Source organism: Mesocricetus auratus, unplaced genomic scaffold, assembly GCF_017639785.1.
Source record: "Mesocricetus auratus isolate SY011 unplaced genomic scaffold, BCM_Maur_2.0 Super-Scaffold_4256, whole genome shotgun sequence".
In the NCBI taxonomy this organism is placed as follows: Eukaryota; Metazoa; Chordata; class Mammalia; order Rodentia; family Cricetidae; genus Mesocricetus; species Mesocricetus auratus.
The window spans coordinates 113,796,905-113,868,993 of record NW_024429182.1 but is presented as its reverse complement, the minus strand read 5'-3'; positions in this window follow the sequence as shown (position 1 = coordinate 113,868,993).

Sequence of the window (72,089 nt, the reverse complement as noted above, 5' to 3'; positions counted from 1 at the left end):
AATAAAAACTACATTTTTAAATAGGTTCCAAATGCAGGCCGTGTGGATTCAGGGTTACTACTTGGCTAATTTAATGGTATGTAAAACTATGTATGAAATAGGTCCTCAACTCAATACTGGGAGTTCCAAAAAGAGAGAGACCTGTTTGTTTTTGGCTTCAGCGTGCCCACAACCTGTTGAAACATTGGACACCCAAATAGTTGTCAAAGAGGGAGAGCTGCTAGCATGCTGTGTGGCATGAGAAGAGACCAGAGAGGAGAATTTCCTGCTTGGGGTTGGGTCACAGTGCAGGGAGAAGAGCTTGTTCTGCAGACAGTAGGTGCCTCATATGTACTTGTCACTTGTATGAGAGGTTTGCCGCTGTGTGTATGAATGAACCTTGGACCCCTCCGACAAGAGTGGGCCTCATATTATTCCAGCTAAGAAGCAACAACCATTTGTGTTACAGGCTGCTTCGGGGCTGGAGGAGACCATTTTATCTGGCTCATACCATTGCTAAAATATAGAATTGTAGGCCTGTGAGCATAGCTCAGTAAGTAAAGTGCTGGCTGTGCAAACATGGGGGCTTGAATTCAGTTCCAAGAACCCATGAAAAAACCTCGTTGCCTCCTCCCACCACCACCCCAAATCTGGGTATGTTTGCTCTGGCTTACAATCCCAGAGTTGGAGAGGTAGAGACAGGAGGATGTTTGGGGTTTGCTGGGTAACCAGCCTAGCCTACTTGGTGAGTTCCAGACCAGGGATAGCCTACTTGGTGCGTTCCAGACCAGGGAGAGACCCAGTCTTACCATACAGATTGGACAATGTTGTGAGGAGCAACAGTCAAGGTTGACATCTGGGTTCCATACACATATGCACACACATGTGCATGCATGAACATGTATGCATATGTATGCACATAAAATGTAGAACCAGCAGTCAACATCTGATAATGTGGCAATGTCACATAAACACTCTTCATTTCACATGTTTCTGGAGGAAATGAAATCAACATTGGAGTTTTGACTGGAGCCAGACAACAGTTGCTCTCCTTTTCTGGTTAAGGAGGCTGCCATTTGTCTCTGCCCTTACCTGAACACTTTAACTGCGGTATTTATTGTGCATTTGGTTTCCAAAAGCATTTCCAGATTGATGTCCAAACAAACTTCCTCTTCCTTTTTGTGTGATAAATAACTGATGAGAAGGTTGAGGTCTGACATCGGCAAAGACCTACACACTGGGGCTAATGGGGGGGGTAGTCCTCCTGATTTGGAGTCGTCTATAAAGAGATGGCTTGCAGACAACATATCTGTTTGTGCTACTTCACTCTATACTTAATACCTTCCAGGGAACAAGACCCCCTCACTACAGAATGGGAAATGGAAACACTGGGAACTAAAAACAGAATTGGCTAAGAATTAAGGAAAAGGAGAAGCTGGAAAAGGAGGAAAGTAAACAAGAAGAAATGTGTTTTACATTTAAGGTGCTCTGATGAACATCTTTAGAAATACTTATTCTTAAAGAAAGATAAGGAATCGTTACAGAATGGGAAAGATAGCCACGGATTTGCCAAATTAGCATACCATAGACTGCCTCAGTAATTTCTTGTTAGCTGAATTAAAACAAATCAGCCTGCAAGTTGAAGAAGAGAACAAGCAGACTAATTAGGATGCTGCTGTGAAACACTCAGAATCCATGCTTTATCTTGAATTTATCAGCAAAATAAAACTTCAAGTTTCTTCTGTCTAAGTGGTCTGATGGCTCGGTGGTTAAATGGACCTCCCTCTTTGATTTGTCCTTTGCTATGATATGAAAACCATTTAGACCAAGCTGAGAACCAGTTCACTGAGGCCACCTGAACCAGTCCACTGCCCTCGGATCTGGTCTCAGACTAGGCTTTTCAAAAAGCACTCATTCTCAAATTGTAAAGTCTCAGGTCTGGATTTCTAGTCTGTACCTGAAATGGCTTTTATCAATTTGATCTATAGAACAGAAGAATCATTGTACGTTACGCACAGAAGGGATCCATTATGTTAACCTCCTCGGGTGAGGAAAAAGAGCCAGGAGAAAAGGTAATTTATTTGAAATACTGTAATGAGAACTGGAAAGCGGTTCTCCCAGAGTCCAAAAACTTGCAGATCTCTGAATCTTGATCAATGTAGTGCTTTTTGTGTGTTTACACTTTGCCTTTTAGAGATAGGCTGTTATGTATTCCAAGAGTGTCTCATACTTACTATGGAACCAAGGATGGTCCTGAACTCCTGACCTTCTCTCACCCTCACCTCCTAAGAGCTGGGATTACGGGCATGTGCCACCACACCAGGAAAATTTTGTTTGTATGTTTTTTTTTTTAAGTAGTAGAGGCATTTCATTAAAAAAAATGGTCATTATGCATTGTATTTCTAAGCTGCCTTCCTCGGTTGGCCAGGATCTTTGACAAGTTTAAAGGACTAGATGGGATGTTCCTGTAGCAGTGGCATCAGCCACTGGTCCACAAGGGCTGCTGCTCTTTCAGAAGTTTTCACCATTTTTCGTGGAAGTAATTCACGCAGCAATCCTTTTAGCTAGGTGCTTGCACACATCCAGGATGTTTACTTAGAAGATTTGCTCTGAAGTTGGATCGTCAATTAGTGTCTGCCTTTGTATGCATAATGATAAATTGATCTCTCTGAAGTTGCCTCAGCCTCCTGATAAGAAGACATGTCACCCTTCCAAGGAAGTGAGACAGTGTCTCAGATGTAACACTTTGAGGAGGTCTACATTCTAATATGCCTTGGTGACCTGTAAAGGAGGGGTATTTTTAACCAACTGTGTAAGGATGTCTCCTTTCCTTCTCAACATGTGTATGCATTTGCATGTATATATGCCTGTAATGTCTCTGTGTGCCCATATATGTGTGTGTATATGTATGTGTTGCATAAGAACATTGGATGAACCATTTACCTGTCATAAAAACAGCTGGCAAATCTTGACTTGGGTTTCTTGTTTCATTTTAGTGTTTTAAGCTTCATCTAGGGTCATATACTTTAAATCCCTTTCTTTTACGTGCTGTTTATTTAGGATGTAGATTTTTTAAGTATAATTCTAGTGTGTACTCTCTGCAATGTGTCGTTACTCCCATATCCAAACAGCCTGTCCTTGCAGTTTATGTTGTCTCTCAGGGATTTTTTTCTTATTTCCAAGTGATTGCTTTCCAAATACTAATTGCTATTTTGTTTCATTTTAGGTAGAGAAGAATCTTATATTTTTTTTTTACTTGGGGGAATTTATTGCAGTTTTTACTTTACTCTTGAAGATAATTTTTTAATAAACTCTCCATGTGTGTTTGAAAAGGATGAATAGACTATACTTTATAAAGCTTGTTAGTTTCTATAAGTATATTTGACAATGTTATTATCCAGTTTTGTTACTTTCTCTTGGTTTGTTCTGCGTCTGATAAAAAGAAGTCTGCTTCTCTACCATTCTGATTCAACCTTTGTAGCTCATCTCCATGGCATCACTCCAGGACACAATCACCTGCTTATTTTATTGAAGGCGTGTTTCTTCTTCTTCATTTGCCTAGGAATTGGAATGTGTCTGATATGATCACTTTTTCTTTTGCTTGATATTGTGTCATGATTTCTTTTCCTTAAGAAGATGCGCATTTAAAGTTCATTTCTATAGTCACTTGAAACCCAGTTAAAGAGGTGGTGTAGTGTGTGTTAAAACCCTTGCACAGCATCAGACACACAGTATGTCTCCCAGAGATGAATGCTGCTGGTAGCTTCTCTCACTCTTATGTCTCTGCTGTGTAAGTGAATAAATATATGCATGTATGTGCGCGCGCGTGCACACACACACACACACACACACACACACACACACACACACGTTAAATAACCTAATGGCAGCACACCCTACATTCTGTTCCATACTTTGTATTTTCCAGGGATCTCTACATGTCTAGAATATTCCATTTGTTTTCATAAAGTTTATGAAACTGGAACACTTTCTTGAGACACATTATGATGTCCTTATGAGCTACTGTTTGGATGGTGTTCCAATTTTCAATGCATTAGACTGAAAGCTGAGTGTTTTCTGTCTCAAATGACCAGATCTGCATGCCCCATATTCCTTCTACTGGAAAATGGATTCCTCACTCCCTTCGAAAACTCAAACCAGATCCCTGGCTGCACACTCGACTCCACCTTTGTCCTCACTCTCAGTGTCTTACGAGCTGACAGGTCTACTGGCTGTGTTGTCCTCACTCTGCTCAAGTCTGCTGCCTCAAGGTACCTCAGGTCCCTATGCTTTGGATGGATTGCTCACCTCTCTCCTGCCCATCTCCACTCTCCACAGACAGCGGTGTTAAACTGACTGTGGTACCATGCACATGTCTGTCCCAGTCTCCTGTTTACACCCCTCCTGGCCTCACTGCTTTCTTTAGCATGCGGTCCATCATGGGTAGCGTGATTTACAAGGCTGTGAATGACCCGGCCCCATAGTCTTGTCCAGATCCGTCTTCCTTTCATATAGCCATATTGGCCATCAGATGCCATTCTTAAATCCAATTCCAAAATTCACATACATACTGTTTCTTTTTCATTTAATGATTTATTTTTGACAATTTCCTCCTTGCTTAGCACATTTTGGAGCATATTTTACATTTCGGTTTGGAGCTACTCTGGCCCACACCACCCTACTGCTTCCTATAGCAAACCATTCTGTCACTTTCTGAGATGCTGACCTTCCGATGTCCTACTTCTCAGAATTCCTGTGATGAGATCTGGCCCACCCAGATAACCTGGCATAACTTATCCCGTCAAGATTCATAAATTCACCACATCTGCCAAGTTCCCCATGCATGGAAAATGGCATCTGGAAGTGGCTATCTCTGGGACCTTTGCTGTGCCTCTTCAATATTCTTGGTTTAGGGAGATAGCCAGGGAGAGAAATCTATTTTGGAAACATTTTCATCCCCATAGTGCTCAGATTCATTTGTCTGGAAAATTGCCTTTTGGGCAGCTGAAAAATGAGGCCTCGGTGAGCTCTGGCCCCCAAATTAAATATATCCATGGTGAGCCCTGTCACCGTGGAGCCTCTGCCTGACTGAGGAGAAGTCATGGCTCTGTGCCATGAGTGTAGGCTCCCCGGTGAGTGGCCACACAGCTTCCCCGGCCTCCATAGCTTTATTTCGTACAGCAAGGAGGGTCTTAAATCCTGACAGTCAGCCACCTTGGATTCAGTACCTCTCCTTTCTTCAGCTGATTCATGGAAAACTAAGTCACAAACTTTTAAACTTTCCGCAGAACAGTTGACCTCTGATATTAATGAGGTGCATGTATGTGTGGAGGTCAGAGAACTACTTTGTGGAGTTGGTTCTCTCCTACACATATGTGGGTTCTGGGAATCCAATTTCTGCTTTCACCCACTGAACTATCGCTCTGGCCCTAAGCACAGAGATGTCAGAGAAGCTCCGCACCATACACAAATGGCAGCTTCATCAGCACTTCAGATTGCTTAGCTCTGGAGCTGAGGAGACAGCCTAAGTAACAAGCAGGAACTTGATCATTAGCAACCGTGTAAAAAGCCAAACGTGCTAGGTCATGCTTGTAATCCCAGAGTTAGTGAGTGAGGCAGAGACAGGAGGATTCTTAGAGCCTACTGGCCAGTCAGGCTAGCCAAACCAGGGAGCTTCATATTCAGGGAGAGACCCTGCCTCAAAAGATATGGTGGGAGACTCCCAAGCACCAGAGAGCTTCATTCAGCTGCATCAACCTTCAAAGACAACACACTCCACATCACTGCACAGTTCTGTACGTTTGTGACAAGACCCTACAAAGGCATCATGCCAGTGAGAGACCCGAGTCTTCATGACCTATACAAAGCACCGGATTCCTCTCCTTTCTCCCATGCTGTCAGGGACTTGCTCTGCTTCTGCGCTGAAGCTTGTGACCTGTCTATGGCTATCCCACAGGACTGCAGAGTGCTGAGAGTCTGTAAAGACATTTTAAAGCTGCAGAATAGTGACGGATAGCAGGCAAATTGTAACAATTGTTTGAGCTGGGATTGCAATTAACCATTCCCGGTCTGCTTGACAGAATTAACGAGTGTTTTAGAGACTTGGTATTGACTGGGTTTCTCACTTGATACAAATGGTCTACATGATTTATCTGTGACCACTGTATCTTCCTCTTGCCTCTGACATTAGCAATTTGCTAATGATTTGCTGGGCAGTTTGGGACTATAATGGTTATACTAGGCCTTGTAACCTCATTCTACATAAACATCCTCAATTGTTGTGTTTAATATTCAGCAAGCAGAAATAGTGTAAGCTCGCTTCAAAAGAACTGAAAATGAATAGACAAAAAAAAAAAACAGCTATGAAACTTTAAAAAAACCTGCCTGCCATAAAAGGCAATTTGCAAAGAAAGCACGATGCCTGCCTAGTCTTCTGCTTTCATGTCTTTGTTGGGGTGGAGAGTCAGGGATGACTATGTCCATTTTCACACCAGGGATAAATGTGAATGCAGAAAATGGTGGCGAATCTTCATTTTAGCAGGGGTTCTCCCTCATGTCTAGTTGATTATCTGGGCTTCTTTGTACTTTCCATTGTGTTCTCTACTACAGTGGTCTCTGTTTTTACTAAGAATGCAACAAGAATCCCTTGTAGATGATTCCTGGATCTGATTGTGGTTCAAGGAATCTGGAGGTGTTACCCTGGAATTGGCATGTGTAACAAGTTCCCAGGAAGTCTGGTGTTACCAGTCTGTGGATCCTATACTAACTGAAGCTTTTCTACAATACAGAGACAAAAAGTCAATGGCTAAGCAAGGAGTAGGTATTCTTAGCTTCTCTTGCTGTTTTCTGTCAGTATTCATCGTTTAATATCTGTCATGTTTTGTTGAAGTTAATTTGAAAAATACACAGGAAATTCTGCAAATCCAAATCAAGGGAACCCAATATATTATAGCCAGTATTTCTCAAACACGAAGTGCCATAACTCTTACTGTTGTATTGATGTTTGAGAATGACAAGGAGTAGCAGCATCGCTGCCAATGGACCCATTGCATTGGGGTGACAAAAATGTTCTGCTACCAAGGCAGCAGGAGTCTACTTACTCTCTGGGTCCGATCACGTGAATAGTCAAAAGTTACTCTTGTTGTTGGAGGAACTCTTGCTGGCACTGACCTAGGGAGCTTTCTTGCTGACTTCATCAAAAGAAAATATAGGCTTTGACCCTTGAAGTAGCCCAGTGTTTCGAGGAGTCTAGAAGTCAGGTGATATGTGTTGTGCTCCAATGTTCACTAGTGACCATCTCTGACCTCTGGCTCTCCCTGTGTGGAAACAGAGCTCTCTCCAGTCCTAATTGCCATACTCATGGTCTATAACCGAGACCACATTGCAGCTGAAGATTCTGGCTGGGTGCCTTCTGTTTAAAAAAAAAAAATCAAAGAAACCCAGTAGCAAGAGGGACAGATAGGCCAGATAGACAAGATAGCTGGTGTGCTCATGTCAGCCCCACCATGGAAAAAGGAGGACCTGGGTCATGGAAAAGAGACCCTGGATTATGGAGAGGAGGACCTGGGCCATGGAGATGAGGGGTCTGGATGATGGGCTATTGGCTCCCCAAGTCTCTGCTCCCCTCAATCTCCTGGCCCCAGTCAGCCCAGCTGTAGGCCTGCTGCTTGCTTTTTGTGTGGATGGAGTAACTAATCATCTTCTAGGCTTCTACTAATTTCTTTTTCTATCAGATACCTGGTTCTCTTCATTTCCTCTTTGAGACAAACAACAACAACAACAACCCTCAATAATATAAAGTACTTAATATATGTGAAACATTTTTATACATTAGATATTTACTCTATAAAATGTGCCGACTTATGGCTGTAATTTCTATTTGATAGATGAAGTCAACAATTTCCAAGAGATTAAATGTTGTCTCTTTCCTACACAAATGCCAAGGATTATCACACTCAGCAGATTCCCAGCTTATTATTTTCTAAGTCTTGAACATCTGAAAAATTAAGACATTTTTCATGTATCCCCTGGGCACAATCCATTGACTTTCAGACCCTCTGCATTCATTTCAGCTGCTGGCTTCTCCTGAAGTTGTCCTAGGCCACCAATACCATCTTTCTCAGAGGCTGACCTCAGGATCCTTTTCATTCTTGGTTGCATTTGTCCTCTTCCTATCCCACTGGCCTTTTCTTCCTTCATCTAGTTTTGAGTTTTCCCTTTGACATCAGGCCTTAGTTTTTCTCCATACTTTAAGTTCCCCTATACTCATCCCTTATCTAGGGTCAGGGGCCTCCTTATTTGTTATGAACTATAGATGTATAAAGAACGGTGTATTATCTAAGGCTCCACTGTATCGTGAACTTTCTTGTCCTGGCTAGGCCCTGCCACTGCTGCAGCCCCAAATGAACACTCAGAGACTTTTATTAATTATAATACTGTTGGCCACTGATTATGGTTTCTTATTTGACTAGCTCTGTCTTAATTATTAATCAATTTCTATTAATCTAAGTATTTCCACGTGGTCTTGGCTTACCAGGAAATGTGGAACCTGTAGCTCCTTTGCTTGTTATGTGATGACTGCTAAGTGTCTCCCCAGAGAAGAGATTTCCTCTTTGTCCCTGATTATATCCGATTCTGCCCAGCTATGTCACTTCCTGTCTGGCCAATCAGCTAATCAGTGTTTTATACATTAACTAATTATATATATATATATATATATATATATATGTGTGTGTGTGTGTGTGTGTATACACACACACACACACACACACACACACACACATATATATTTGATGAATGGGCAGAGATAGACTTGAATTCATAAAAACAAGATGGACAGAGTGCTAGATCTTCCACTGGACTAGCTCTGTGATCCCAGCAAGCCTCTCTTTCTATGTCTATGGGGCAGGAAACCTGGTGTGCAGCCCTTGAGATTATTGAGAAACTTCAGTGAAGTAATCTGGGCTGGAAAATGGTTCAGTGGTTAAGAGCACTGGCTGTTTTTGCATAGGATTTGCACCCGCAGGACAGCTCTCAACCACCCATAACTCCAGTCCCAGGAGGTCTGACACTCTGTTGTGCCCCTTGTGGACACCTGGCCCTCATACAGTACACATACACACATGCACACACTTACACATACATATATAAAGTAAAATAAACAAATCTTTAAAAAATAATATATGAATACAATTAAAAGGACAGGCGTGCTGCCTCTGTGTCCCAGTTATTTTTTGTTGTTGGGATTTTTTTCTCAGTGGAATTTCTATAGTAATAAGTGTCTAATCCACCTCATAACTCTTCAATGAACACCTAGTTCAGGTGGTGCCTCTGCCAAAGACAACCCTACTCAGAAGCCTTGGGATCTCATGCCACGTGCCCTAATACCTACCGATTCTCAGTGTATCTGGAGTTAACACGACCCACAGGACAGGATACTTAAAACTGATGTTCCCTTCCATGTCTCAGATAGATTCTGAAGTTACTTCTGTGCAGCTACTTCAAGTGGCCCCGAATGCCTATGTGTTTTGGTCAACAGTAATCAGTAATATTGGCCAAATAAGAACATGGGGATGTGTGTGTGTGTGTGTGTGTGTGTGTGCGCGCGCGCATGCCTTCCTCAATCATTCTCTACTATTTCTTTTGAGACAGGGTCTCTTGCTAATTGGCTAGGCTGGCTGGCCAGCCATCTACCTGTCTGTGTCCTGCACGCAGCACTGAACTTACAGGTGCATGCAGTCACATTTGACTTTTTACATTGGTGCGGGGATCTGAGCTCAGGTTCTCATACTTGTGCAGCAAGTACTTCACCAATGGAGCCACCGCCACAGACCATAATACTCACTTTCGTTGTTATTTTCACTCCACATCATATTTCTATATCATTACTAAAATGGCCTACTTGGCTTGCACCCTCACCTCCAGCTCTATTTCTGGAGAGACTTAGTTATACTAATTCCTTCTACTTTGAAGAACGAGACTGATCCCTGGGCTTTTCATCCTTTACTGGGCACTAAGTGCTAATAAAATTCTACCTGGTTTTCCCATTGACACTTAGCAGTTTTCAGACTTGCATCTGTAGACTCATCCTCATGGTGGCAGGGCTTGGTTGCAGCTCCATTGCATGATGACTTCCAATGGTATTATCTAACCAAGCCAAAAGGACAGGTACTGCTTGCAGCATATGGGTGGTGCCACCCCACAAGGAAGGAGTCTTTGCTCTGAGACCTTCTGGGGACCTGAGCATTCTTTCTCTGCCTATGGGATATCTTAGAGAGCACTTGCCTGCTCTGTCCTGGACTCTGGGCATCTGGGAGGCCATTCTCAAACAAGGCCTACAGACTTACCTTCTCTAATAAATCTAGATAGAGAAGGAGACTTTTTTGAGACATCTCATTATGTAGCCCCTGGCTGGGCTGGAACTTGTTCAGGCAAACTGACATTGAACTTACAGAGATCAGCTTGTCTTTCCCTAGGCTCTGGGATAAGGGGTATTTGCCAATATGCCTGCCTCAGGAGACTTTGAACAGACACTAATAAACAGCATCTTTTACAGTTTTCTCAAAGTGGAGGTTATGTTTTGGATTCCTCTTGAGCAGTTGGGATCATTCATTTAAGAATGGAGACACAGGGACTACAGGGATGGCTCAGGGGTAACATGCTTTCTCTACAAGCATGGGGGTGTTAGTTCAGATCCCCAGAACCCACACAGAGAAACCGAATATGGTGGCACACAGAGCACTTGCAGACAGAGAAGACAAGTGGCTCCTGGGTCTTCACTGGCCAGCCAGTCAGGCTGAAATGGTGAGCTCTGGGTTCAGTTGGAGGTGCTGTATCAAACAATAAGGTGGAGAGTGATAGAGAAAGTCATTCAACATCATCAACCTTTGGCCTCCACATATGAATACAGACAGACAGACAGACACACACACACACACACATACACACACACACATACACGGAAACAGAAGAAAGTGCTTTTAAAAAGTTTAACTTTCCACTTTGACTTTCTCCTTTTTCCATAACTTACTGTTTTTACAATGAGGATGCTATGTATCACACACATGCATGATGCATACATTCACATATACACATGGATGCAAATGTACAGATATGCATACACAAAGACATTTATGAAAGTATTTGATGCAACTTTTTTAATCTGAGAATCAAGATTATGGGGATATGGGTCCCATCAAAACTTGGGGCTAAATCTACCCTTCTCAAGTGACCCTTATATTACACTTTTCGTTTTGTCATAATTTTAGATTTGTTTAAAGTTGCAAGAATGGAAACAAAAATAGCCTGTGTTTTCTCTAGGAACTTGCTTTAATATTTTGCCTCATTTATTTTCTTCTCACTTTGTGAATATATTTTTATATAAGTGCAAATGTTTATAGGCTTTTTATATTGAAAAAATTTCCTTAGCCGTTTAGCATTAAATGACGGATGTTTGCTCCTTGGGGCTTCAGGACATATTTCCAAAACCAAGGATGGTTTCTTATGTATCAACTATTAAAGTACGGAAAGCAACAGCCAGGTTTAAATTTTACTAGTTGGCCCAGTGACGTGGTAAGGGAGAATCCATATCATACAAGTTGGTAATGTATCTTTCTGGTTGCCTTACACTTTGAACAATGCCTCAGCCTCCTGTGCCACAACCCGAGTAGGTCCTGGAAACTTAACTGGGACCATGAGTGAATGAAGAAAGGACAGGCACAGAGACATACAGACACACAGACAGAAAAACCAGTATTGGGTGGGCCTGTGCTTAGATGGAGATGCACCAGTAGCAGTGGGAAACTCAGTGTGTTTATTTCATGCGACAGAGGAATCAGTTTATCGCATGTGTTTGGAATAGAAGGCAAGTTTAGCCGGGCGGTGGTGGTGCACGCCTTTAATCCCAGCACTCAGGAGGCAGAGGCAGGAGGATCTCTGTGAGTTCGAGGCCAGGCTGGACCGACAGCCTCCAAAACAAAACAGACAAACCCTGTCTCGTAAAACAAACAAACAAAAAAAACCCCAAAACAACAACAACAAAAAGGCAAGTTTAGGTAGTCTCAGAAGGAGGTCTTTAATTGGGAGCACTCTCAGTCTGTAGACATCACAGAGGTGGAAGCAGAGGTAGGTAGATACTTTACGTACACACTGTCAGCATCTGTACAGAGACCAGGGGAAGGATTTGTTTGCCATTGTGACAGGTCTGATTCATTGGGGCCCTTGTCATGGTTATGCTCATGCCAGTAATACACATTTACTCAAGACTTCATACACTCCCCACTCCTGGTTATTTCATAGCTTTGTGTGCGTGCGTGCGTGCGTGCGTGTGTGTGTGTGTGTGTGTGTGTGTGTGTGTGTGTGTGTGTGTGTGTGGGTGGGTGTGTGGTGTGCATATGCAGGCCAGAAGAAGAGGCTGCTTGTCTTCTTCTATTGTCTTCTGCCTATTCTTTTGAGGCAGGGTCTCTCATTGCATCTAGCCAGGAAGGCCACTAAGCACTGAGAATCCACCTGCCTCTGGCCTCCAGGGTTAGGATTGTAGGGCACAAACAGTCTTTTTGTACATGAGTGCTGGAGAGTCAAACTCAGATTCTCACGCCTCTACAGCCTGGGCTCTTACCCTGAGAGCCATTCCCCAGGTGAGCTTGACCTTTGGCAAGGCATAGGTCATTTATGGTTCCATGTGCTCCCATTCTGAAGAGGCCCAGCAGGAGGCTAATCCTGAATAAATTCAGACTACACATTCAGGACTGTCCTGCTACATTCTTAATGTCTGCTTAGAAATGTCACCTTGAACCATCCTGCTGCTAGTGATTTTTAAAAATTATTTTAAAGCCTGTCATCTGTCTCAAATGTATGTGTATTTGTGTACCTGTATTGCATGTACACATGCATGCATGTGTGGCAGTCAGAAGACATCTTTCATGAGCCAGTTGTCTCCTTCCACCATGTGGTCCTGTGGGTAAACCCAGGTTGCCAGGCTTGCCAGCAAGTGCCTTACCTGCGGGTCCAGCTCTCAGCCAGTTAGCAATGCATAAAGGTGAGCACAGCCAGGCATCCCACTATTCTTGTCTTTCTGTGATGAATAAGTACCATGCTGGTACATCCTTTGAAATAGTATAAACACCACCTCATGCCTCAAATCCTCACCCCCTACTTTGAGAATCCACTGATGATACTTGCCTGAATAAATTATTACCATGAAACATGACATACAGTGCCTTTTCACCTTAGAATGAATTTCTCAACCCTTCAGTGCTTTGAATGGACTTAAGGACATTTTTACTAAATACTTAATGAAGATCATCACAGGCATATGAGTGAGTTAAGGGTTATTATAACAAAACATCCCAGGCAGGGTGGCTTAAGTAGTAGATGCTGATTTCCTCGGAGCTCTGGACAAGGAGCTAACACAGTCAGGAATGTTCCTTCAGGGCCTCCTCCTCCTACCTCGCTTTGGGAGGTGCTGGGCAGGGCAGGGGGATTGACAGAAGGAAAAGTTAACCGGAAAATATCGTTTTTTATAAGCCACAGTTCCGTTGGACCCACCCCCATGACCTCATCCACCCCAATGCCTTCCAACCCCCTAAGGTCTGAGCTATAATGTGTAGATCTAGGAGGACATGAACACCAGCCAGTTCACTGTATTGGGGTTGTAGTAGTAATGCATGATCTTTACAAATTAATTCTGGGAACCAAGATCTCTGTAATAGAAAGTTTGCCTCCAGGGACATGGTGTATGATTTACTTTTTTATAGCCTTACTTTATTTTATGTACCTAAAATGTATGTTTTCCTATACTCACAAACAGCATTTTATTGTTTACAGTTCTCCTTGTTTCGAGGCATTCCAGATATTTTTCTTGCTGTCCCTAAGGGAATCTATTTTTCATTATGCTCTGTAACTGAAAACCTCTGAAACACAGGACAGCTTTCTTCTGTGTATTAGCTGTTTTATATTGGCGAATTCATTCCAATAATTTTCCAACTGATTATCCCGAATTTCCCAGAGGAAATAGTTTCAGTGTTAAGATAATGGAAAAATATACAATTTTGCTCTCAGTATATTTGTTTTTCTTTGTGATTCTCTTTTGTTGTGTTTCTTGATCACCAGAGCCTTCAGAATAACACTGTATAGCTGTGAAATCACAGGGGTAAAGTAGGTGTGGTTCTGATGCAAGTGATAGATTTTTTTGTGCTCGGTTTCCCACAGGTACAGGACAATGGGAGAAGCTTCAAGGCACAGAGACTATTGAGATACAGGCTCTGGAACGGGAGCATCTGCATCTGATGAGCCTCTAAAAACTGGGGCCAGCTGCTTAACTTCTCCATTCTTGGTTCCATCACATACAAAGTGAAGATGGTAGTAATAATATACTCCTTCTGGATTTAGCAGGAAAAAAACAAATGACATCTACACATATGAAGTATTCAAATGGGAAAACAATACTTAATAAATTCTGTGTGTGTGCCTCTATTTATAAACATGTTAGCTGCTAGCTTGAAATATGTTTTATTATTTTAACAAAATACACTTTTCTGGGATGACTAGGGTATTTTTTCAGGATTGACTCTTTGATAGTAAAAGATATTGTGTCTTTTCTAGTGATACAAGGAGCTTTTGAGGTGGATTTCCTAATGTGGGAGGATGCTTTAGTGTGATTGAATGTATGCTGTCCTGTTTTGATGGGAAGAGTAATTTAAAAATGATTTTATCACAGACTTAAAAGAAGAATGAAAGTAGAAGAAGCTGCGTATGAAGCCTTATGCTCAACTTCAATAAATAATAAACAAGCCATTATCAGTTTGAAACAAATTTTACATGATCTGCATAATGTTTATTAATGTATTTTCCAAATTGTATATTGCCACATACATTTATAATGATAAATAAGTTAATGCTTATATTTTACAAGAAATAATTTTAATTTTTTTAGAACTTCATACACAAGGATTGCATCTACATCACCCCTGCTCTTCCCTCTTCCCCTCCAATTACTTCCTCCCCCTCTCAAATTCACAATATCTTCTTTACTTATTACTGTCATTTGTATGTACATCTGTATAAGTATATACACATGTATGTGCATACATATATATGTAATCTTTTGGGATTGATCTAGCTTTTGTTTGTTTTGTGATACACTGAACCCAGTTGCTTTTCTTTTGAAACCAAGACTGTAGTCACATCAAATAATAAAAATTACATTTCTGTCTTACCATTCTACTTAAATAGTACTGAAAATCTATTTTTATTTTGTACTTACTGGGTTCAGCCTGCCCACAGCTTGGACATTAAAGCCTTCAGTTTTAGGAAATGGAACACAGAAAGACAGGAAATAAAAAGATTACTGTGAAGTTGAAGCCTAGGCAGAGTTTTGTGTGAATAAATTTTAAGAATCTAGTTTACCAAATGAGCTGGATGAAGGATCAAATGTCAGGGTGAGCTTCTTCGGAGACTGAGGAGGCAGCCTGTTTGGTCTCCTACTGTGGGGCCCACACTGGGTGGGCAGGAAGGAAATAACAGGGACATTAGGTAGTATGGGTGTGAAGTGGGCCATCCCCCTCCTCCTCAGGGACAGTACCCAGCAGTTTCACCACGGTCCACATTCGAGTGGCCATGAGTGGATTCATCTCACAGTAGGGACCATCATCTCCCATGTAATGTTAGTGAGACTCCAAAAGACACTTTGTTTTTGTTTTTACGAAACAGGGTTTCTCTGTACAAAAGACACTTTGGAATTCCTAAGTGCTTACATTTTCTTGGATAAACTACAGTTTTCAACTTTGGTGTGAAAAAATATTCTGATGATTATCTTAAAAAATATGAGATGTACTGGCTTTATGCTTTGCAATTATTGAGTTTCGTGCTGTGAAATAAAGCTAATTAAAACAATTTTAATTCTATATCTGGGGCGGGGGAGGTAGGCACACATGACTGCAGGTTCTCCTGGAGTCCAGAGTGTTGGATTCCCTGGAGCTGGAGTGACAACCAACTGAACTCAAGTCCTTTGCTGGAGCAGAACACACTTAGCTGCTGTGCTATCTCTCCAGCCTGAAAATGAACTTTGGTAAACATGCTAGAAACACTTGACAAGATACAGGTTGTGTGTTTGAACTACAGAGTTCATAAATTTTTGTAGCTATTAAAGTGGTTTATTACAGAATAATCTGTGACATAGAATTTTGATTAACTTGATCTTTCAAGTGCAAAAGACAGAAATTAAACTCTTCTACTATGATCTGACTGTGAGAGCTTTTCCTTCTGGTAGACTGATTTCATACAGTTCATGATAATTATGTGGAGCATGGTGTTTCTTAGTTTATTTGCCTCTGTCACTGATTTAATTTTACCATCTTGAAACATGATTTGCTTAGGATTTTTCGGTGTAGTAATATTGCTGTTCTTTTAAAATTTTGTTTGCTACTTTCACTCATCGTTTTTTTTATTTTTGGAGCATATATATTTAATATTGCTAACTGAAATAAAATACATCCCTTTGTCCCCTCCCTTTCCTCCATCTAGACCCTTTCATCTACCTTCCCTTGAACCTTTCCCATGTCCCCACCTACTCTCAAGTTGATAGCTTCCTTTTCTTTAATTATTATTTTTACACACACACTTGTGTGTGTACAAATATCTATCTATCTATCTATCTATCTATCTACCTATCTATCTATTTATTGAGTCTGAATCTAATTTTGTTTACCCTAAGCTATAAACAGCAAGATTTAATTTTATTATTCCTTTCAATTTTACAGAAATGCTATCTCTCTAACTAGGAGCTTAAGACTTATTGTGGTGAGTTCGAGGCCAGGCTGGACCGATAGCCTCCAAAACAATACAGAGAAACCATGTCTCATAAAAACCAAAAAAAAAAAAAAGACTTATTGTGGCAATAGATGCACCTCATTTTAATAATTTGTCCCTTTATTTTTTGCTTCCTTAATATTTTTCATTTTGAAGAACCTCCACAGTGTTTATGCTATAAGGGTTCACTTCTGTTCATGTTCTTGGCAGCATTTGTTCTCTTAATGAGTGCTATTCTGATCAGCTTGAGATGGCATCTCAGAGCATTTTAATCTACTTTTCTGTGTTGGCTACTGATGTTGAACATTTTTGTCACATGCATGGATCATTCACACTTCATTTTTGAGAACTGTCTGTTCATTAGCCCATTTATTGATTGGGTTGGTTGATTTCTTCTTACTGTTTTATTACTTGTCCATTCTAAATGTTAATGCTCTGTCAGATACGTAGGTAGCAAAGGCTTTCTGTCATTTTGTAAGCTGTCTCTTCACTCCACTGTTTAATTTTCTCTACAGTATCCTTTGAATTTCACAATCCCATCATGATTATTGGCATTGTTTCCCGTATGACAGAAGCCCCCTTTCAGAAAGCTGGTACCTGTACCTGTGCCTTGGAAGTGTCTTTCCATGTTTTCATGTAACATTTCTAGAGTTTCAGGTTTTACTTTAAAGTCTTTGATCCAGGCAGCGTTGACTTTGGTACTGGGTGAGAGATGGGCTAAGGTGTCCTTTTTCCACATGTGGGTACCTGGTTTGCCCATGAAGAACAACTCTGATGTATGGACTATTTTGACATGGAGAGTGTGGTGACTTGAATAAAAATGGCTCCCATAAACCCATGGGGAGTGGCCTTGTTGAAGTGGGTGTGGCATTGTTGGAGGAAGTGTGTCATTGGTTGTGGGTTTTGAGGTTTCAGATACCTAAGCCAGTCCTAGTGCTTCACAGTTTTTTCCTGCTGCCTGTGGATCTAAATATAGAACTCTCAGCTCCTTCTCCAGCACCTTGTCTGCCTGTACCACCATGTTTCTCACTATGATGATAATGGACTAAACCTCTGAAGCTGTAAACCAGACCCAAGTAAATGCTTTCTTTTATAAAAGTGCCATGGTCATAATGTGTCTTCTCAGCAATAGAAACTCCAAGACAGAGAATAAATCCAACAGTTGTTGGTGTCTCACAAATTAGTTCTCACAAATACAATTTTATGGCATGGTTCCAAGTCCTGATACTTTTTTTTGGACAATTCAGAGACTTGCCAATCCTGAATTACCTACTCAGTTGTGTACATATTTAAGGCTTGTCCACAGGTGGCAAGAACACTGGCCACAATAATTGTGTACTTAGGACTTTCCAAGTTCTGCTCTCCCTACATATTATTCTACTCTCTCTAGAAGACTGCTAAAGGGTAGAGGGCACTATTGCAATTTTAGTTGAGGACAAGGAAGGCCAATTTCTAAGTCACTTTAGAGTCCCAAGCTAGTGTTGTGGCCCCAGGCCTGGGACGGTCAGGCTCTGGAACTTGCCTGGACTCTCTGATGCTCTTCTAAAGAAGATTCTTGGCTCTTTGTGACACATGCTCTCTATGCCCTGGGTTAGGCTTACATTGCTTGGTGATTGACACTGTTGTAGTGGTCTATCAGCTTTCTCTTAAGCTTCTTTTTCTCCAAATCTACTTGTAATCCCAACTTAATTTATTTTTATTAACTCATCAATTGCAATTTTCCACTCACAGAATGAGAATTTGCAACCTTGACCAACATAATCCTAAGGGGAAGTGGTTTCTTACCTGTTAGAATTTGATTCTCAGTCCTTAATCATCTGCAAAGCCATTTAACAACAGATAAAATTAAAGTGATACTTACTTTAACAGAAAGGTATCTAAGCAATTTTATGTGTTTTCAAATACACTGATGAGAATTTCACAACAATTGTGGCCTTATATTTATGTAGAACATTATAGTGTGTGAGACCCCCTTTACTCACACTCATGTTCCTTAATTAGGAAACTTTATTGTTTCCATAACGTCCTGGGTGTGGTGTGGGAACCAAAGATCATTAAGATATTGTTATGGTGCTGCATAGTTCTCTGTCTTGTAGCAGGATATCACACAGCAATATTTATCACTCTGCTGTGTAGGAAAAGTTATAGAAGAGATATAAATAAAGTAAGAAGTGTAACGTGCATTCTCCCCACCAGCCTGGTTCCAGAGCCATGCCAGTCCCAAATGAACATGCAGGATGCTATATTAATTATGAAGCTGTTGGCCATTTGCTATGATTTCTTAATGGCTACCTCTGACTTAATTATTAACCCATAATTACTAATATATATTTTATAAGGACTTATCTTTCCAAGAATACCATCCTGACTTGTGACCTCTCCTCCCAGGATCACATGGCAACCCTCTACACTTGACAACGTTTCCCAGAATCTTCCATCTTCAGCCCATAGGCCACAGTGTATCTGGCAGACTTCTCAGCAAAGCAGGAAAATTTAAGCTGTCCGTGTGCATTGGCAGTTTGTCAGTCACTTTTCTGTGTCCTGCAGAAAGTCTGGCAGACTCTTCCACGAAGCAAGAACCTTGTAGGACTGTTCAAGTTCAGCATTCACTTTCCTATGGGTCCCGAATGTCCAGTTTATACAGCAACAGTCAAACAGTCCAGGCAAGAGCAATTTCCTGCCCAAATGACTAATCTTGACATGTTGAAAGCAAACACCATAACGAGTTTCTTCAATGCCCATCTTCCTCTCAAACATAATTGGTTTGTCAGGAGTAGTTGTGTCTCACTATCATGAAAAACCCTAAACCATCTAAATGCCCTTTTTTGAAGGTCTTTAAAAGGTTTGAAGACTATTTATCCATCTCAAATATATCTCTATATATCTAGAAAACCCAACTAGCCTAACTATAAGTTTTGACTATTATAGGTAACTATCTATAATCTGTACTTAATTATGCATTATGTTTTTAAAAGAGTTGTATAAACACAGTATCTAAACAAGAGGAGAAATATATATGTCACAAAATTGAACCTAAATTTGTATAAATAAATGAAAATCCATACCAATACAAAATATTCATTTCTATATTATATTCACTTTTTCCCTTTAGAAGTAGATTGACTATGATTATTACCATTTATAAGCAACCCCATTTAAATGAAAACAAAAATTTATAAACAATATTTGGGAATTTGAGTGTTGTTCATTCCAAACTGCTTCCTGCTGGTTGGGGGCACTGTCCATACCATGGGGATTATGACAAAACACAGAAGCCTGGCTAAGTCCTTGTTTTTTGTAATCTGCAAGGCTGCATCATCTCAGCTGTTTTAGATGTTGGTTAACCTGGGCCACTGCTTCAGGAGGTCTTGCTTCAGGGGTCTTGCTTCATCAAACCACCGAAGTCTGGAAGGAATCCACAGCCTTTTATTTTCTGTGGCAACACTAGAAAAAACTCTTTTCTCAAGTAACCTGTCCTTATATTTAAATTTAGAAGTCAAAGCATTTTAAAATGTATAAGTTGGATTAATTCAGTAGCTTTTTTTTAGCAGTTGTTGCTATTTTCTTAGCAGTCAAACAATTCAAAGACAACACAATAGCATACAGTCTCCAGACTCCCTTTGTACTTTTCATCTTTACGTAGCTCTTTTCTCACTCCATTTCTTTTACTTTTATTTATTTATTTTTTTCTCTGAGACAGGGTTTCTCTGTGGAAATCTGCCTGCCTCTGCCTTTGGAGTGCTGTGAGATGAATCAACCAGGAACTTGAGCATGGAGAGTAACTGCCCAAAAAGAACAGAGAAAAACACTGAAGTATTTTAAGAATGAATTCAATCTAAATAATTGTTATAATCATGGTTGCAATGGATAATTTGAATATCTCTGGCAATTATTCAAAGATAAGATTCATCATATAGTAAAAAAACAATTTGGCATTGAGAAGCTGGGTGAATGGGGGAGGGACTGGGAGGACAGAGGGGAAACTGCTGTAGGGATGTAAAATAATAATAAAAAAGAAGCTGGATGAAAAGAAAAGATCAGTTACAATTAGAGTCTGTAGATGTTGAATAAAAAGACATGATAGATTTCATGTATACTAATTTATCCAGTGTCCATGGCCAGAGCCAATATATATTATACCAATGAGCCAAAGGGGGTGAATCAAATTGGACCAATTTTGTATGCTGAAAAAACTAACACAACTATTTGTAACTCCAGTGTATTTCAGACTCAACTTTAGGATGTATATTCATCAAATAATTCTACTATTAGATTAGAAAATCAAAGTTGATAGCCACCTCAATATTCTAAAATGCAGTTGCTAAAATAAACATCCCTTACCAAATACCTCCATCATGTAGGAACTGAGAGAAAGCTTGAGCATAGACTTAACACTGAAACAGTAGGAAACTTCCAACAAAGTTTTAAAACCAGGAAGTAGAAAAATTATTATTGTGGGAGTTAAACAGATCTGAGCCCAAATCTGTACTTAGGAGTTATGCAATCTTAGTATTTCCAGGTCCAATAATGAGTGTCTTACTTGCATGTGTGTATGTGCACCATGTGAGTGCATTGTGTCTTCAGAGTTCAGAAGACAGAGTTAGATCTTCTAGAAATGGAGGTAAGGACATCTGTGAGCCACCATGTGGGTGCTTAGAATTGACTCTGTAAGAGCAGCAAGTGTTCTTATCTGCTGAGCCACCTCTTTGGCCCGAAGGTATTGTCAGTATGTCAATATTCCCATTTTTCAGGGTGGTAGCTATGCTAGCCTTATACCGCAATAACACATCCTTGCTACCATCAACTTATGGGGAAGAAAGGATTATTTTGTCTTGAAATTTAAAGGTTTCTGTTTATGGTGGACTGGCCTGTGGCTTTTTAAGTGTATGATAAAACAGCTTGTGGTGGTGTAAGCATACTGTGGAGCAAAATGGCTTCCCTTGTGGCTGGGAAGTGGAAGGGAGAAAACAGAGGAAGCTGGGAGGGGACTGAGGTCCTACAATCCCTTCGAAGTCATGTCCATAGTGAACCAAATGTCTCCTATTAGACCTATCTCTTAAAATTCTCATTGCCTTGATGTCTACCAAGCTGGGGACAAACCTCTAACAAGCAGGCCTTTATGGAGGGGTGGGGACACTCAAGTTCCAAATTATAGTAGAAATTGAGAATATTAAAATCACCTCCCATTTGTCTTATCCTTAATTTGTTGAGACAGCTTCACTCTGTTGCCCAAGGTCTCAGACTGATGATTCTTCCTGCCTTGGCCTTGGTGCTGGAATTGCAGGTGTGTACTGCCACACCTAACTACAGAGTTATTTTAAAGAGTAAAGATACCTGCTCTGCAGAGTTTAACTCACCATACTCAAGGCAATGTTGCTTAAGAAATCTAGAAATGGACTGAATATGTGAGGGTGCCTCCGAGGAGTCTGGTGTGTATGTGTCTACATAGATTGGGTAGGAAGAATTGCATACAAAGCAACAAGAAACAAGAGGGATGACAAATTGGTGTTTCTTTCCAGAGATAAGACACCCTCCCTCCCTGTTTAGATGTCAGAACTTTAGGCTGTCTACTTTGAACATCAGTTCCCATTTCCTGGGCTATAGGCTGTTAGATTTAGACTGAGCCATGATTTGTGTGTCCCAGGGTCTCTATCTTGTAGACAGCTTGTTACTAGATGGCCTCTGTAGGCATGTTAGCCAAATCGACAAAGCTACTTTCATATATTAACAGTGGTGTGTGTGTGTGTGTGTGTGTGTGTGTGCGCGTGTGTGTGTGTGTGTGTGCGTGCGTGCGTGTGTGTGTGTGTGTGTGTGTGTGTGTGTGTGTGTGTGTGTGGTATTGGTTTCTCTGGAGAACCCCGACCTATCCAGAAACATACAAATATGTGAATAAGGAATTCTTGGTAAGAGGAAGTGTTTGCTGAATGTCAGATGTTCTCACTCAACACTCACAATAACTTTTTATTATCTGCATTGAATATGCAGGAAAGGGAGGGCTGGAAGAGAGGGATTCTTGCTGAAAACCACACAGCTAGTAAGTTCTAGTGTTGTCTTTGAGGTCGTGCCCTTGGCCTTTGGGCCAGGACTAAAACTATTGTCCTTTCTGGCTTTTGGTCAGAGAAGGATTTCTGGGATTTTGGACATAACTGGCAATGCATGCATGCTGCAGAAGACTATGGAATGCATGTGCATTTCATTTCATGTCATGTGAAGTGTCTCTATATGTGGTGGGGAAGGTCTTTTTACATTCAGATACAGAGTCACAGAGAGGTTGGACAGTGTATTCAACCACGGTCACTGCTCACATTTTCATGGGTAGAAACAGCAGGCCTCAGCCATGGAACAAACACAGGAGCTGAGCACTGTGATGAATTGCTCATGGTGACTTTTGCTGCACCAGTGGTATCAGCTGAGTGGCATGAGCAACAGTGACGGGCTGTCTTTTCAGTGCAGGCATTGTGCTTCCCCTTGCTTGAAACACACAACACACAAAAGACACATAGGCCATTATACTTTGATTTTAAATGCCTGACACAACCCAATTTGGTAAAGTCTAGGTCACCAGCTACTGTGGTAGTGTTTGTAAGATGGTTTGTAGTTGAGAGAAGTTAGGTCATTGGTGGTGTGGCCTGTGTGAGGTGTTGGGAACCAAGACCATTTCTGTGCTCTTCCCTTTGCTTTCCAGATGCTGAGGTGGGCATCTCCGCTCTACCATGTGTTCTTGCCACACCTGTCTCACCATGAGACAGGAAGCGATGAAGCCAACTGGCCACACAGACTAAGGCCTGGGCATCTTTCCTCCTTCTCCGTTGTTTCCCTCAGTTTTCTACTTTTCTTTTTAGCATTGCAATGGAAAGTTCACCAAGACAGATGTTTTGTTGGAAACCAGTATTTTTTTCAGAAAATGCATTTCCATTGCCTTTTTTTCCTGGTTAGGAGCGATCTAGACAAAGGTTGAGACACTGGAAATCAGGAGTGTTTGGGTTGTCCTCCAATGGGAGCCAAAAGATCTGAAACTTCTTCCTCTGGGATGACTTTGGTCATTTGACCTGTGGCATGTTTTAGTGGTTTCCACGGATATAAGACGATGTAGATTCTGAACATAGTGGTATCTGTTAGGCCATCCAAGTCTATTCAGAGGAGATCTGGCTATGAAAATGCAAGGCTGAGCAAATTGTCTCATGGGTACATAGAACAGGGAAACATTATTCTCTGTGGATTGGGTAAAGGAGGCAGGTGTTTGGATGGTACCTAGAGATTCCTCCTATTGTTGTCAGAACTTTGGTTTAGGGTTTTTATTTATTTATTTATTTTTGCAGCTTGACATTGAACTAAGAATTTTGCAGATACTAAGCACATGATCTACCACTTAGCCATTGCCTCTGCCCCAACCATGAACTTGAATTAAGATTTTGAGTATGAGAGCATAGCCTCTATTCTCAGAGAAACATTTCCTTTGCTCTGGTCACTAGGAGTTTTACCGCTTGCAACAGTGAGCAAGATCCTTGCTCTCCCCAGTAGAACCCAGGACCAATATGGTCGTGCAAACAGCATCATCTTATCTTTCAGGTTATTCAGCTGTGCTCTTTAGGGCCAGGCAAATGAAGGCCATGCTATGTTGCCATGCCAGAGTCTGGTACAAAACACAATTGACAAGAAGACAGCAAAAAGCTGAGTTGTGGGAGCCATCTGTTCCGAATGAGGCGCACAACCCCAGTCATCTGGAGACCAGAGGTCAAGGACAATCACAGAAGCAACTGTCTTCTGGCCTTGCTCTCACTCTCATGAGGCTTTATTGTGTGCCCTGTGAAAACAGACTGGAAGGGACAGGGAGAAATTAAGCCAGAGCAAATTTGTTGGTGTCTTGACACCAGCTATATCTTTTGACCTCTCTCAGCAGTTTCTTTGCAACTGTAAATCTTCCCCTGGGCATGCAGCAAGGCTGGGAGGAGACTATTTGTCCTAAAGCTTTCCCAAGCACACAGGCATGGTCTTGGCAGGTCCCTGCCATCTTTTTATCTGCAGTAGTTCAGCTCCAAGCAAAATTGCAAGACACGCATCTTTTATTTTCTGTCCTCTAGGGTGGTGCCCTGTTCCTAACTCTCATTCACTGTTTACTTCTTCATGTCCATTCCCCAAAGCTGATGATCCATGTTTTGCTCTCTTAAGGCTCTGATCCTACCAGTTCTACTCTGTTGATGTGGTGATGCGGGTCACACCACTGGGAAGTACATGGCTGTCGTCAAGAAAGCTGGGATCCAGGGAATGTTCAGTTGATAACTTCTCTGCTTAGTGCCTGGGTATAAATCTGGAAAATGGGTGCTGCGTGATTTCTTGAGCTCGCATTTTCACAGAGGCCCACGATTGTCAGGGGAGCCTGGAGTGGAGGTGAAGGCAAAGGCTCCACTCATATACCTTTCTCTCACTTACTCCTCAGAACAGCACGGGTTTTATCCATGCTAGTTGTTTAATGTGACTGCTTCTACATTCATTAGGGAGCTCTGGTAATCTTCCAAGTCTGCTTGAAACAGCTTTATGTTCAGTCCAGGGGAAACAGGTATCCTTTTAACCTTTGTTGTGGCTTAGATGTCCCCCTCCTTATTGGTTCATGTGTTTGAATACTTGGTCCCCAGCTGGTGGGCAGTTTTAGCCAGTTGTGGAACCTTTAGGAGGTGGTGCCTCACTGGATAAAAACCACTGGGTGGACCTTAAAGTTTTCAGCTTAGCCTCAATTACTATGTTCTCTCTGCTTCCTGTCCTGTGGCGATGCCAGGGGAGGAGTCTTAGCTGCACACATCAGCACCATGGAGCCACCTGCTGCCATGCCATGCCTTTTCTCCAGTGGACTGTATCCCATCAGACTGTGAGCCAAAATGAACCCTTAAATTGCTTCTGTTAGGTATTTTGTCACAGTAATGAGAAAGGTAACTAACTCTGCCTGCTGGGTTTTAGCATTCTCTGCCACACTAAGTTGGCTCTGACGTGAAACAGCTTGTTTGGTTTCCACATCAAATTCTCATGTATCCATGAGCTTAGTAGGGTCTCCCAGGGGGATGGCTCTGGGGAGGGGGAATATTTTGCTGGCTGGTAGTCTCCTGCTACTTTTCCGGGTACAGAGTTTCTCTTAACTCACCTTGCTCCTTACCAACTCCACACAGGATACCTGGGTAAGTCTAGGTCAATGTCCTCCAGATGGTTTAGCAACCCTCTGCCTCTGCAGGAGTTGAGGCAGGCCCAAAAGCTGCACACCTTCCACTCTAGGAATTCATAATGTGAATATTTTCAAGGAAGACAATTGTCTACCTACAAAGGATCTGGTGTGGCCGAAGTTGTCATTGTTCCTTTGTCTCTCTGCATATAGTAGCATTCCATTTGTCAGGAGGGCTTCATGAGTAAATTGTTGGAAAACCATTGCACATCAGTAAGTTTTCTCCCTATAAATTGTATTACCAAACCATCAGTAATTCTTCCTGGATAACCAGTGCATTCAGATAATTAAAGTATTTAACAATATTCATATCTTTTAAATCAGATTTTTTTAAAGACCCACAAAACTATGAACCTGTAGCTTTCATAACATTTGTTAAGACTGGAAAAAGAATAATGTAGGGTTCAAAATATCAGAACACATTCATTTTTAAATTTGTTTATTGCTATTGTGTGTGTGTGTGTATGTGCACTCAAGGCACAGCACAACTGACAGGAGTATGTTCTTTCCTTCCACCACGTGGGTCACAGGAATTGAATGTTGTTCTTCAAGCTTGGGAAATATCTTCACCAATGAGCTGGTCCATCATACTTTTTATTTAATTAATTTTATTTAAATTAAAAACAATCTTATATTTCATACCAATCCCAGTTCCCTCTCCCTCTCATCCTCCCATTTCCCCTATCAAGCCCCCCATCCCACCCTCCACCTACTACTCAAGGAGGGTGAGGCCTCCCATGGGGGATCATCAAAGTCTGTCACATCATTTGGGTCAGGACCTAACTGTGTATCTAGGTTAAGAGAATATCCCTCCATAGGGAATGGGCTTCCAAAGCCCATTTGTGCACTAGGGATAAATACTGGTTCCATTGCTAGAGGCCCCATAGACTGTTCAACCCCCTCCAACTGACACCCATATTCAGGGAGCCTGGTTCAGTCCTATGCTGGTTCCTTAGCTGTCAGACTAGGGGCCATGAGCTCCCACTTGCTCAGGTCAGGTCTTTCTGTGGGTTTCCCCAGTGTGGTCTTGACCACTTTGCTCATCACTCCTTCCTTTCTACAACTGCATCCCAGGAGTTCAGCTCAGTGCTTAGTTGTGAATTTCTGCTTCTGCTTATATCAGCTACTGGGTGAAGCCTCTATTATAGCATTTAAGGTAGTCATCAATCTCATTGTAGGGGAAGGACATTTAAGGTAACCTCCCCACTATTGCTAAGATTCTTAGTTGGGGTCATGCTTGTGGATCCCTGGAGATTTCCCTAGTGCTAGATTTCTTTTTTAAAATTTTATTTAACTTTTTACACATGTTACTCTCAGTTCCCTCTCCCTCCCTTCCTTTCCCTATCCCTAATCCTCCCAACCCCTACCCCAATCCATCCCCCCTCTGCTCCCCAAATGAGGGATTTTCACAGTTTGTCATATAATCCTGGGCAGGACCTATGTCCTCCCCCATGTGTCCAGACTGAAAGAGCATCCCTTCATGTGGAATGGGTTCCCAGAGTCTATTTGTAGGCCAGGAATAAATACTGTTCTACTCTCCAAGGTCCCACAGATTGCAGAGACCTCTTCTCTGACACTGGGTTCAGGGTAGGGGGTGTCTGAATCAGTCCCATGCTGGCCTCTCAGTCATCAGTCTGGGGTCCATATGTTCCCCCTTGTTTAGGTCAGTTGCCTTTGTGGGTTTTGCCAGCCTGATCTTGATTCTTTTGCTCATCATTCCTCTTTGCAACTGGGTTCCAGGAGTTCAGTTTTGTTTTTAGCTGTGGGTGTCTGCCTCTGCTTCCGTCAGCCACTGGATGAGGGTTTTAGGATGGCATATAAAGTAGTCATCAATCTCATTATCATGGGAGGGCATTTAAGGTAGCCTTAATACCAGTTGGTGTCATTCCTGTAGATCTGTGAAGATCTCACTAGTTCCAGATCTTTCCTCCAACTTATAATGGCTCCCTCTATTATGGATCTCTCATCCTTCTCTCCTCTATTCTTACCCTGGCTCAACCTTCCTGCTCTCCCATGTAGTCCTCTCCCCTCCTCTTTCCCCCCTCTCTTTCTCCCATCTCCTTCTGTTCTCCCTCCTTCTTTCTCCACCTGTTCTGCTCTCCCCCCACTAGATTTCTTGTTAAGCCCATAATGGCTCTCTATTAAAGTATCTCTTTTCTTCTCTCTTTCTCTGTTGCCATACTAATTAAAAAAAATGGAAAGTTTCAATTCTGTGTGTCTGTGTGTCTACATGTTTGTCCCTCTCTATATGTATTTATGTGTCTATGTCTCTGTCTGTCCTTTGCTCTGTCTCTGTCTTCCCCTAACCCTTGAGTTGCTCAGTTTTATAAGGAACAGTATCATCTTAGGTTTTGTTTTCTATCATTTTTAAAGCAAATCACTGACATACACCCCTGGGTACTCAACCTTGATTTGTTTCCTGGCTACCTGGGGCTCCCTTCATAATTAAGAGTTTATCAATTTTAAGCATATTTTATTGTTCTGTGTGTTGTGTGCTATCACTCTTATGAAATATTTCCAAATATATGATCCTAAACTTTTAATTTTCTTTCAACATTCTAACTGAAGAGTTCCCTTGTGGCTCCACTGAGCTTTTTTCATTGCTATACAAATGGATTCAAAGTTACTCATTTCACTCTTGAGGGATATTCTGTTTACCATTTTGAACTATACCATAGTAAATGTTCTTGCATATCTTCCTGTCCACGTGTGGCAGAGACGATTACAAAGGCCTTTCAGAAACCAGAGAAGATTATTTGATTAAAGAGAGAGGCATGCCATGCTTGTTTTTCTAATGCCAAATTCTCAAAATCAGTAAAATTAGATTCCCACTTTTCACCTTTAGAAATAAAACTATAGGGATAGAAACAAAAGTGACTGGCAAAAATGAAAAAAGTCAATTAAATGATTCCTAACAATATTCTGCTATACTCACAGATCATTGCCTAGCCCAGTTTTCATCAGGGAGAATTACCCAGCAACTGATGGAAACAGAGGAAGAGACCCACAGCCAAATATTAGGCCAAATCCAGGGAATCCTATAGAAGAGGGGAAGGAAGAATTATTGGAGTGAGAGGGGTCAAGGATATCACAAAAAAACCCACAAAATCAACTAATCTGGACTCATAGGGGCTCACAGACTGAACAACCAACCAGAGAGTTTGCATGGAACTGACCTAGGCCCTCTGTGACAGTTGTGTAGTTTGGTCTTCTTGTGGGACCCCTAACAGAAGGGATAGGAGTTGTCTCTGAGTCTGTTACCTGCTCTTGGGACCCTTTCCTCTTATTGAGTTGCCTTGTCCAGTCTTAATAGGAGAAGCTGTGCCTAGTCTTACTGCCATGGCTGGCTGATATCCATGGGAGGCCTGCTCTTTCTGAAGAGAAAGGAGAAGGAGTGGCTGTGGTGGTTAGGGAAGGGATGGGAGAATAGGAGGGACAGGAAAATGATAGGACTGGGAGAGGATTAATTAATTAAAAATTAATTATAAGATGAATTAAAGACCTAAGCATGGAAAAATGTTAAAAACAAAATTAATTAAAATCTGTTTCTATTATTGGAGTAGGATTTCCTAAGAAAGTTAGAAGAAATAATACTCAGTAAAGGAAAAGACAAAAACTCCTACTCTGCTAAGGTTCACCAATCATCTTTATTGAATGACACGATATGAGAGTGAAGGTACCATTCACAAGTTGGGGAAGGGTGGATGTGTGCATATCTGCAGCATACAAACTCTAAGAATGATAACATGGAAAACATCATTACATTCCAAAACTTTCTTCCCCACTTACTAGAGCACACTTTTCTCCTTTCCTGGGTGGAAAAAAATGTACATTTGCACACTGACTGATGTTTCCTCTTTGTTGTCAAGAGACATCAAGACCAAGGTTGATTATAAAAAACAGCATTTGGTTGGGGGATTGCTTACAGTTTCAAAGAGTTAGTCTGTGACCATCATAGTGAGGAGTGTGGTGGCTGCCAGGCAGGCAGTCATGGCACTGGAGCAGTAGCTGAAAGCTTAGATCCAGATACACAGGTAGAAGGCAGAGAGAGGAACAAATTAGGCTTGGTGTGAGCCTTTTTGAAACCTTCTCCAACAAGATCATACTTCCGAATCCTTCCCAAATAGTTCCACTGACAGGGAAACAAACATTCAAATATATGAGCCATGGGGGTCGTTGTAATTCAAACCAATAAATGAGTCACATGAAGGTGGTGGCTGAGATCAAAATAATGCATTTATAAGCCAGGGACTAGTAAGAGCTAGCAGAAGCTAGGAAGAGCCATGGAAATACCCTTCTCCAGCACCTTTGGAGGGAACACAACTCTGAAAGCATCCTGAGTTTAGACTTCTGTTTTCCATAACTGTGAGAAGACAAATTCCTGATGTTCTAACCACACAGTTTGTGGTCCTTTATTATAATCTGTCACTTCTTACAAGCTATGGGGCTGTATACTGCTTGGACCGTTATACTTCAATGTATCTAACACATATTTACCCCATTTACTGGTATGGTTGTGTTGTATGTGTGGATGGACAACAGCACATCAGGCTAGCTGTGTACACCAGCGATCATCAGATAGTCATAGACAGTATGTGTGCACCAGAAGGCTAACCCCTTTGAGGTGGCTTGACATTCATGTTGGCCAATAGAGCAGTGTTCATCGGAAGTAGATAGTCTTGTGCCATTTGATCTCATTCATCTCTTTGCAATGTCTAAATACTTGGTGACCTGTGAAAAGTCCATGACTTATTCTTTGGATATTATTCTGAGTAGGCTATGTTTCTATGTCAGGTCTATACTATGTCAGGTACCAACCTCAGACACATTGAAACAAATGTTTGTGCTCTGATGAGGTACAGTAAGATATCCCCAATGGGGCCTAATAAAATTCCATCATTGCTGGGCATTTTTGTTCCTCTTTTTGTGCATCTCCTAGAACTTTAAATAATAACGTTTTGTCATTTGATTAACACATATTTGATAATACACATTATTAAAGTCTATATTACCTTCCCAGATCACCTCTTCAGTTCTGGTACAGCTGAATGATAATGTAAACTGTGCCAACAGGTGGTACTACAAAAATAACAACTACTTTGTTAAACACTCCAATCATCACATTTAATGCTTCTCCAACAACCCAGGCTTCCCTTTGTTGTAGCCCTGGGATGACACTCTTTTTTTTTATTTTTTTATTTTTTTTTAATTTTATTTTCCAGTTTAAATTTAGATAAGAATCAAGGTTGCTTCACAAGTCAGTTCCAGGTCCCTCTCCCATTCCCTCCCTTCCTCCCGTGCCCTCCCCCCCCCCCCCCGTTATCCTCTCATTTCTCCAGGGAGGGTGAGGCCCTCCATGGGGGTGTCCATAGTGTGTCATTTCATATAGGGCAGGGCCTAGACCCTTTCCCAAGAGTTCTGGGTGAGAGTGCTCATCACATTGTTCTATTGGAGTCCAAAGTCCGTGTGTATACTTGGGATGGGTACTGATCTGCTGCCCAAGGCTCAATAGATTCCTTAGGCCTCTTCACTGACACCCAGATTCAGGGGGTCTTGATCAGTCCCATGCTGGCTTCCCAGGCTAATGCCTGGGATTCAAGAGTTAACCTTTGTCTGGTCAGCTGTTTCTGGGGGTTAAACCAGCCCAGTCTTAATCCCTTTGATCATCAGTCCTCCCTCTCTGTTACTGGCTTTCTTGAGTTCAGCTCAGTACTTAACCAAGGGAGTCTGCCTCTTCTTCGATCAGCCACTAAATGAAGTTTCTGTTTCCCAGACTCTCTGGCCATAGGATTGTAGGCTGGCACTCCCCAGATCTATGTCTAAAATCCATATATGAGAGAGTACATGCCATGTTTCTCTTTTTGTGACTGGGTTACCTCACTCAGGATGGTTTCTTCTAGTGTCATCCATTTGCCTGCGAATCTCATGATTCCATTATTTTTTTCTGCTGAATAGTACTCCATTGTGTAGATGTACCACATTTTCTCTATCCACTCTTCGGGTGAGGGACATCTAGGTTGCTTCCACATTCTGGCAATTACAAATAAAGCTGCTATGAACATAGTGGAACAGACCTCTTTGTTGTATGAATGGGCATCTTTTGGATATATGCCTAAGAGTGGAGTTGCTGGGTCTTGTGGTAGGTTTATTCCCATTTTTCTGAGGAATCTCCACACTGATTTCCAAAGTGGCTGAACCAGTTGGCACTCCCACCAGCAATGGAGGAGTGTCCCCCTTTCACCACATCCTCTCCAGCATAAATTGTCATTGGTGTTTTTGATTTTAGCCATTCTGACAGGGGTGAGATGGTATCTGAGAGTTGTTTTGATTTGCATTTCCCGGATGGCTAAGGATGTTGAGCACTTTCTCAAGTGCCTCTCAGCCATTTTAGACTCCTCTATTGAAAACTCTCTATTTAGTTCTGCAGCCCACTTTTTAATAGGGTCCTTTGGTGTTTTGGAGACTTGCTTCTTGAGTTCTTTGTAAATTTTGGAGATCAACCCTCTGTCAGATGTGGGATTAGTGAATATTTTTTCCCATTCTGTGGGCTGCCTTTTTGTCTTGCTGACTGTGTCCTTTGCCTTACAGAAGCTTCTCAGTTTCAGTAGGTCCCATTTATTAATTGTTGATCTTACTGCCTGTGCTACTGGTGTTATGTTCAGGAAGCTGTCTCCTGTACCAATTCGTTCAAGGGTACCACCCACTTTCTCTTCTAAGAGGTTCAGTGTGGCTGGATTTATGTTGAGGTCTTTGATCCATTTGGACTTAAGTTTTGTGCATGGCGATAGACATGGATCGATCTGCATTCTTCTACATGCCAGTCTCCAATTATGCCAGCACCATTTGTTGAAGATGCTTTCTTTATTCCATTGTATATTTTTAGCTTCTTTGTCAAAGATCAGATGTTCGTACGTGTGTGGGTTAATACCCGGGTTTTCAATTCGATTCCATTGGTCTTCCTGTCTATTTTTGTGCCAATACCAAGCTGTTTTCAGGAATATAGCTCTATAATAGAGCTTGAGGTCAGGGATGGTGATGCCTCCGGACGTTGCCTTGTTGAACAGGGTTGTTTTGGCTATGGGATGACACTCTTACAGCAAGAAGGAGAATAACTCTGCTCTAAGTGTGGAAATGGAAGCTCAGAGAAATCTTGCTGGTTGTTCGTTGCCACTCAGAAAGTACACAGTTGGGGAGATGGCTCAGTGGTTAAGAACATTTCCTGCTCTTCCAGAACTGACAGGACATCTCACAATCATCTTTAACTTCCACCCCAGGGCACTCTATACTCTCTCCTGGACTCTTTGGATAGCAGGCATGTAGGTGGTCCATATACATTCATGCAGGCGAAACACTTACATACATAAAACAGAAACACATAAATGAATATATACATAAATATATATGCATAAATAAGTAGTTGGAAATCAGAATTTACTTCATAATTTTATATTAATGTGATTTTTCTCCTTGAAAATTAACTTCCAGAAAACAAGATAAATTAACTTACACAAATCATTTCCAAGATCGACTTACATTTTAGGTTCTTATTTTGGGTTTTCTGTGTAACAGTGCTTCACTGTGGAGGCAATACTGCCCCAGGTGATTTTGACACTGTCTGGAAACTGCCTTGTTGCAACTTGAGAAGGGATATGCATTTCCACCTATCCTGTAGCAGTCAGGGATGCTACTAAATGCCCCACATCATACACCAATGAGTTATCCAGACCCAGTTGTCAACAGTGCTGTAAGGGTGGATAACTATGCTATGCCTGGATGCAATGACTATTTACTTTATCTTGGTAAATGTATTTTCTTTTTGCAATCAGACAATATATAAAATTATGTCCACATTTAAGAAGAAAAAGCACAGGCAGAGTGATTTGATGAAGACAGGAGTGTCTGCCACAGGGGCGTATTGGACCTAGCTTGGCTGGCATCTCTGTTGTTAATGCTACAATTCTAAAGATGTAGCACTTCTAGGGTTTATTACTTAAATAGTCTGAAGTCCAAACACAGCAGAAGAGGTGAAGAGACTGGCTAACACTGATGATGTGTGGCTTGTGGAGAACGCCCTGATTGTCCCACTATAGGTAAAGCTATTACTTAGAAGACCAGAGCTAAAGTGGAGAGAGGTCTCAGAGGCCACACAGCTCCCTGACTTCACCCCTAATTGCACAATGGCAGGAACCAAGGTCTAATGAGTGGATTGTGTGTTGGGGTCACACAGTTGTGGCATCCCAGATGGAGCTTCGATGGGCTGCATTTCCTTCAGTGACTTTTTCTCCATCCTGATTGCCACCCACTGCAGTAGGTTAACAGAAGAGATTTTTGTAATTTCAGATAATACCCAGGTTTCCCTATTGTAACCCTGGGATGACACTCTCACAGCAAGAAGGAGAATAACTGTGCTCCAAGCATGGAAATGGGGATTTTAGAGTTGAGGCCCTTGATTTCCTTGAGGTGACTTCTTCACCTGGACTTATTTCAAAATAAAAGTCAGTGGCTCAACAGAAGTCCTTGCTGTATTGCAACCTGAGAGAAAAGGTCTAGATCCCACAGGGATGGTGCAGGCAAAGACTGAGAGATATGAAGCCAGAAGTACTATGGTGTACAACCACGATCCCAGCACATCCTGAGAAAAGGAAGCCGGCAGCTCCAAAGATGGCTGTGAATTTGGCCAGGATTTAAGATCAAGCTAGAAGCGCAAGTAGGAATGAACAGATAGGAGCGTGACCAGCCTGAAGACCAATGCCACAGAAGCTGGCTGTAGGGACAAACTGCAGCAAAGGGTTAGAAAAACTTTCAAAGTCAGGCAATCACACAAAAGTGGATTTTCAAACACTCTGTTGAAATACAACTCACATGCATCATGTTCACTGGTGGCAGTTTTATAGTTTAAATACGTTAATGACTGTTTTAACAGCTTCACCATAAATGTTCATCAGGGGCAAGGGATTCCATATGGTTTTCTAATTGTGTATTAATCAAACATTGTTCTGCCACCTGAGAGGCTGTTGAGCACATCTAATGTTTTTCTGCGTTAAAGTTATTTTTGTAATTCAAAGTTCTCAGCTCTATGCACATTTGACTTCTTTAGATGTTTTGAGTGAGTGTGTGTGTGTGTGTGTGTGTGTGTGTGTGTGTGTGTGTGTATGTGTGTGTGTTCTGGATGCTTTGCTTTCTAATTTTAAAGATACTTTTGCTAACCTTCATCCCAGCCTTGTCTACAGTTTTACCAATTAAGGTTTTCTTTTTAAACTAAAGGAAAAAAATACAAAGGAAATCACAGATAACTGAAAGTATGTTTCTAAATGTTGGAATTTTCCTGTCTACTAAGGAACAGTTTGTGTTCATGCACTAGAAATTTGCAGAGAAAAATCTTTTTTTTAATACAAACCCATTTTTTTATTTAAGTTAGAAACAAGCTTGTTCACATGTCAATCTCAGCTCCCTCTCCCTCCCCTCCTCCCCCCTCTCCCCAGCCTCCCTACCAGGTTCCCCAGTCCCCCACCCAATCTCCACTCTGATCCCCAGGGAGGGTGAGACTCTCCATGGTGGATCTCCAGAGCCTGTCAAATCAGGGGATGAAAAAGGAGAATTCTCAAAGAAAATGCTGTTTTGAAAAGAAAATAAGGATTGCATGACTTGTAGCTCAAGTTTCATATATATTAACTATAAATAAGGAATCTTAAAAGGATACTTTTTTAATGCTGAAAGTTTGGAAAAGCATGAACCAAAATAAGTTAAAAGAGATTTGCAAATTGATTCTTTTTTTGATATTTTTTAAAGTTGAGATGTTGACTTTTGGCATAAAATAGTTAATACCTAGAAGTCATATTTCATAACACATCACTGAAGGTGGAATAGTCTTGTATTGGTTACTTTTCTGGTCCCTGTGACCAAATTCTTGACTTTGACAGTTTATTAGAGGGTTCAGTCCATCATGCAGAAAAAGCATGTTGGAGTTGCTTATCTTGACTGACAAGGAGTGGGACATGGGGCTAGGGACCGGGTAAGACCTTTGAAGTTTAGCCCTAGTATCTTAGTGTCTGTAGCTGGGTCCCATCTCCTAGTTTCTAAAGTAGAACCACCAGCTACAGCCCTAGCACTCAAACTATGAGTCTTTAAGGGACCCTTTATAGTCAAGCCATAGCAATTTTACTGCATTCGTTGGTTTATTTAGTTGGGAGGGCATGTGTGGTGGCGTGTGTGGAGGTCAGAGGACAGGTTTTGCGAGCCACTTCTCTTCTTCAACCCTGGGGTTCCTGGGATTGAACTCAGGCTGTCATGCTTGGCAGCAAGCGCTTCGACCTGCTGAGCTGTCCTCCTCAGCTCCCACCATAACAGTTCTCGCACCTCGGCTCAGGGTTATTGTAGGGAAAAGGGACCAGTCAAAGAAACACACCCTGAGCAGAGCCAAAGAAACACACTTTGGCCCTGCAACCAGAACTAAAGAAATACATCCTGACCCTGAAACCAGTGCCAAAGAAACACACTTTGGCCCTGGAATCAGAGCCAGTGGAAGAAATGCACCCTGGCCCTAAAATTAGAGCCAAAAGGCTAAAAAGGACCAGAGAAAGAAACACACTTTGGCCCTGAAACCAGAGCCAAATCTGACCCTAATGCTGTGCAGAAAACTAACCAATCCTTGAGCAGAGCTCTCACCAATCTGAGCTCAGCGCTAAAATCTGACCAATCCCCACCCTGGAAGCCCTATATAAACCCTGTGTCTGTTCAGCTGACACAGAATCTCCTGGATTCTTCCCTCCCAATAAACCCCTTGGATGAGCTTTGGGTGAAGATCTTCTTTTGTGGTGGTGGTGGAGCAGAGGCAGAGCAGAGTGAGCAGGGCTGTAACACTTTTGCCCGGGGAAACCTTCCCTTGGCAGAGCGGAGTTGTTACACTCTGCTCTCTTCTCTCCACTCTCTGCTCTCCACTCTCCTGGAGCAGAGCTGAACTGTAGCAACTTCGCCCCAGCAACACTGCTACACAGGGCGAACATCCCCAGCTGGAAGACCCTGTCCTGCCACAGTAGAGCTGATACACTGGGGAAGCCTTTCCCTGAGGTAGGGCTGTAGGCTGCTAAGCTTACTACAACCTGTGGTAGTTCTTGGCTCCCGAGCTCCAGGATACCTTTCCACCTGAGCTGTGTACACTTAGTATTCTGTGACCCCTGAGTGCCAGAATACCTGACCCAATCCTATTCCATCCTGATCTGACCGAAATGCCAACAGTTATCTTCCCCCAGGTACAGGCAGTCATTCATAACCTGACGAAGCATCTGTGTCAGGGTGTAGCAATCTCCTGCAGACTGTGTTAGGGTGACATCTGTTAAGGAGACATGCAAGAAAATTGGTCTAATTAACCCTTCGTTAGGTGGCAGCAGAGAGAAGGATGAAAGCAAAGGCAAATATGGCTTCCTCACTGGCCTCGGAAATTTAGAAGATGAGTGTATTTCTAGACTCATCATCTAGAAACATCATCCCATGTCCCTTCTTTACTTTCCCTGTTGGGCCCCAAGAGGCCTGGACACAAGGCCTCGGGGAATTTCCTGAGCCTGGCTAGACTTTGGAAACCTGTCTCTGAGCTGTCACTTCCACATAGGAGTGACTCAGCAAAACTGCCTCTGCCCAGCTACTGCTAACGTAGTGGAATATTATTGGCCCTTACACCTCACCGCATCCTGAGGTCCCCACTCTCTTTCATAGGCCTATATAAGCGCATGCCTGTTACAAGAAAGCAGGACCTGCTTCGACAGGTCTCCATGACTCAGTGTGTGGTTCTCTCTGGTGTCTAGGAGGGAGGTCTGCGTCGTAGATACTCACCATCCTGCTCAGCCCTGGGAAGTGACCCGCTGGACTGGCCCTTCCCACAGCCCTGAACTGCTGGATGCACCTGCAGAGTGGCACGGGAACAGGGACTCTGGCATTTCCCTACTCCTCAGATTCCGTGGTTTTCTGGCTCTGTAACCTCTTTCACTGTCTTCTTGGGCACTCCCATATCTGAGGGCAGGAGGTCTCTGTGAAAATTCATGAAAATAATTACACAGAAAAAAAGTCCCCAGGAAGCACCAGCCAAACAACAAATGAGAAGATGCCTTGGGCATGAATCTAGAAAATTCAAATACTTTTGAATTGTAAACAGACCCACACTTAGTCCCCTGCCACCACCACCACTCATACGGTTTTTGACTGTGTGATTCTTGGGTAGTTTTGGTGGTCATGTCTGTAATTATCATCAAGTTGAACACATGCTGAAGCTGAGAGAATGTTGCTAACACAGCTTAAAAGACAAATATCTATTTTTTTCCCAAAGAGACTTTACAATTTAGATATGTTCACTTCTTGAGCAAAAATCTCATGGAAAATGGTTCTCAGGTGGACATGTGCCAATGACCTACATAGAGAGTCCTAAGCCCATCAGATTGCCTCTGCTGCCTGAAATCCAGGGTAAAATGGAAAAGTAAAATTGCATTTTGTATGTTGCATTCCAAAAGGCCTTAATATTTTTCCAGAGCTGTTTTTATGAAAATTGGTCATTAACGGGCATTTTCCTTGATCTTTGTGGTTTTGCCAAAAGACAAACTAGATGTGGTTACTCATGGAAATTTAAGGTGTGAGGTTATTATATTTGATGTGTTAATTTAGGGTTCTAAAAATTACACTATCTTCTCATAGCCTGAAGAAGCAGGAACTCTTAAAAATCAGATTTGAATGGATTGAATGGGACTTGGTTGCTAGCATGGATGATGTGCACATGTAGTACATCTTTGTTACTTTCCTTGTGATGAGTGAGGGATGGAAACCACTCACAGGAATGAGCTTGAGATTAGTAGCTTTGGTTAGTCTAGCTGATTGGGGTTGGCATTTGCCATCTGGAGATCTGTGTTGAATCTACTCACAAATCAAGCGTGATTTTAGGTGAGTGATTGCTATTCAAAGGTGAGAATGTAGGTTTGGACCCCCAACAGTTATATAAAAAGTCAGGCAATGTGATGTGCACCTGTAATCCCACTGGCATGGAAGAAGAGACAAAGGGAATTCTGGGACTTGCTTGGAGCCTAATCTTGCCTAATCAGTATGCTACAGGTCAAGTAAGAGACCATGACTCAGAAAAATAAGATGGTGAGCCCCTATTGCTCATTACATAGCTCACTGAGCATGGAGAAGTATAGCTGCTGCCTGACTGGAGCTTTCATCCCTCCTGAATAGTGTTCATGATACTAGAAAGTACTCTGAATGCAACCAGAGGATAAAGGTAACCACCAACCCAGCTACAAATGTTCTACAGGGGTCACTTACCTGCACAATACACTTACGTAATAGTGGTGCAAATATTTGGGGAATAAACAACCACTATGTGATTTGATTTAAGACCTACTCCATGAAATGGAACCCATACTTAAAAGTTCTTGGGTGGTTAAGAGCCTGAGACTTGATAGGCCATGGGCTTAAGAGAAAAACAAATACTATTGTTGTGCTAAAGGAACACATCAATAAGATGGCTCCTAAAGACATTATGCTATACCCATAGATTAGTGTTTTGCTCAACCATTAACAGAGTCTTTTCTTCCTGCTGTAGATGTAAACTAACAGAGACCTAAAACTGAACTCTGTGCAGAGAGTGAGAGACCTTGGAACGCTCAGTCTTAAATGGAATATCTCCAACACATCCCTCTCCTCAGGGCTCATGGAACCCTGCAGAGGAGGGGGCAGAAATATTGTAAGAGTCAATGGGGAAAACACTAAGGAAAACAAGATCTTCTTGCACATAGAAGTTTACATAGACTGTGGTAGCATGCATAGGGCCTGTGCAGGTTAAAGGTAGAAGGAGTCCAGAGGGGGAAATGGACACAAGCTTCCATCTCTAACCAAGAAGCTGTCTCCAATTGTCATCTGCTTGCAAAGGAAAATTTAGTTTTCTTCAATTAAGTCGCACTGGGCATAAAACTACTCTCAGTCGTGGGATGCCCAGAAGTAGATAACCAACACAAAATGAACTTAATGATATTTTTGTGCTTTGGTCTGATATTGCCTTGTCTGGGCACTTTCAAAAATATTACTAGTGCTTTGCTTATATATCATGGATTCCAATTTTGTGTTTTTATGTCTGCATGTCTGTATATGTTTTGATGCTTTTTTTCTTTTTCTGTTTGGAAAATTTTGTCTTTGTTTTTAAAATTTGCCTGTTTGTTTTCTAATGTGAGAGAAAGAAAGAAGGCAAAGAATTAGTTGGGTGGGAGGGTCTGAGAGATGTGGGAAGGGAAACTGTGATCAGAATATATTATATGAAAAATTATTTTCAACACAAAATAAGGTGGAGATCATTAGAGGAAGACTTCTACCATCAACCTCCTGCCTCTACATGCATGTACATGTATACACACATATATATGCATATGCAAGCAACACACAGACACACATGCATGCACATGCACCTAAACCTACTTTTGAAAGAGGGTCAAAGGAACTTGAAAGACTTTGAAGACCCTCAGGTACACGAGGATTGGCAGAAAGACCAAGCAATGGAGATTTTGTGCCATAAAGAAAATCAAGATAGTGAAAACTACTGAGGGCTTGTCCCTCATATGGAAAGATCAGGACTAAGCAAGGAGTTTATGCGACTCGGGGTACTCTCAGATTTAAGAAGCAAACAGCTACTTTACACTAGCTTAGTACAACAAAGCAAAATTGGAGTTGTGGTAGAGGGAAGGCTTACTGGAAAGGTATGGAAGGTGCAGGGATCCAACTCCGATTTTCTGCCCTGCTGAGCTTGTCTTCCTATTCCATTCCTCTCCTCCATGTTGCTGAGGAAATGGTCATCAGCCATGTGTTTACAATCTCCAGGATTCTCTACATTTGCAGGGAGAATCAGCTGATTGGTTGTCTGTGTCTTCTCGGGATTGGCTCACTGTGGGGTCTGTTGTGCAGAAGCCCATGCTCCTTTATTGTTGGGGGCACTGAGCAGGTCAGTTGATTGGCAGCCTCCCCCCACCGAGAATCCCTAGAAGTCAGGAAGGCACCATCCAGTCAAAATCTTCCCAGAGCAGATCCCAGGCCTGGGTAGGATGACAGTAGAGATGATGGCCATTAGTGGCTGCACTTTTGTCCTTTCTCAGTCAGTCACCTTACAACTAAGGTCAATGGCAGGTTTGTGGCAGGTTTATTTTTGCCTTAGGGCTAAAGGGAGCCATTTATAGACTCTGTGACAAGAGCAGAGAGTGAAGAATTGTACAGGCAAACCCAGGAGTCACTGTGTGTGTTCACATTCCTGAAGCAAATGCAAGCCCAGAAAGTGGTGTTTCTAAGACCACCAAGCTAGTAGTCAGGTAGAACCTTAAGAATCTCACAGAGCTGGACAGTGGTGGCACAAGACTTTAATCCTAGCACTTGGAAGGCAGAGGCAGGTGGGTCTCTGTGAGCTTGAGACCAGCCTGCTCTACAGAGTGAGTTCCAGGACTGATTCCATAGCTACTGGGAAACCCTGCCTTGACACCCCCCCAAAGACTCTCACAGAAAGAAGTGATAAGAAACAGTTGTCACCAAGAGAGGCCAGCAGTTGGGCACCTGTGAAGGGCTTCCAAGCCAGCTACTCCTGGTGGCAAGTCTGGCCGTATCTATCTCAATCCCTCCCTTCAGCTGGTACTGCCCCTGACTCTGCATAATTCTTCCACAGTAGTGAACCAGCTCCAGGCTGCTGGTTAGTGCCAGGATGCGGGCTGAACCCCAGCTGGTACCTGGGGGACTCGGAGTAAAGTTTCATCTTAGAGAATCCTTACCATCAGTAACTCATCTTGTCAAGGGCCCTGGGGCCAGGGCGGGGCACATCCCACTTTTGGCTGTCGGATCGTATTTTCATCTGCTCAGGGGGCTTCTGGGACTGCATCTCCACATTAGAGATCCACAGGGAGAGATGGAGAGGAACAGGAGAGCTACAGACAGTAGCTTCTAGGGGAACCAGGGTCCCTTACTGGTTTGCTGTATTTGTGCCCCTTTCCTAACCCAGCCCCATTCAGAAGCAGGAGGCTGTACCCTCCCTGCCACTGAAGTTCTCTGCTTAAGGTCACCGAGCAGGTATCAAGGGCTGGATTAAAACTGTCAGGCTGGTTTTCCAGCCTCTGGAACTGACCCTCCCCATGCTGGGTTCAGAAAGCTAATCCTACAATTTAAGCCCAGACAGCGATTTAAACCTCCCGTGACTGCCCCAGGCTCGCTGCCTATTCTTCCGTTTCCTCCTGTACTTCTAGAATCCAACTTTTCTGCTTCTGACCCATATTGTTTCCATGTCAACCACATTTCATTGTCCTTAATTAACCTGGAGGTATTAGCGCCACGTCCACAGATTAGGAAGCTGTTGTTTCTGAAATTACACTTCACTTTTTCACCCCTTCTAGGAAAGGTTGGGGCAGCCAAGAATATATAGGTCATGTTTCCAATTATAAAACAGCAGTGATGCTATTTTTCCTCCTTTGCTAATAAAAATAGAAGCAGACAAGGGAAGCTGAGCTGTCTGTAGGAGGCAGGCAGTTACCAACATGGCTGCTGCCAGGCCATTGGATCCTCACCAACTGGACTCGCTCATGTGACAGGATAGAGGATGCCAGGCAACCTGGAGGATTTTTATGTAGCAGAGTCACTAGGTGGCACTCTCAATAAAGAAGGATTAAAAAAAAATGTTCCCTGCCACCACCAGACTTGAGAAAAATTAAACAAGTAGTGAGGTTAACATGTGTTCACAAAAATTATTGCCTTAAAATAGAGTGACATCAGGGAAGCTGGCTGGCCTTCCAGATTTCTGGTTGACAGTGTCTGAAGGTGGTCAGGGTGAGCGTAGGTGGTCCAGGCAGAGGGCACAGAATGTGCAAAAACTCCTAGACAACAGTTGAGCCTACATATTCAACTTGCTTCGACTTCCTGTAGGAGTAGAGGCAGGTGTGCTATTGGACCTGAAGAGATAAGTGTGGCCAGAGGAGTCTGGGTTTCATAGGAGAAACTGGGATATTGCTGACCTTCAGGTTAGGGTCCCGAGGCTAGCATTGTGGGAAAGAAGATTGGTGCAGAGTCAGCACATTCACAGATAGTACAGTGGTGTTTGATAGAGGGTGTAGGTCGGAACTGTTACTGAACGGAGGCCTTCAGGGAAGAGTGGCTGTGGATGTTAACTCTCTATCAAACAACTCTTCTGTGTTTCTTTACCACTCTAGCATGCACCTGTGATCCCAAAACAGACTGTTCACATGGAGGACACCTTCTAGATGTTTAACCTAGACACAATGACTTATGAACATAAGAAGTCAGTCACCTTCTGCTTGAAAGAATGTCCAGATTATCAGTGGAAGTCAGCACAAAAGTCATTGTGTTTTCTTGCAAGCAACCACCACCCTAGTGCTGTGTTTGATGTTGGAGGTCTTAATACCACAATAGACACAGAAGGTTCAGAGGTCTTAATATCTCAATAGACACAGGAGGTTCAGAGTCTGCCTGCCAGCCACTATGGCTAGGAGGACATGTTAAGCAGCCAATGTCCTTGGAGCAGCCCTCAGTTAGTGGTCAGTAGGACTTGGTGTGCAATACTCCCTCATGACCACTCCCGGGGGACTCACATGGAGATACCTGGTTTCTTGTTGTCATCCAGAGTCATCTATGATGTTTTAGGTATCTACAGTGGTAACTGGGTTCATGAAACTCCTTTTTTTTTTTTTTTACATTTTTCCAGTTCCTTTCCATCACTACTACTCTTTATTAAAACCTCCAAGGTTTCCTGGGATCATCTCCCATTGCACTTGTAAATTCTTTGCCTCAAATGATCCCCAAGCTATTTTTTATTAACCAGGGTTCTGCTCTCTAGAGAAAGTATGCTTAAAGAGATGTTTGGAGCCAACCTGTTTTCCTGAGAAGCTACACCAGCATCACTGGGCACTTCATAAATGCAAATTTTCCAGCCAGACTCTCACACCTGCTAATCAGAAACTCTGGGGATGGATCTGATAACCTATGATTTAACAAGTCTTTGCAGTTATTGAGGTTCAACACATCGGAGAGCCTCTACTTGAGAGAATTCCAGTTAAGAAAAGGCTATGCACACATTTCTAGCATCTTCCCATTTCTCTCACAATGATGTTGATACACCTTAACTTTTCAATGTCATTCCCAATGGGTGTCCCATTATAGACCTCCATACAGATCATGAAAACTCATAGGGAAACACTAAAATGGAAGAGAAAACTCTCTCAGCAACTTTCTGTTCTCAAAAATCCTTCCAGAATGCATTCCCTTGAGCTATCCTCACAGCAGCTGGTGCCAGCCACCACAGTAAGAGCATGTGGCAGCAAGACTCACATTTTCACACGCTGTCTGTGTCACTTCTGTAAGACATTGTTAGAAGAAGCTAAATGGAGGTGATGGGCTGGCGTCATGGAGAAGGATTCCTGGTTTTTCAGGATTCTTGGTTTCTCAGGTGCATACTAATATCCTGCCCTGCTTCCGACTTTTTCAGCTAAGCACATGCATCATGCATGTATGACAGGCAACTCTGAATACCACTGGGCCTTTGCAACAATTGCTCCATGTCTTTCCAAACCTCATGCTAACATTTATCCACTGTGAAACTGTTACTGTCAAGCTCAAGGCTCTTGGTCCTATTGCTTTCCTTGTTTTCTCTGTGTGCTTTACCTTAACAGTTTGAAGTCTTCCTCTATGCAACCCCATGGTTTACTATGTCTTTCCCTTCCATGATCAATTACCCTTTTCATCCATCTTTAGCCCCAGTGAAAATTCACTTTGGCTCCCCAAGCCCACATCCCAGTACTTCCTGGTATTTAGATACATCTACTTTCTAGGGCCAATGCTATCACACAGTGGATTTGACCCTGTGCATGTGGCAGATGGGGACTAGCAGGCAGAGTCTTTTCAGAAACAGCCAGGATGCCATGTGTTCTCCAGTCACAGGGTGGGAGGGGGTTGCTGGAGAGTCGTGACACATACTGTGCCCTCCTCCTCTTAGTCTCAGCTCAGCTGTTCCCTGCCGCTCTTTGTCCACCTTCTCCTCAGGCTCAAGGACCTGAGCAGATGACAGTGAAGGAGGAGGTCCCGAGGAGGAAGAGACACAAACATGGGAGTTATAAGTCTTCACGGCTTCATCTGGAAGTCACTAAGAAAGCAGAGTCCAGGACATGGCATTGATACTATGACCTAGCAGAAGTGATGGTTTGTCGGAAGGGATCACATGCACATTCAGCCACAGCCATTCCTTCACCCCCATCTCTGCCCTTCAGGCCTCTTACTGAGTCACTTCTGAGACACTCCTTGCATGATGAGCTCCTGGGTGTCCCACCATCTGAAACATTATCTTTTGTTATTGTGTGCTTTTAACCCGTGGCCCCTGGAGGACCCTAGACTCTTATTGCACGAGAGACACTGTCTGTTAGTTTCAGCAACAGTCACGCTCTCTGCTCCTTTTGGCTTAGTTAAGGTTCTGTGTGACTCCTTACTTTTTCTTGGCTGCACAGAAAAACATGGACCAGAAAAGAGTATATTTACTGATAGCGTCAACCATTTTTCTTCCTTGTCATCATAGCATGCCACCTCTCTTAGAAGTCATCCTGACTGAGGCATGGATTACGCATTAAGCATTTCCTTTTTTTCCTAGTCCTCATTTTTATTGATTTGTTAATCCCATCACTAGTGTAATAACTTTCTTTCCTTCCTTCCTTTTTTTTGAAGGCAGGGTTTCTCTGCGTAACAGCTCAGGCTGGCCTGGAACTCCCTCTGTAGACCAGTTTGTAGTGAAACTCACAGAATTCTGGGATTAAAGACATGTGCTGCCACTGCCCAGCTTGTAACTGAATAAAAAATTATTTATTTATTTGTGTGTGTGTGTGTGTGTGTGTGTTATGTTGTGTAGGTTTCGGGTCTAAAGTTATTTCTCTCCTTGCATTATATGGAACCCAGGGATCAAACTCATGTCATGAGGCTTGGTGGCAAGCTCCTTTATACTCTAAGCCATCTCACAGGTCCCTGATTTTCTGGTTTTGAGCCTCAGCTTGCTACTAAACTTGTGTTTTATTCTCCAGTATCCAGGACAAGGTGTTGGGGAAAGAGTTTAATTAAAGTAAATTGAAACTAGATTGTTTTGTGTGTGCATGCAGTGTGTGTAGCAGCAGAGTCTGTGCACACATGTGTGTGCACACATGTGTACATGCAGAGGCCAGAGGTCCACATAGCATCTTTTCCTCAAGCTTTCCATACCTTATTTTGAAGGGCATAGTCTCTCACTGAACCTGGAGCTCACCGAGTCAGCCATGCTGGTGTCCAGTTAGCTCCAGCGGCCTTTTGTCTTCTTCTCCTCAGTGTTGGGATTATCAAGACATGTTGCTGCCACTGTGCCCAGCTTTGTACACAACTGCTAGGGATCCGAGCTCAGGCCTGTGAGCTTTCATAGCAAGCACTTTGCCTATGGAGATGCCTTCCTATCCCTGAAAAGTTTTGTGTCAGAAACACACCCCCATCTCCAATGATCGAAATCTCTAGGAGTTGGATGTTCTTATCACTTCAGCTTACTCTCTCCCACCAACCCTAAGCTAAGAGCACCAACCCTCCTGCCCTCACCATAAAAGTGCACAGATTCGTTGCATTGTTCTGCAGCTGGCCACGTGATGGTTTTCAGCAGTTTCTGATAGCTAAACTGAGAGATTATGAAACTACAAATTGACCTAAGGCATTCATCACAAGGGGCTCAGTGACTGCATAATGATGTAAAGTTTCCAACCAAAGAGGTGCCCTTCTACGGCAGAGAGAACAGTCCCATCATATCTAAAGAGGAGAAAGTGCTATTGCCAGCCAGACTGGGCTGGACTTTGTCCTGACCCTCCAGACCCTCCTGACTCTCCAGAACACACTCTTCCAAGCTTACTCGTTTTTGAGCCAACCAGATCTTCCCCTTACCTCATTTATGAGTACATCAGTCAAAACACTGATGGAAGTGGAAGGGGGCTTGGGAAAAGACAGTTGGTGGAAATGACATAGAATTATTCCCATAAATAAGGGCAGAGTAATTATTAGAATGTAGACGTTTATGCTAAATGGATGGCAAAGTACTGGAATATATCATGAAATGTCTGTTTTAATATCTGTATCTTGGTGGTTGCTAGGTTACACGGGTACTTTTAATAACATGAAGGGAGCTAGAAATACTTGTAGATGCTTTCCTCATTGAAAACATTACTGGCAAGAAAAGGGACATATTGCCGGCTAGTACTGTGGGATATTATAAGCTTTCTGCTGCTCATTAAAATGCATCTTAGCTGTTCATCTTATGAGAAGTTCACTTTAGAATTTTCCTTCAAAATAGATGTACTTTGTATAATGAAACCTGGGTGGCGGATGGGGACAACTCTGTCCCTGAGAAAATGACTTTGTTCTATCCCACCCGATTAAAAAGCCCTTTACTGAGGAGCTACCAAGTCCTAAGCACGTTTTAACCCCTTGAGGTGTGGATGTCTTAAATAAGACAGTAACTGGGCTTTTTATTATCAGCTAGGAAAGCATGTGTCGTTTTTCCCCCTTGAAGATGTAGCAAGCGATGTTTCTTTACTTCTGATTAAGAACGCACCCTCCCTTTTCATTATCTGTACATCAAAGACTGCAACGTTGAATTAGCCCATGGCTTTTAGTGAAAGGACAAGCCTACTACTGCTTTGTGCTCAGAAAGCCGAGGTAAAGAATTAATTCAAACACAATGCTAATATTGCTCTAATTGGGACTGACTGGAACTCCTAGAGCACAAAAGCAATGATTAATTCTACCTTGGCTGATGTGAAAGCAAGGAAATAGATAACTTCAAAGAGATGGTGACATGGGGGTAGAGCTTGAGAGGAGATCTTGAGATGGGCAAAGTGGGAAGACCACTTTCAACAGAGAGGCAAGGGGACACTACCACAGGCATGAGGGCACTTGCTGTGGAGTCAGTAACTCTCATTAGTCACTTTATCATAGGAACTTATTTAATCCTGTGGCAACATTCTGAAATAGATGTCATCTTCAGCATATAGAAAGGGATTATAGCAGTTATGTACTATAGTGGTTATTAGGGTCACACAGTAAATTAACGTGATGGACATGGGATACCAATCCATGGAAACTGTATTTGGAGCCCCTTCCCAGGTCAAGCACTGTAAAGTGATTGGCATGAATGAAATGCCAGAGAGACCAGGCTTGAAGGGATGGTAGATCCACTTTAAGGTGAGGCTTCAGTGATATATTAATGTATCTACATTTACCCTGAATGTGTAAGGGAGCTATGAATCCAGAATCCATTTTTTGGGAAAAGAATTCTGGTGGGCCTATGGGAGTTAGAGGTAAGTGAGAGATGCAATTGGTTATTCAGAGAAGTAGCTAAGAAACCACTCTCAGTCTGGAAAATACCTGTCAAGGACCTACTGAGGGATCACAGAGTCTCAGGCCCTTTCAAAATAACATTTGAATCATGTATGTCTTTGTAATGGCTAAGCTTGCTAATTCCATCCATTCTCAGTTCCCCTCCAAAAATAGATATCATTTGGTAAGCTTTACCATATTATGTTCACTAAAGATCCCTCTACCCTGTATGTTAGACCCTCTGGAACTCTTGCCATTTTGAAGGACATGCTCTTCTTGAATTCCAGTCTCCTTCCCAAATGCTATGCCATCTTTGGCCTTAGCCAAAACTTAGATCCACATTACAGGTGTGAAGTTTTCAGTTTGTTTGGCCTCATTAGCAGGAAGTGCTTTGATGTGTGCACTGTTAGTGAAGCTGAGGGAGAGGATTTTGTTGTTGACTTAGAGTTTCTATTGCTGGGATAAAAATGCCATGACTGTAAACAAGTTGGGGAGGAAAGGATTCATTTTTGGCTTACACTTCCACAGCATAGTCAATCATCACAAGAAGTTCCCACCTACAGGCGGGAACCTAGAGGCAGGAACCTAGAGGCAGGGACTGAAGCAGAGGCCATGGAGGAGTGCTTCTTACTGGCTTGCTTCCCATGGCTTGCTCAGTCTACTTTCATATGCTATCCAGGACCACCTACACAGAGGGCTCTCACATCAACCATCAATCAAGAAAATGCCTTATAGACACCAATACAGACCAATCCTATGGGGACATTTTCTTATTTAAAATTCCTTCTTCCCAGATGACCCTTTGACAAGTTGGCATAGAAACTAGCCAGCACAGTTGTCCTTTCTTATCTTCTCTTTCCTAAATTCCCTGCTTATTCTGAATTCACTGAACCCACTAAAGCAAATGAGCACAAAGTTCATCAATGCCATTCCTGTTTGCAAATTCACAAGCCATTCTTGGCAATATTTAGCATATATGAATGCTCCCAAATTGAAATTCTGCCCCCCTCCCCCATGGATATGACATCACTAATGGGTAGCTTAGACTGCTTTATAATTTCTTGTTTTTTTACCAATATACCCCTTAAAATGAGAGCATGTATATGAAACTGCGTGCTTCCATTTTTCCTGCCTTCCATTGCTTCAACGGACACCTGAGAAGAATGCCTTATAAGGGAATAGAAGTCATGTTTAGCTCATATTTTCAGATGGTTCAGCACTCAGTCACTTGGATTTGTTGCCGTGGACCTGTAGTAGCATGTGCCAGGTGGTGTGGGGAAAAGGGTGCTCATCTCATGGTAGACTTGGTTGCGATCGTGTCCATATTCTGTACCATGGACTCTGCACGTGTGGGCCAAAAGGACTCCTCAAAAACTTTGTCTTTGCTCAGTATGTACAGATTTATCATTATTCCCTACTCAATGTAATGTTCTCCCCACTTGCATGGCATTTACATTGCACCAGGCGCTGTCGGTAATCTGGAGCTGAGTTAAAGGGTAGAGAGGGGGTGTTGTGTGGGGCTAGAGGAAAAGGGACATCATTTCCTTAAGAGGCTGAGGCTTCCCCTTGGGGCTTTGGGATCAGTTTCTCATGGATACTGAGGAACTGACCATTATATTTCTTCATTTATGTACTATTGAATCCTCTCTTTTTTTTGGAAATAAATTTAGAATATCAAAAAGGCACTTTCTAGAGTTTTGTTTCTTCTTATAAACATTTTTCAAAGCCTTCCCTTTCTTTTTTAAAAACATTTTTTCTTTGTTTTGTGGTAGGAGGAGAAGCATACACATACGCGCGCACACACACACACACACACACACACACACACACACACTGAAGTCAAAGGAAAACTTGTAGGAGTCGGTTCTCCCCTTCCACTATGTGGACTCTGAGGACTGAACTTGGGTCTTTAGGCTTGAGAGCAAGTGCCTTTGTCTACTTAGACAACTCACTTGCCCTCTCATTTTTTTGCTGTGGTTTTTCTTTTTCTTCATTGGACTACTTTATCTTGTATATCATATTGCTCTTTTTTTCTTTACTATTCACACTTTTAAAGAGAGTATTTCTTTAATTTTGAGATTATAATATAATTACATCGTTTATCCCTTCCTTTTCATCTCTCCAAACTCTCCCATATATCCCTCCTTGCTCTCTTTCAAATTTATGAACTCTTTATCCATTAATTGTTATGTATATACATAAATATTCTTAAATATAACCTACTCAGTCAGCACAATGTTACTCGTGTGTATGTTTTTATGGATAACCATTTGATATTAGATAAACAATTGATGTGCTCCTCCCTGGGGAAGACTATATTTCCTGTTCCCTACATTCCTCAGTTATACAGGGATGAGGCCCAGTGGGCTTTCGCCCATCCACTTTAGCAGGTCTATTGTTGCTGTTGCTGTTCAGCTAATGTTTAGGCAATCTGTTGGTGAGACTTGATGGGTGTAGCTTCTATGTTACTAGGAGACAAAGTCTCACAGCAGATTTATCATCTTGCAATCTTACAATCTTTCCATCTCCTTTTCTTCAGTGTTCCCCGAGCCTTAGGTGCAAGAGTTCTTTTGTGGATATAGCCATTGTGGTTGGGCTCCAAACACTGAGATTTATTAGTAGTGGTTTTCTGTAATGGTCTCTGTCTGTAGCAAAGGGAATTTTTATTAATGGAAGTTGAGAAAAACTATGGGTATAAGGAAATGTGTAGTTAGGGATTTTATTGGTTTAGTAAGGTGGGAGTTGTAGAGTCTCTTCCAATATCCATGACCTCACTAGCCCTGTGTAGTTGGCTGTGTTTCTGGTACCAGGTATGATTTCCTTCTCTTTGAGTAGGTTTTAATTCCAATTAAATAACTGTTGGTTACCACAAAGGTATGTATACCACTATTGCATCTTAGGGTTATCATGACATGCTGGTCATTGTTGCAGTTAATAGGCTCCATGGCTGTGTAGGACTATTGATTACTTGCTTCCTTTGGAAGCTTGCATGGTGCCTTCTGGTACCATGAAAGCTAGGCCTCATGGAGGAGACTTTCAGGTCAGTTTCAACTTTAGGTCTTCTGGGACGCCAGGAACCTCTACCTAAAGTTCATGGTGTATTCAGCAGTAGGGATTTACCTCTTAATTGTGGGGCAACCAGGGGCAATTGTGATAACCTGTAATGATTTGGGAGTCTCTTGGACATCCCTGACCAACAACTGAAAATGTGGCTTCTCATGTCTGGTGTTGAGGTTTTTGTTAGGTGGTCTTTGGCTCTTGGAGAAGCATTGTCATCCCAGATGAGAAATTTTCTTTTAAACTATCTATGTATATTTATACAGAGACTTATGTGTATTATATGTATGTTTTAGGTAGTTAATGGTATGATTCCTTATGACCTTTCTAGACATTCTTACTGTTATTTTGCCCCCTTTCTCTTTCTTGTATATTTATCTCCATCCTCCCTCCCTGATTAGATAGATAGCTCTTTTTCCCATTTCTTGATCAAATCACTTGCACCTGCTGTTCTCTTCTCTATTTGTTCCCCCACCCTCCTTCCTGGCAATAGTCCTTTTTTACTTCTCTAGCTCTGCAGTTATTGTAGAATGTGTACTCACTTCTGAAGGATAGGAGTTAGGTGCCTCTGATGAGAGAGAACATGCAATGTTTATCTTTCTGGTTACCTCAGTTAATATGATTTTTTCTAGTTCTATGTATTTACTTGGGTGTTTCCTAATTTCATTTTTTATAGCTGAATAGTATTCCATAGCATATGTCCATAGTATATGCATATGTATGGCATTTTAATTATCCATCCATAACTTCAAGGACATCTATGTTGCTTCTATTTCCTAGCTATCACGAATAGAGCAGCAATGAACATGACTGAACAAGTATCTATGGTGTAGGTTGTAGGCTGGGTATATGCCAAGGATCAGTATAGCTTAGTCATATGGTATTACTACTCATCCCTAAGTAGATCAGGATTAAAGCACTTACTGAGATCAGGGAATTTTTGATTATTGGTTATTATGTATAGCATATACTGTAGGAAACAATGGCTTTTATTATATTAAATGTATAATGCACCTTCATTTACAATCAGGGTAGTCACAGGCAATCAGGAGTTCATCTGCCCTATGGAGGGATAGACTGGTCTCTCTAGACCCAAAATATTGCCTCCCTTCTTCCCCGCCTGCATCTTCTAGTGGGTCAGCTGTGTTCTAGCCATCACCCCTAATTCTCACCTCTAAAACTGATGGAAGCATCGCTCCAAGGTTGCTAAAATTATTACTTTTACTCCAAGGTTGCTAAAATTGTTACTTTTATCCATTTTGGGGGGGTCTGCTTTCAGTGATCTGGAGAGCACAGACATGCACTCTGAACTCAGACTGCCCTCACTGCATGTTGAGTTCACCACCGTGTCTAGCACAACTGTCCTGATTCATTGCTCATTCATTCTGGCCATTGATCCCACCCCCTTTCGTCTGGCTCAGTGGATTATTATCATACTTTCTATGTATCTTCTGACCATCCCGTGGGCTCCATCAATCAGCATAGCCATGACCCATTGGTTCTCCCCTGTGTCTCCTGCAGTGTCCAGCGTAGGACGTGCCCTCTTCACACTTGGGCAGAAGCACTGGGTAAATAACACACACGTTGCCATGTATCCCTATTATGCTGGCATATATTGTCTGCCAGTTTCCTTTTTTGTGGAACCTTGACTTACACAGGGTAAGCCGCAGATGAGTCCTCTGGAAAGAAACCTTAATGTACCCACTGGGTTCCTGATGACAGAATGAAGCTGTCTTGGTGTTAGTTATGTTCAGCTAGTTCACTGATTAGACAACATGGTGTCTGTTGTACTCTCATTTGGTTTATGGATTTGGTGTTCATATTCTCAATCATTGGTTCTGGGCAGACCCTACAGTTCCATTGCTCTGCTGTCCCCATGGTGGAGCCAAACGACCCATGGATATCCTGGTCACTGACAGCATTACCATAAATGAGATGTAGTGGGAAACTCTCAGGGTAGGTGTCTAAGGAACAGATGAAAAAACAAACATGCAAACACACTGTAGTTATACTGGAAAGCGAACAGCGTAGGCAACCTGAGAACTTCCTACCCAGTCGCTGGCAGAGAGGTGGGGGTGGGAGCGCTTTTGTATAGTTAATCATTTGTCTTTCCTGGAAAGGAAAAGGAGCACACAGTCCTGTCTCCCAAGTGAAACCGATCTCCACTGAAGTCTCAGGGACCTTCGCCATGGTCACCATGCTGACAGTGCCAATAGCTTCTCCTAGTGGAAATGCTCACCGGGACTCAGTTCTGGAAAGCTATTTTATTTATTTTCTTCTCAGAGGTGGATGGAAGTGAATTATGGAAAGTTTGGAGGAAATGTGGAAAATTATCTAAAATAAAGCAATTCTGTGTCCTTCCTTTGGGAGAGATATTTCCTTCACCAGCATTTATTGAAAAGCCATCAATATTAATGTGTGTTTTCTCAGAGCTCTGAGACATTCAGGGTGCTTTTCAACTTTTGTTTTTCAAACCTTATAGACTTCCTTTCCCGGCTTCTGATTTGAAAACAAAATTTTCATTTATATTGCAGAATTCTGTTATGAACCTTGTGGGATTCTTTAATAGAAAAAAAAGTGAAATGAAGAGAGGTTGGTTAATATAAAGTAGGAATTGCTTTCCTGGACCTTTCTTCTTATGTGGACCAATGGATGATAGACTTAGACTGATCCTTTTTAGGCTTGCAAACTGTACTTGGTGTGAATTTACAATCAGCTGTTCAAATCTTGTCTCCAGCTTCTAATACCTCTATTTAGTTCAATCATTCTTTCTCCTTTGTTCTCTCTTTCTATTCCTCTCTTCTCCCTTTCTCATTCTGTCTGTCTGTCTGTCTGTCTGTCTGTCTGTCTCTCTCTCTCTCTCTCTCTCTGTGTGCATGTAGAGACTAGAAAACAAATTATGTATTCTTGAGACAAGATCTTGCACTGGTCTGTGGCTTTCAGATTCATCCAGGCTGACTGATCAGCAGGTTACAGAACCCCACCCCATCTTCATCTCCCTGGTATGGGGATTATGAGAGTGTGCACCATACACCCAACTCTTTTGCATAGGATCAAGATTGAATTCAAGTCCTCATGCTTGTTTGGCAAATACTTAAATGACTAGACTGTCTCCAACTTGCACACAGCACATTCTTTTAAGCTTTCTTGTGTTAATCTCCATCCAACTCCACTCCTGACAATTGGTCCCCATTTACCTCAGAGAGCCTTTCTCTGTGGCATGAACATTGGCTTAGATCAAAACAGGAAACTGCTTCATAAAGTGAGAGAGGGGAGAGGATTCAGGCAGCTGACCTGTGAAGGTCATGAAGTGCACTGTAATGTGATTTTCCTCCAATCCTAGACATTGTGATTGTCCTTGTTGAGAAACTTTATCACTTTATCTAACACAAGTTAGCAGTTTCAGAGGCTGGGGAGAGTGAGGCTGCACAGGTGCAACATGGCCTTGGCATGATGGTCCTAGGGAAGAGTAGCGAAACATTCTCTGCTTGCTATAGTATGATATGATGTAATACAACACTGTGCCCGTGATCACCCAATGAGTAATTAGTTACTCCACTGGTAGGAATTTGGAATCTTATGGCATTCATTTTTTATATTTTGAACCTAACATTTGCAAATGTAAGATACTTCCCTGGAGGCTTAAAGATGAGGCAGGTAAGTGACACAGAGAGAATCTTTCTTAATAGGCTATCCAATGGTTTTTAAAAACACACACAAAGTTTACCAAAAGGCTTGTGTCTGTAATATTTACAATCCCACCAAACTGGAAAGTACCCAAATGTCCTCAACATTAGAATGGAGAGGTGGTGTTATCTTCATAGAAGAAAACAAATACCACACAACCAGAAAATGGACAAACTTTAAGTAAGCCTCATACAACAATATGATCAGGCAAAGACATATGTGATGCAGGAGAGTAGGGAGCTAAATCTCCCAGGAGCTTGGCTTTCACCTTTTGCAATGATAAGAAAGTGGTGCCCATTTAGCACACATTTCACCTCCAGGTTTGAATTGTTGTTTTCCCAGGATCTCAACAGCTAAGCAGATACTCTCTTGAAGCTAGGCAGCAGCTACAGCTCCCAGGCAGCTGCTAGGATGTTTGGTAGGGTGGGGGGAACTCAGTGTCTTTGATGTATGATATTTGCAACTTACGTGGGGTTGGTTGGTGTGTAACCCCATCACAAGTTGAAGAACAGCTGTACTCACAGTTTATGTGTGACCGAGAGTCTCATGAGACTCATTTGTGTTCTAAGAGTTCAAGATCATCATCACTTCAGGTGAGGGGTAAGAGGACAGCAACCTAGAAGGGATGGATGTGCTTTTTGTGAGGCAGGATCTTATTTTATGAATATATTCAGTCTGTGATAGCTCCAAGCCATGTACTGACAATTTACAACCTTTTCTGTAGGGTGAATGCAGTTTTACATAAAGGACAAAAAAACTAAATTTCTTCTAAAGCAATATAAGAAAAACTTATTTTAAAGCATACCCTGGTGAGCACCTGTTCTGACTTGAATCTCAACTGTCCCCACTGGGCTCATGTGTTGATGTTGTTCCTCAGCCGCTGACAGTATTTTGGGAGGTGTTGGACCCCTTGAGAGGTCCAACTGCTGGAAATACTGCCTGGAGGAAAAAGCCTTGAAGATCAGATCTGACTTCTGGAGCTGGTTCTGGTATCTGCTGCCTGACCCACCAAAATGCAGACAGCTTCTATAACATCCCTGTTGCCTTGAGATTAGCTGTCCTGTGCTGCCTCCCCTGCCATGATGAAATCCTCTGAAACCACAAACCAAAATGAACCTTTCCTCCCTTAGATTACTTCTGGCAAAGTAAATAATGCATGAACTTGATACCAGAAAATCCAGGATGGGTCACTGGTGTGATTAAATCTGACCATGAAGTTCTTAGGCCTTTGCTACCAGTTTTGAGAGAACTATGAAGAAATGTAAAGAAGTGACATAAGGAGTCCTAGAAATCTGTAAGCATGGCTTAATGAATTATTCTAGAAGGAGTTTAGGAGAACAGAATGCTGATAGAAATACTGTTTGGTAGGTCTGGGGAGATGGTTCAGTTAGGAGTACTTTCGGCTCTTCCAGATAACTGGAATTCAGTTCTTAACACCTATGTCAGGCAGCATATGAGCACCCTTAGTTATAGTTCCAGGAGGTCCAAGACCCTCTTCTGGTCTCTGTAGGCATCCATACAAGTGTGGAGTACACACACATACACTAAAATATAAATAACTTTTAAAAAGAAATACTGTTGGTACAGTCTCTGCTCATGAGTTTTCAGATAGAGGTGAGCATTGTGTCAGAAATAGACTAGGGGATATTCATATTCTGTTATGGCAAATATATATATATATATATATATATATATATGTGTGTGTGTGTGTGTGTGTGTGTCATGTGTGCACACGCACATGCGTATTGCTCTCATTCTGGAAATTTGAGTGAAGCAAAGTAAAAAATTAATAGACTGATTTATTTGATGGAACAAATTTCAAGCTATTCAAGCACATTCACTGCATTCAAGCAATGGCATGGTTATTGCTGCCTGTTTTAGCCAGGCTTACAGTGAGAACTGGTGGCAAAAAAAGCATCAGAGGAAAATTTGAAATTGGGATTTAGGCAAAGAAAAAATAAAATAGAAAATGCATAAAGTTCCAGACAAAGCAGTTGTGTGTGGCCTATTAAAAAAGAGATGCACTGGAAAATAGGAAAGATACCTTGAATGTATTTTAGGGATTGATGAAACACACACACACACACACACATAATAAGTTCTATGATATAAAACTGAAAGCTGGATGGGCTTTGTGGTTTTCCACATGAAATTGAGTATTTAGAGGTCTGTGAAGAATTGTGTTGGGATTTTGATGGGGATTGCATTGAATCTGTAGATTGCTTTTGGTAAGATTGCCATTTTAATTACGTTGATCCTACCTATCTGAGAGCATGGGAGATCTTTCCATTTTCTGACAACTTCTCCAATTTTCTTTCTTCAAAGACTTGAAGTTTTTGTCATACAGGTCTTTTACTTGTTTGGTTTAGTTATCCAGGATATTTTATATTATTTGTGGGTATTGTAAAGGGTGTTGTTTCTCTTTTTTCTTTCTTAGTCCATTTATCATGTGTATAGAGGAGGGCTATTGATTTATTTTTTGAGTAAATCTTGTATCCAGCCACATTACTGAAAGTATTTATCAGCTATAGGAGTTCCCTGGTAGAATTTTTGGGGTCATTTATGTAGACTATCCTGTCATCTGCAAATAGAGAAAGTTTGACTTCTTCCTTTCTAATTTGTATTCCCTTGATCTCCTTTTGTTGTCTTATTGCTCTAGCTAGAATTTCAGGTACAATATTGAACAGATATGGAGAGAGTGGATAGCCTTGTCTTATTCCTGATTTTAGTGGAATCATTTTGAGTTTCTCTTCATTTATTTTGATGTGGGCTGTTGACTTGCTGTATATTGCTTTTATTATGTTTATGTATGTTCCTTGTATCCCTCATCTCTCCTGGACATTTATCATAAAGGGGTGTTGGATTTCGTAAAAGGCTTTTTCAGCATCTAACAAGATGATCATGTGTTCTTTTTTCTCTCTTAGCTTGTTTATATGGTAGATTATATTGAGAGATTTTCACACATTGCACCATCCCTGCATCTCTGGGATAAAGCCTACTTGGTCACGGTGGATGATATTTTTTTTTTGCATATGTTCTTGGATTTTGTTATTCAGTATTTTGCTGAGTATTTTTGCATCAGTATTAGTGAGGGAGATTGGTCTGTAATTCTCCTTATCTGTTGTATCTTTGTGTGGTTTGGGTATTAGGGGAACTAGCCTCATAAAAAGAATTTGGAAATGTTTCTGTTCTGTGGAACAACTTGAAAAGTATTGGTATTAGCTCTTCTTTGAAAATCTGGTAGAAACCACCTGGGCTTTTTTGGGGGGTGGGGTGGGTGAGAGACTTTAATGCCTACTTCTATCACCTTAGGGATTATATGTCTATTTAAATTGTTTTTATGGTCTTGATTTAATTTTTGTATGTGGTATCTATCAAGAAAATTATCTATTTCTTTTAGATTTTCCAATTTTGTAGAGTACAGGTTTTTGAAGTGTGACCTAATGATTCTCTGGATTTCTTCAGTGTCTGTTGTTATGTCCCCATTTTCTTTTCTGATGTTGTTAATTTGGATATTCTTTCTTTGCATTTTGGTTAGTTTGGGTAAGTGTTTGTCTTTCTTGTTGATTTTCTCAAAGAACCATCTCTTTGTTTCATTAATTCTTTGTATTGTTCCCTTTGTTTCAAAGTCATGACAGAGGAACTCACAGAGACAACTGACCTAAGCTTGAGGGAGCCCAGGAACTCTGGACCAACAGCTAGGGACAAACCTAGGTCCTCTGCATGTGGGTGACAGTTGTGTAGCTTGGTCTGTTTGTGGGGTTCCTAGCAGTGGGATCAGGACCTACCCATGACACATGAGCTGGCTTTTGGGAACCTGTTCCCCATGTTGACTTTCCTCACCCAGGTTTGATGCAGGGGAGGAGCTTGGTCCTGCTTCAATTTGATATGCCATGCTTTGTTGACTCCCATGGGAGGCCTGCCCCTTTCTGAAGGAAAAATGAGTGGGGGCAGTAGATGAGAGGTGAGAGGAGGGAACAGGAGGGGAAGAGGGAGGGGAAACTGTGGTTGGTCTGTAAAATAAATGAAAAAACTCATTAAAAAGCAAACAAAAAGTCTGAAAGTTTATTTAAAAGACTTTCTTTTGAAAAGAGTGACATTGGGAAGCAACAGGCCACCTAGGGAAGTATTTTTCCAGACTCAGTGGTTGAGGCAGTTCAAGACCACTTTAGCTATGGTCCAAGGGAGACCACTGTATCTCATATCATCAGAACATGGTATCATCTACCTGATGCTGGCTTTGGATACATGCAGAATGCAAGAATTATGGGGTCGAAAAGACAGCCACCAAGATTCCAAAGAACAGCTTATGGTACCAGTATCAGATTCCTTGTTGTACATCTCTACAAGATGATCACATGGGCTTTGCTAAGTGGAGATCCCAGAATGTTGGATGGCACAAATGTGAAACATCTACTGAGGGATCCTGAAGGCAACTGGCAGACCTGGTCTAAGAGAAGGATTTTGTGTCCAAAAGGTGGCAAGGTCATAGGCATAGGGCTGCTCAAGTCCAAAGGAGTTTACATAATGTGTGTCCTGGATGCTGATCATTGAGTTACAGGATCACTGAGTTAAGGTCTATCCTGGTAGTCTTTGAGAACACTTTGATCCCATTTATTGTATGACTTTCCCCAGAGAGACATAATGAATATCTGTTCACCCTGATACAGGGTAATCTGAGGGACCAAATACAGTATTCCAACCAAGTCCACTTTGGTGAGTTGATAAGTGTCTTGGAGTTACTTACAGGAGCAAGGGTAATTTACAGACACCTATGTCATGGGTAGGTTCCCTGGCCAGTTTATTACTCTACGCTAGCAAACTGTTTTCCTCCTCTAGAGGGTTGATTGGGATCCTGAGGGGAGAGGAAGCCTTGTGACTCATGTCTCCCCAGTACCTCCTTAAGGGAATGCAAGTCCTCACAGATGTCCTGATTCATGACAGCCTCGTGAACGCCTTGTGAGTATCTCATGAGCTTCGTGAGTCTTGTGATCATCCACCCACTCCCTCCATGAGGAAATATTAATAGGCTTGATCTCTGAATGTCTTATCTCCTTCAAAACAGGGATGACTATGTCCAATCTGGAGGAAGCAGCTGGCTACACCACACTGTTCCGTCCTTCTCTGCCTCCATTCTTCCTTTTTAGAATGAAAATGAGTACTGGGTGCAACTGTATATTAGAATTATGTGACTTTTTTATTTTACAGAGCCATATAGATGAGTTTGACTTGAGTCTCTGAGGAGACTATGAATTTTGACCTGTTGAACGATACAGTAATCGATTGTCTAGCAGACCCTGTGAGCCTCCAGAGGACATACACCTTCCTGTAAAACACCTTTGCACTGTACAAAAGAACAGCTACACCACAGCAGCTTGGTCAGGGCACCTGACCTCCAGTCGTGTCTTCAGAGAGATGGGAGCACGAGGCATAGTTTCTCACCTCTTGTTCACAGTAAGCCCCACAGATTCTGCTGTACAGTCCACATTTTCTGACTTCCCCTTACCCCCTGGCCGATGCTAAGCCCAAGACCTTTCTGGACTCCACAGCTCTACCATGGGAACTGGTACAGATCCCTGTAGGCCCCAGGCCTACATGAAGGATCACTGCTGCTGGCTGTGTGAGCTTCCTCAGCAGGCTGCAGTCCTCATTCTGATGTCTGTGTGGTCTCTGTCTTTCGGGATGGAATCCCAGGCTTACAGTGAGTGCTGCTCTCTGTGGGATAGAGCAGGCTGTGTAGAGAGAGAGACACTGTTCAGAGCACTTCCGGGTTCCCTCTGAAAATGTGCATGCTGACTTTTCATTTTCTTTCCTTCCATTGCAATAAAATACATATTGTTAAAATTTATTCATAAATAAAACAAAATGAATATTCTTAATGTTTACCACTTTATCCTAAAGGGTACAATTTAGTGACACCCAATGTCTTCACAGTGAAATGCCACCACCATCACCATCTAATTCCAGGGCATTTTCAGCCCCTGAGAAGAAAACCCTTGCTTTTGAGAAGTCATTCCACCTTTCTGCTCCTGGCATCCACCAATCTTTAGTATTTTTATTGCCAGTTAGTTAATTTTGTTTTAAAGAGAAAAAATGTCACATGGTCTCCACTTCTGCCAGGTCTTTTGTTAGCCCTTCAATGGAAGGAATTCCTGAGTTTCCCAGGGTCCCTGCTGGATCCTCAAGAAGCCCTGGGTATGGAACCACTCCTGAGGGTTAAGCAGAAGAGAGAACAGAGCTTTCCAAATGACCTTGTACCCAAACTCATTCCACCCTCCATTCTTCCTTCCTTCCACTCTGCTGTTTTTCCCTCACCAGGGCAGGCCACGAATGGAGCTCATGAACTGAGACACAGTATGACAAAAAAGTTTCTTTGAGTAATAGCATGAATTTGAAAACACTGGTCTGAACTGAATTCTAAGTCCCAGTGATGAGATTATAGAGCAGGTATTTACTGGAGAACTTGAGTGTAGTGACACGGTTGCTGACTCTGGTCTTTCCCCTTAGGAGGTCTTCAGTTATATGATCACACATTTGTGATCCACTTCTAATTGGAGCTCTTAAGTTTGAGTTGTCTGTACTGTAGCCATTTATGAGAAATGGCTTAAACTGATTTTTGTTTGTGTTTGCAAACCAGGCAAGATTGTGGTCACACAGGAGGCCTAACCAGCTCTGTCATCTCTGGTGTTCCTCAGGCCTAACTAGCTCTACCATCTCTGGTGTTCCTCGGGCCTACTCTCCAGCTCAGCTCACTTTAAAGAAGTTCCAAATGGCTTGGGCAACCAAAGCTGGTGCAGTAGGCACTCTCAGAGGGCTTCTGTCTGTTCCAGTGTCAGCAGGTCTCTCTTTCCTGATCCTCCAGGGTGCCTATGCCTTCTGCCAAAACCCACATTGACATTTTAATCCAGAAAACCTATGGTTGGTCTTAGAGGAACTTAGCTTCAATTATTCAAATAGGTCCTACTAAGTGCAATACCAGACATCGCTGTAAGGTACTCTGTATATGGGAAAGGTGGAGGGAAGCTACAATGGCACCAGCAGATATTGGTGTATTGTGGCCACAAGGCAAAGACAGCCAAGAGCCACTGGACTCTGAAGAGCTAATGAGCAAACCCTCCCTCTGAAGCTGTGAGGCAAGACCAACTGTGTCTTTAAGTTGTTTGTGTTGGGTATTTTGACACAGTGAGAAGGAAACTCATGCAAGAATCTGGCTGCCTCAGCAGCCCCAATCTGCAGCTGAAGGCTTGGAGAGTCCCAGGGAGACACTGGTACTGAGTCCCCATTGGGATGTTGAACCGTCTGGGATATGATGTCAGTGGCGATGGCAGCAATGATGGATTGCCTTACTCAGGTCCGGTTGCTCCCTTCCTCACACTTCTTAGAACTACTGGGATGTGCAGCCCCCATTAGTGGCAAGTCTCCTCCCTCCTCTACACTCACACCACTTCTCTGTAGTGATGCCCCAGATATTTCCTAATCCAGTCAGGCTGACAAGGGAGACCAACCATGACAACCTCAATTGCAGGTCCACTGTGGCTCCTCCACACCTGCTCCTCCCCTCCCACACCTGCTCCTCCCCTCCCACACCTGCTCCTCCCCTCCCACATCTGCTCCTCCCCTCCCACATCTGCTCCTCCCCTCCCACATCTCCTCCTCCCCTCCCACATCTCCTCCTCCCCTCCCACACCTGCTCCTCCCTCCCACACCTGCTCCTCCCCTCCCACACCTGCTCCTCCCCTCCCACATCTGCTCCTCCCCTCCCACATCTCCTCCTCCCCTCCCACACCTGCTCCTCCCCTCCCGCATCTCCTCCTCCCCTCCCGCACCTGCTCCTCCCCTCCCACATCTCCTCCTCCCCTCCCACACCTGCTCCTCCCCTCCCACACCTGCTCCTCCCCTCCCGCATCTCCTCCTCCCCTCCCGCACCTGCTCCTCCCCTCCCACATCTGCTCCTCCCCTCCCACATCTCCTCCTCCCCTCCCACACCTGCTCCTCCCCTCCCACACCTGCTCCTCCCCTCCCACACCTGTTCCTCCCCTCCCACATCTGCTCCTCCCCTCCCACACCTGCTCCTCCCCTCCCACACCTGTTCCTCCCCTCCCACATCTGCTCCTCCCCTCCCACATTTCCTCCTCCCCTCCCACACCTGCTCCTCCCCTCCCACACCTGCTCCTCCCCTCCCACATCTCCTCCTACCCTCCCGCACCTGCTCCTCCCCTCCCACATCTGCTCCTCCCCTCCCACATCTCCTCCTCCCCTCCCACATCTCCTCCTCCCCTCCCACATCTCCTCCTCCCCTCCCACACCTGCTCCTCCCCTCCCGCATCTCCTCCTCCCCTCCCACACCTGCTCCTCCCCTCCCACACCTGCTCCTCCCCTCCCACACCTGCTCCTCCCCTCCCACACCTGCTCCTCCCCTCCCACACCTGCTCCTCCCCTCCCACACCTGCTCCTCCCCTCCCACACCTGCTCCTCCCCTCCCACACCTGCTCCTCCCCTCCCACACCTGCTCCTCCCCTCCCGCATCTGCTCCTCTCCTTCCCTTCCTTTGAGCTCAGCACTGTTGACACTGCCCTTGCCTCCCAAATCCTCTGAATGTTATTTCTCCAGTGTCTGTTGCATGTAATGTTTCTGTTTTCACTTCCTAACTGCTCACCTTGCAGCTAGAGTTCTCCCTGACTTCGTGTCCTGTGAGGACAGAGGCTGTCCATCTTCACCGTGTCTGTTCACAGCAGATAGCTCATAGAGTTCAGTCATTACTGTTAGGTCACTGAATCTCTTCTGATTGCTTCTCTGCTCGAAAACGAAGGGTGTGGTGTGACAACAGACAAGAACAGAAACATCTGGAGATGTTGTTATGTGTGAAAAGGCTATGCATCAGGAAGTGCAATGGGTTAGGATAGAGGATAAGTTTGCCATTCATGTGTGTGTGTGTGTGTGTGTGTGTGTGTGTGTGTGTGTGTGTGTGTGGCCTGGATGGCCACCATGGGTGAGATGAGCCTATCTAGGAAGAAGCCTATCTTAGACATACATGTCTGAGGCGCAGCTTGTCCACTAGTCCTCATTTCTAGATATTTTTCAGGAGCTACTACCTGCTCTTTGTTTTCTCGATTCCTTAGGTTAGGAAGTCAGGACTCAGATAATTGGCTTTTGTGGCTTTGCAATCTATTAGACAGAGGGCCTGTGGGCAAGTAGATACTGCTTTTTCTGGCTCAGCATATTTCATAAGCCTTTCTTGCTGGCCAACTTGGCAGATGTTCTAGAGCAAAAATCCTGGCTGCCAAGTTACAAATAATATCTGAGGTACCATCTTGCTTTTGGCCTGTGCTCTGACTGGTTCTCTATGGAGGGGTTTCTGTCCTTAGGCAAGAGATGTGGAGATGGCACTGGCATCATCAGCACCCCACAGTACAGCAGGGCTGGCACCACCTTCCCCCAAATCTTCCCTTCCTGTCATTTTCCATTTACCTGAGTCCCAGAGCTAATGGCTAGTTTCCCAGTGCTATGGATAGTGGATTCTTGTTACCCTGGGTTTGGTGTCCCCTTGTGTTTATGTGACTTGCCTTTATTATCAAAGGAAGAGACAAACGAGTTTCTCCACACCCACTGTCACCCTTGCTAGAGCTCAAGATGACCCACAGGTGACAACTGCAATCACCTTAGGGAATATAAACAGGAGAGCCACACACAACACTCTGTTGTATTCTCTATGACAGGCAGTATAATACCCCGTAAAATGCAGACTTCCTATTCCTGGATGTTACCAGAAGCTAGTGTTAACTCTGCTAGCTTATATGAAAAGCCTTAGTTACAGATTCTGTGCTAAAGGGATGACCCTGTGTCTTGCAGGGAGTGATCAGATTGTAAATTTCCATAGAAGCACAATAGGGAAACAGGAGCTTGGGAGATGAATAGAGGCTTCCTGATGAAAAGTGTGTACTAAGGAGGTTAGAACACGCAGGCTCCAGCCTGGGCCACCTCCAGATGCTAGAGGAACAGAAAGCAGATTTTCCCAGACCCTCTCAGAAGGCAGCTTTGTTGGCATCTTGATTTTAACCCAGTGAGACCCACATTGACTTTTGACCTCTGTAGGTATGCAACAATAAATCAGTGTTGTTTAAAAGCCACCAAGGACCTTGCTATAGTTGTGCAGACAATGAGTACAGCCCTTGGAAGGTTGCTGTTCACTGCTCACAAGGATAGCTCGCACGATGGGCAAAGGCTGGAGGTTGGGACCAATAGGGAGCATAAGGGGCTTTCCCATTACCCTGGGGGACAGACCATGAGCCTTTCAAAACCCCAGGACACTAGGAAGGATCTGTACCACGCTTCTGCCTGACACTCCATTGATGCTCAAACCCAACAGATGCTACCCTCCTGCCCTCCTGCCCTCATCCCTGTTGTGTGCCTTCTAAATGCTTCCTTTTCTTTCAGGCTTGCCATTTACATGCCTCCCTGTGATCGATCCACCCCTTGTGATCGTCTTTCATTTTGATCTGCATATGTAACTCCTCTCTAATACTTATCTGTGTTAGTTGAGTTCTCTAGAGGAACAGAATTACAAAATGTGAATACATGCATATATACATACATATGTGAATATATGTGTTTACATATCTGAATACAAGTATATATACATACATGAATATATATGTATATATATATAATTCACACACAAAGAGGATTTATTAGAATGGCTTGCAGGCAGTGGTCTAAGCCTAACAATGGCTGTCTACCAGCAGAAGACCAAAAATCCAGTAGTTGTTCAGTTCATAAGGCTGGATGTCTCAGCTGGTCTTCAGGGGTGGCACTATTAGGAAGTGTGGCTTTGTTGGAGTAGGTATTACCTTGTTGGAGGAAGTGTGTCACCTGAGGGTGGGCTTTGATGTCTCATATGCTCAAACTATGTCTGGTGCAGCAGTTTGCTTCTTCTTCTTGTGAATTGAGATAGAGAGCTCTCAGCTCCTTCTTCAGTATGGTGCCTGCCTGCCTGCATGCCACCTGCCATGACAATAATGGACTAAACCTCTGAACTGTAAGCCAGCCCTAATTAAATGTTTCCCTTTATAAGGGTTGCCATGGTCATGGTGTCTCCTCACAGCAATAGAAACCATAACTGAGACACACTGGGTTATCAAAGAAGTAGGCTCTCATACCAGTAAAGGGATGAACTTACCAGGGAGAGTGAGTGCAACCAGGCAAAGAGTGCAAGCATCCTTCCTTCTTTGTCCTTTATATAGGCTGTCAGCAGCAGGTGTGGCCCAGATTAAAGGTGGAACTTCCCCCTTAAAAAATATAGCTTACAGGTGTGTCCTCCCACATCAGAAATCCAGATTAGAAGTGACTCTTGCCAAATCAAATGACTTAAGATAAAAATCCATCATTGTTTTCCAGCCATTGTTGAGTTTTTGTGAATGCCAGATGTAGTTGAGTTGACGACCAAGAATAGCCAACCAAGAACGGTCATCACATACCTTCTCCTCTTTCTGGGCGCTGATCTGTTACAGGACCTTCGATTCACAATGAAGGCTTTCTGTATCTGGGCCACTGAGGTGCAGCCCCCTCCAGGTGATCTTACCCAGCCAGTTGCCTTGGCTTTTGCAGGAAGGGGGTGAGTTTACTCTTCATACTCTCCAGTGCCACGTTGAGACTGTCTCATCTTTCTATTTCTGGCAGTAGTCTAACATCGCAGCTTCCTTACCTGGGCACCAATCCCTGGAGCATATTCATTCTCACTCGCAGGTCAGGATGCCCAGAAGATGTGCAGAGAAAGCCCTGGAACTCACTTCTTCCAAAGTTCCTTCCCCTCAGCCCATCTCTGCCATCCCTTATGTCATCAGTCTGATGGCTTTCTCTCTGCATTTCTTTCCTTTGTTTCTCCCATGGCATTTCCTCTGCCTGCTTCCAGAATTAGCTACAGATACACCATCAGGCAAAGCCCCGTCCAAACATAAAAGCCCCACCAGTAAATTTTAGCAGAGAAAATTTAACGTGAATAATTGCTTGTTAGTTGTTAAGGAACCTAAAAGGTATAAGAAATTGCTTGTGTTTGCAGTGTATCTAGAAGCCACAGATTATGGAAGTGGCCCTCACCACTAATGGTAGGGGAATAAGAAAAGAAATTGGAATTGCCTGTGAGTTAAATCTCATACTTCTGTGAAGAGCACCCTACTAAGCTGGGACCCATCTGAACTTACAAGAGCTTCCTCCATGTAGGGACAGGGATGGGATAGAAATGGGTAGGAGTGAAGCTGGTATTTCAAATACAGTAACCACCTGTTATAGCTGGAGTGGAGGGAGGATCTGGAAGCCACTGTCAGAACTTGTCTTATGGTTGCGAGGTTTAGAAATGAAAAACAGGATGCTCCATTAAATTTAAAATTTAGCTCGCTTATAGATGTGGTTTTCAGTATAAATCTACATCCATGCAGTATTTGAGCTATATAGAGACTACCTCTTGTACTGGTTATTGATGTTAAAGTTTACAGTGTCTTGGACATCCTGTATTTTAACTGGCAATTCTCCTCTCATTTTCCCTCTGACTAGAACTACCAGACAGCAGTTGGCAAAGAAGAAATGTGGTTTTCAGTGTCCACCATTACCCCGAGCACAAGCTGCATGGACTTGGAGCTAAGAGACATCTTAATGAAAGGCTATATGGGTTTTGTTACCTCTATCCCAGCTTCCTCCAGTGTCCTTTATTAATAGATTCTTTCAAAGATTTGTTTTATTTTCAATTATGCATATGCGTTGGTGTCTTTTGGGGGTATGTGCATATGAGTGTGAGTACCCATGGAGGCCAAAAGAAGAAGCCAGATGCCCTGGAGCTGGAGTGGCAGGCAGTTGAGAGTCACCTGACATGGATGCTGGGAAATTAAATTTGGGTCCTCTGGAAAAGCACTATATGCTCTTAACTATGTAGTCATCTTTCCAGCCCCTGTTGATCATTAGTTACTTGATTACTCTACCCATAGGAAAGAGATGTTAGTGTGGACATCGGGAAGTTCCAAATTCTAGAAGTCTCTAGAAATTTCCAGGTGATATAGAAGATCAACTGACCTCTGCATGTGGCTTCATCTTTGATCTGTCTTCCAGGTCCAGTTTTCATCCAGTGCTTCCAAACGTCTCAGCCCTGGTCTACTTAGAGAAGCTCTGAGCAAAGCGACTGTGGCCGTGCTGGAGAAGGGATAACCATAGCACAGGCTTGGGATAGGAAGTACTGGTCCCTTCTGTGAGAGCACCCAAGCCTCTGCTTTCACTTCCTATTTTGAAAGAGTCCCTGCGCCCTTCTTTGTTTTAAACTCCATCATAGAATGAGTCACACTCTATGAACAAACACAAATATCATCCTAAGTTATGAGGCTGGCTTCACAGATTTTGACCACTCCGGCCCTGGATATTGACCAAGAAGACATGATGAAATACAGGATGCTGTGGACCAGTTGGCCTCCGGGTTTCGTTAAATCTACTTTCTCCCCTTCCAGGTCTTTCTTTTTGCGGTCTGGCTTTCAAGGCCTGCCTAGTTTGGCATCCATCCACTTTGGCAATCTTACATTCCATTTCAACCTAACCATCTCAGCACTAGTCCAGAGGGACAGCATTCCTACCCAAACATGATGTGCATGTTTACTGAGACGAGTACTTAGAGGATGACTATCCACACCGAATAACAGCTGAACGAGTGTAAACACTAGCCCTCCAACAACCACCATCAGTCCCCTGAGATAGCATTAATGTGCTTTTTGTTTTCCGAGATGAAAATAGGTTCAGTGTTTTCATGTGTGAGTGCAATATATGTTTGTTGTATAAAGTTCAGGAAAAAGAGTAGAGAATGAAAATTATAATTATGAATATCCATCAGCTAGAGAAAGTCACAGTTTGCATCGCAAAAGATCATTTTTCCAGATATTTTGCTAAGCAAACATATACATTTGCATGCTTGTACATGCTCACACATCCCATTTGTTGTGGGTTTATGTTTTAAAATAGTGTGTTACTCACACTAGCTAAATTTTACTACAGCAATAAATTAACTCTGGATTCTCAGTGGCTTAGTAAAAAAGATTTATTCCTAGATCATAATACTTTTTTCCAGCACAGGTTGGCAGAGACTCTGCTCTGTACAGCTCTTCATCCATCAGGCTACCAGAAACCCCACTGTCCCATGACCATGCCCTCTGGCTGACAGGGTCTCCTCAATTAGTGCAAAAGAGGAGGGAAGATGACATAATTAGGTATGGGCTTTGTATGTCTCCAGCAAGAAATGATACAGGTCACTTCTGTACATACTTCATTGGCTAAAACTAATCATAGGGTCCCCATCCCACCCAAATGCCAAGGAAATAGAAAAGACAGTTTTCTGCATGCCCAGAAGGGAACGAGGAAACGTGTATACACCAGTAATGCCATCCAAGCTTGGCTTGTATGTACATATGAACTTACAGTCAACTATTTACAGCTAGCAGTTTGTCCTGGGTGCCCTTTAATGGCTATTGCTATAGCTGTTAGTAGCTATATAGAATGCTATTGTAAGGTCAAATCCTTTGGACTGGTATAATTCTTTATCAACTAATGGCTTATTACTAGGTCAATTTGAATTTATGATAAATTCTTAAGCAAAAGCTTTGCACATTTTCCTGAGTTATTGTATTATTATCTTTTTATCCCAAAGTAAAATTTTCTGGCGAAACAAGGGCACATTCAAAATGTTTCATATCACTGTTGCAAAAATCGCTTCAGTAGCTGGACCTAATGGATTCTGAGGATAGTGGTGAACACACTCATTTCACCATGCTTTCCTCAGAACTGGATATTAAAATTCCCCTACAACAAAATTAATACAAATGCTACTTGTTATAATTGTCCTGTTGTCTTTAATCACAAATATAATGTGTTTATTAGACCTCTGAATATCTTACTTTGCAAATTATTGCTCTGCCACTTTATCCCCATGGGATGATTATCTCTTCTTAATTAGTAAAAATTATCCTTAGGATTTCTGTAAGTTAGTACTTTGTTAAGTAGATTACAAAAATTTTCCCAATATCATATTTGTCTTATAAGTTTTATGGAAAAAGACATGTTTATTCTTAAAGTATCTTATTTATTAGTTTTTATTGCACACATATTTTCTTGCACTGATTATCACAAGTTTATAAAAAATCTTTCATTTTTCATTTTAAAACATTAAAACACTTAGGGTATCTACAAATTAATATAAATTTATTTAAGACTAAGCAGAAAAAGATATTTTTGAAATGGAAAGAGGTAGAAATACAACCTTCTATCTTACATTTATAAAGTGATTCTATTTAAATGTTTATTTGATCAGTCACTAGAGATCTCTCTATACTCCAGTGATATTTGTTTTATTTTTCTATTGCCCCTCACAGTGTTGCATTGTATTAATGAGGAACTTAAAATTGAGAAGGGAAAACTCCTCCTTTTTATTCTTTCTCTTCCACTTAATTTTGGGCTGCCATTCATTTGCTCTTTCAGATTAACATTTTTCTGGATGAGGACTTTAAGAGGTGTTTATTTTTGACACTTTTTAATTATGTATTTAAATTAGAAACAAACTTGCTTCCCATGTCAATACCAGCTCTCTCTCTCTCTCCTCTCCACACCCATTCCCCCACCAGTCCCCCTAGCCCCCCACCCAATCCCCACTCCATTCCCCATGGAAGGTAAGGCCCTCCATTGGGGGATCTCTAGAGTTTGCCACTTTGTTCTGGGGAGGGCCCAGGCCCTCCCCCAAGTGTCCAGATTGAGAGAGCATCCCTCATTGTGGGATGGGCACCCAAAGTCCATTTGTGTGCCAGGGATAAATACTGATCTACAACCCAAAGCCCCATAGATTGCCTAGGTCTCCTTACTGGCACCCGCATTCTGGGGGTCTGGATCAGTCCCTTGCTGGCCTCTCAGCCATCAGTCTGGGGCCCAAGATCTCCCCCTCATTCAGGTCTGCTGTTTCTCTGAGTTTTACCAACCCAGTCATGACCCCTTTACTCATCAATCCTCCCTCTCTATAACTGGGTTCCAGGAGTTCAGTTCAGTGTTTAGCTGTGGGTGTCTGTCATTGGATGGAGGTTCTAGGATGGTATGTATGTAAGATAGTTGTCAAAATCATTATCAGGGAGGGACATTTAAGGTAGTCTCTCCACTAATGCTTAGTTTGCCAGTTGGTGTCATCCTTGTGGATCTCTGGAGATCTCACTAGTGCCAGATCTACCCTCAAACCTAGAATGACTCCCTCTGTTATAGTATCTCTCATTCTGCTCTCCTCTATTCTTCCCCCAACTCAACCTTCCAGCTCCCCCATGTCCTCCTCTTTCCTCCTCTTCTCCCCCTCTCTTTTTCCGAGCTTCCCCCACCCCATGCTCCCAATATGCTCAGGAGATCTTGCCTCATTCCATCTTCTCTGGGGTACCATGCTTATCTCTCTTAGGGTCCTTCCTCTCTGGCAGTGGGATTGTATGCTGGCACTCTCCTGTTTCATGTCTAAAATCCATATATGAGTGAGTACATACCATGTTTCTCTTTTTGCGACCGGGTTACCTCACTCAGGATTTGCCTGAAAATTTCAAGATTCCAACTTGACCCTCAGCCATTAAAGGCTAGGCTCGCAACCAAAAAGAGGTGTTTATTTTAAAGATTTATTTACTTTAGTTTTGTGTATGGGTATTTTGCTTGCATGAATGTCTGTACACCATGTCTGTGAAGTGACTGCCATGGTCAGTAGAGGGATTGGATCTCCTGGGACTGGAGATACAGAAGATTATGAGTTACCATGTAGGTACTTGACCCTCTGAAAGTTAGTTTCTGTGTCATACCTTTGATATTTACCCATTCGGAGCAAAAACTAAGAAACATTTTGTTGAGTCCAACTTGGCAACAGGGATTCATTTTTAATTAGGCCTCTGTTTCAGAAGAGGGAAATGACTACCCCCTAAAAATTATTTCACCCCAGACGTCTAGG